Below are 72,089 nucleotides of genomic sequence, written 5' to 3'. Positions count from 1 at the left end.
AAGTGTCGATTTTGATCATAGGAGAAAGTTTATTTTCTGTTGAAAATCGATTATGCTTTTACTTTTGCCTTTGGTTTGAATTTTTGACTTTCTAGTGTCGAAACGAGTATTTATTTCAAAATCATAAAGTTTCGTAATCATCTCTACCTTTTGATTTCGAAAAGAAGCTTGTTTGTGTTTGTCACTTGAAAGCAAATTCAAATTTGTACATCAACTTTCTTTTTAGGCATCAATATTAACAAAGTGAAAACAAATACATGCACATGTGCATTTGCATATTGACACTCTGTATGGTTTGATTTAGGAAATTGCATTTACAGTGTGCTCTTTGCTCTTTGTGAAAAGATTGTGTCTTTCTTTTCCCCTTGTAGCTAGGATTTTCATTGCTGAAAAGAGATAAAAGTTTGCTTATCATCTTTAGATTGCATTTTAGGAAATACATCTACATCTCGTGGTGAACCCAAAAGGAAAACTTCATAAGAAAGATCAACTTAAAATAAATTCAATGAATCTAACAACGCTTTGGAACTTAACGCACAACATTTAGAGGTCTAGGCTAGAGATGTGTTCTGGCGTCGTAAAGCCTGGTAACTGTTGTCCTCACTGATGGTTGGGTGATTCCTCCACTTTGATACGATAAGTGCATGTACGGACTTGTGCTCCCACGTACCGTCGAGTATATATTGGGAGACCCCTATAGGCTTAAATACTTTATCCATAGGAAGCTGTGCCTGCCGCCCTATCGATCGCAATGCACTGAACACAGCATTCGGGAAGATTGACTGCCTGTACCGTAAAAAGTATTTTGCAGTTTTGTGATTGGTTTGGTACTCCCTCTACCTAGATCTCCAGAGCAGTCCCTTTCGTTCCTTTTCAGACTCCTTAACGGAAAAGGTCCATCTGAGCACTTGTCACTTCAGGTTCATTAAAAATCAAAGGAGACTAGAGTCATCTTTTGTTTTTTCTCGACTCTTAAAAACTGAAAAAACAAGTTGTGTCAAAAGCGTCTAAAATTCATTTAATTCTGAAACATACTTCCCCTTTTTATTTTAGTTGATCGAGTAATCCGCAATCGTGGAAGAAAGTCAACTGAAACCCCGTCATTCACGGAGGCTTACGAGTCAACCGTCTTTGTCTCCGCAATCGAAACCAGTACGGACAAAGCAAACTCGTTTAACCGGTTCCAAATCTCATATTAAAGTTAGAACAAGTGTTCCAACGACATCAGAGACTCCGGTTACTCCAAAAATTTCTGGAATCCCTGCCTCTACAGAAGAAGTTCAACAGCCACAGAGCGACAATGATATTGATCCTAGTCTGAGAGTAAACACTTGTGTTACCGAACCAGTTCCATCTACAACCGGTTCGAAGAGTCTTGCTCTTCAAACATCTGTCGATGTCGATTCCACACCTTCTTCGGCACCAGAAATATTTTACGGACCTGATGGTCTTCCCCTTCCACCTGGTCTGATTGCAATTGAAGAAATTGTAGAAGATCCTCAAACAAGTACTCCAACGCACTTTGGAGTCAGGATCACTCTATATCCTTCTTCATCAGAAGTTAGTCTACCACCAGCGGAAGCTCCTGTAGAATCGCTAGGTAATATTTTGGATATACTACAAATGTTTGAACAACCATCAACATCTAGGACTGTGTAATCTGACACAGCGACATCAGAACTCCCTGCTGTCACTCCGACAATGTTCGCCGGCATACCATTTATCCCGACTAGCTCTCAACCGCTAGAAGGAGCCCACTCAGGGGCTATTTCGACAGTCTGGTCCGTTCCTTTTTCTTCATCTAGAATAATATCCGGAAACTCTTATGTTGAGTCTCAAAAAATTGATCCATTTGGAGGTCAATTTGGGCAGTCCGGTCCCCAAGGGCAAACAATTCCCTTGAGTTCTGGATTACCACCGTATGGGAGGCAGTATGCCCTTTCATTATCCCCTCCAGGAGGATATCCATACAGGAGTTCACAACAATATTCAGGTTATACTGGAATTACCTCAAGTGGTTGGGTACCTATACTACCTCAACAACCATGAGTTGTGTATTCAACGCAACAATGTGTACCTATGTCGAACATCCCGACTACGCCAGCTATTGTGACGGTGTCGCAAGTTCAAGCACTGCCTGTTGTATGCCAACCTCAGGTTTCTCAGGTTGTAATGCAACAACCCCTTAACCCTGTAACTCAACCACAATCTCCGACTAGTGGGGCGACACAGGTCCACACGGGTACAATCACCCCTCATCTTGGTCCAACGGTTATTATAGCGCAACAACACATGGCTTCACAACCATGGTTGGTGCAATACCAACAACCACAATTCCAACAAGTATACCAAGGTTCTGAGTAGCAAATCTTTACGAACAGTGGACAGCCGTACATTCAAAACGGTCAAAATCAACCATTTTACAATGGTCATGTCTACCAAACTTCTCAGTCATACCAGCATCAAATGCATTATGCTCGCATGCAAAGACCAACTGCTCAGGCAATCCCATCTTACGCTGGGTATGCTTCACCTAATCTAAATCAGCAGTTACCATTCGTGGCAACTTTAGAGTTACCTAATTTAAACCGGTTAACAAATGATCCAATTGCTTATGCCCCTTGGTGGCCAGTGATTCCACACAAACTTCCATCAGATATTCCTAAATTTAATGGAAATCCATGTGAAGATCCATCGAATCACTTGATGACATTTCATCTATGGTGTTCATCAAACACCCTAAATGATGATTTGATAAGACTTCGCCTCTTTCAGAGGATGTTAACGGGTCCAACGACAAAATGGTACATTGAATTGCCTAGAGCTTCGTTCGACAACTTCAGTACCTTAGCCACGACCTTTTTAACCCATTTTCAATTACCGATAAGGTACGAAATGGAAACATAACTTCTTACCAACTTCAAACAGACAACGGCCACTCACATATCTGATCATATACATGAGTGGCGATGTCGTCGTAGGGTGGTAAAAATGTATGTCCCTGATCAGCTCTTAGCTAAACGGTTTATCAAGTCATTACTACCTTCCATCACGGAAGATGTGGCAAAAGGGGGAGTCGTCACTGAAGAGCAAGTTATTGCTCGTGCACAATATCTAGACTTCATCTATACTAAGTCTGGCATGCTCTACGACAAAATACCTGACGCCCCTAGACTGGAATTCTCAATTCCTCCTCCTCCTAGATCAAACAATGACTCTCATGTCGGTGATGGTGTGATTGGCGCAACAGACACGAAATCGACAAAGGCTACATCTAAAAAGGCTCGTAAGATTTCCAGTCAAAATGCAAATGAGGAACTTCTTGCCTTGGAAGTAAATGCCGTGTCGACCGACAAGGGAAAAAAACTGAAGCAACCAGGGGGCAAGAAGAAAAAGAAAGGGAGAAAAAAGAAGCAGGATGAGTCATCTCCTGAAAAACCTTCTACAAACCCTTCTGGGCAAAGGAAACCCCCTGCGGGGTGTCATATATGCGATGAGGATCATTGGACGAGATTGTCCACATAAAGCTGAAGTTAAGAAACTCTCTACGAGTTCAAAAAGCTCAGCAGTATTGACTGATCCGTTTCCAAACCTAGGAACCAAACTGGTTGCTAATAAAAATGCTTCCCGATCCCAAGTTCTTATGTTATCTATCTCAAAGCAGCAAAATGATGCTTTGACAAGGAATAAAGATTACAGGAATCTGCAGTTGTCGAATAACAAGGCTAATGAACAACCTCGTAGTTCGACAACAACTTTGACTGAAGTTGTGCCACCCATCATTCCTGAACCAATGATAAAGTCGCCAAAGGGAGTAGTACACAAATCGACATTTAATCCTCGTGAAAAAGTAGCACAGAATTATAATATAGTAGAGGACCTGGCCCAATCGTCGTCCGCTATGTCGACACTTGAGGTACCGCAAAATTTCCCCTCCCAAAAGCAAGCTTTATTATCAGCAATAGGTGGGATTGGCCCAATGGATTCCAATCTTGTGGCCTTTGATCATAAAGGATATGACCCTCAATTACCAGATCAACTAGCTTTCCTTATTCAAGTGAAAGCCCTCAACAAAATTGTTCATCGAACAATTATTGATGAGGGGGCATCCACATGTATTATGTCGATGAGTTGCTGGAAAAATTTAGGCTCACCGCCCTTGTCGCAATCTTCAACAATGTTAAAAGCATTTGATGGACGATCATACACTCCATACGGGATTTTAAGTAACTTGAAAGTTGAACTAGGGGGCAAAACAGTAGAAATTGATGTTGAAGTAATCGACGGAAACCTCGATTACAACATCCTACTGGGAAGGCCCTGGATATATTCCATGGCCGCAGTTGTGTCGACCTACTTCAGGAAGATTGCATTTCCCTTCCAAGGAGGAATTACAATCGTCGACCAACAAACATTTCTCCCCAACAGTGCACAAGTTACGGGAAGCATTCCAATGATCCATGGAAGCAACCATTCGCTTCAAAATATTGGAGTAGGCCTCCTAAAAGACCCTGCCTTAATGGGTACTTTTTCCCTACCGCCTCCGAGTAATTTGGCAGAAGTGGCCACAGTGGAAACCTACAATATGAAATCTTCTATATCTAATGGATTCGGAAGATTCCTGAACATTTTGTCAGCATGGATCATCGCCATTTTAGAAATATTGTAGCAATAAATTTTCTTGGCTTGGGGGGCAAACCCAAATCAACGCTCATCGAGTGTTTGGATAGATAGGTCTATGGAATATGGTACCTCTTTGGATCCTTGGTTGCATGTATATTCTACAGACGAAGGAATCATTCAAACAATGGTAATTGACGGGGCACCATGGAATGATTCCCACCATCGTTCCCTTCTCCCGAATTGTGGAGAAGATACTCAAGATGACCTTTATCATCCTTCAGTTTTGATTTTCTATCAAATACTGTAAATGCAGTGGATTATGAGGATAGTTCTTTTACTGTGTCAACCTCATTAAAAAATGAAACAAATCCCCTTTCCAAGTCTCAAAGGAAAACCTTCATTCCAACCACCGAGTTGAATGCAATGAAGCTTGGGGGGCATGCACCTCGATTTGAGTTATTGTGCTGGGGGCATGCAAACTTATCGAGTAGTTTTAGCACATAGTTCAAGCTCGTTAGAAAATGAGCAAATGTTTCCACCCGCGTTTAAGCTCATTAAAAAATGAACTATTCCCCGGTAAATAACCACAGTGAATGTAGTACTTCAGCCATTAAAGCCTTGGTTGTGTTTTGCACCATCACCTCCACTTTTTCATTGGCCGATCATTCACCTCCATTTGATTGTTTACCCATTTTGAGGAACAGCTGCGAAGAGTGATTTCACTAGCCATCCTTTTGACACTGCCGTGATTGGAAAATTCCAACCCTTACCTGGAATCAGCTGCTACCCATTTTATCACTCGTTCCTCAAAAGATGAGTCTTCTTTAAGCTCTTTTCAACTGACTCGTAAAATATGAAAATATTTCCGAGTTTTGGCCTTCCATCTCGTTAAAGTGACGGGAAGTGCTATCCCTCCTCTAGATTTTAATCTTTTTGGACCTGAGGGATTATTGCACAAAAAGATCGAGCGCTTGTTTTGTTCGGCTCGTTAAAACTATCGAAAATTCATCCCTTCTTTATTGTTTTATACTTTTTTGGACTTAAGGGATTAGATGACGAAAAAGGAATTTCGAAGTTACCTTTACGTACCTTTTCAGACTCTCTAAAAATGAAAATGACCGAGTTATCTTTGTCGTTAAACTCGTTAAAAAGATTAATAGCGACAAACTTGTCTTTAGACGAGAACGAGTTTCACTATCGCTAGGCTCGTTAAAACATAGCGATGGGTTTGCCCGAAGGGAAACTTATAGAACAAGCATATGTTATCCTCCTCAAGCTTGACAAAAATAAAGAGGTACTGGTCAGTAATTACTGGGGAAAAATTGGGAAGAAAACTCAAAGAATCTTTATTGGTAGCAAGTCGCTCTTGAACATGACACTTCCACTCCGTGTCCGAGTCAGTTTGGGTTGTTTCATTTACCGGTCACATCACCATGGTCACGCCATACCATCCACATTTGGGGTAAATGCTACCAATCCATCACATAAGTGTCGCCGACATGTTCAAGAGAAGTCATCCAGAGAAGTCACCTGTGTCCCATCCACTACCATACGTTATACTTCATTCTTTCATGACCGCCATCCTGAACCATATATCATCAGATCGTTTTCACCTCCATCAAAATCATTTGCTCCGTTTCGTGTCATTGATGTGGGATTCATTAAGGCCCTCCTTTGATGGATCGCTTCTTGTTGACATCAGCTCATTATCCAAGAAGTTGATCTAGGAACACCCCATTCAGTACTTTGAAGCTTGCATGCCTCAATGGCAAGTTTCTTACTTCCAGCGACAAGTATACATCAATGAACTTCGACCGAAAGATTTTGCGTGGTGTTCGACGCCAAGTCCTTTATTCACACCACGTGAATTGTACTGCAGTACCTTGAGGGTCATCATCATTATCGGTGATTCCTCTCGCGCTTGTTAATAGTTTACATCATTGACTGGTAATCAAGCGATGTCTTTCCATGTTTGACTTCAAAACATTTCTCACATGGATCGACTTGTACTTCGAGTGAAGATCAGACGAGATTGAAGACCTTGGATCTAGTTTCATCCATCTGAGCTGCGATATATATTTAGGAAAATAAAGACATTGAAATGTACAGCATTGCAGCACAGATAATCATCCTACCAAAAGGATGATGGCTCTATCAGAATCATCAGTCTACCATCAGACGATTGTTTGTCCTATGTACATGAAAATGAATTTATACAGCTGAGCATGGGAATGCCCGCCTCAGCTAGATCATGAAAATAGTATGAAGATAATGTATTGTATTGTATCTTATTATAGGTCTCCTCCCAGCATTAAAAGAACTTCGGATCCTCCTAATAAAGCATTTCACCCGATAAACGGCCTCATACTTTAGGGGGCAACTGTTATAGACATTTTTGTGCCTTACAGCTCTAAGCATGAAATGTCAATAAACCACGGGATCCTAAGTCCCTAAAAGTGTTGTTCTGACCCCTAAAGGAACAAGGTCAACAAATTACAGCTTCTCCCAGAAGTTCTCCACCCGAAACTGCTCAGAATCAGTCAAATCGGGATCATTTCAGCTGCTCCACTGGCTAGCTACGTTGCATAGCACCCAAATACACTAGCTAGGTGCGTTGCAATGCACCTAAATGCACTACCAGGGTGCGTTGAACGGGAAATGACAAATGGCAGTGCCATTCGCGAGGTGGAAAGACAATGGAAGCTTCCAGAATCTTCTCCAATGACACTTGCCTCACTGAGTTGGACCAAGGATGAGTAAGAGGCTCTTAGTCTCCAAGTGGAAGCAAGAACTGACAGAGAGAAGCCACTAGTCAAATCATAAGCTGACTCATCCTCCTTGCATACATCTATATATGGATCCCTCATCCCAGAGATCCAGAGGCTGGAATTTTGTACATTGCAAAGAATTGTTGTTGGTTTTGAGATAGATATCAGAGTATTGGGTCATTTATGCTTTGTTGGAGGTGAAGAGGGGCTTCTTTGCTGGGAGGATGATGCTGGATCAAGAATCATCGGTTGTAACTCCTCCTGGATCTTCTTGTTATATCAATAAAACTATTTGAGTTTCTCCTACATGCTTGTGTATCATTGATGTTTGTTACATTTGTATGTTTAGCTTAAATCTGATCCTAAGCTATTTATGAATATAAATCCATGTCTTTGTGTAGTTTTCTTCTTCTGTGATCTTACAGGAACTTGGTTAAGCTGGGCAAGTAAGGGAGCAGGTAGCTGGAAGCTGTCAAAGAAGAGAGGGATTGGATCAAAGGACTAGCGCAAGACACAGGTTGGTTCATCCTATTCCTCTTCGTTTATAGTTCATAAAGAAGAATACAAAAGTAGTTTTCTCTGTTTGTTTCTAAGGTCACTGTCACATCTTAGTGGGATAGGGTTGTTCTGAATAGACACTTTTCCCGTTAACAAACACGTACATAAAAGTTAAAAGGCACTTTTTAAAATGTTTTAAATTGCTTAAGGTTTATCATTAAGATTCTACGGTTTATAAGACTTTAGTAAATCCTCTTAATAAACACTTAAATAAAAGTTAGAAATTTTTTAAGATGTTATAAAATGCTTATGTTTTAGGTTTTAGGGTTTATGGTCTCGAGTTTGGTGTTTAGAGCTTAGGTTTTAGAGTTTATAACACTTTAGTTAATGATTTTAACAAACACTTAAATAGAAGCTGCAATATGTTTTTTAAAATGTTATAAAATTATGAGGGTTTAGTTTTTAAGGATTAGGGTTTAGGGTTTAATGTTCACAGTTTGGGGTTTAGTGTTTAAGGTTTAGTGTTTAGGGTTTATGATTTAGTGTTTAGTGTTTGGGGTTTAGAGGTTAGCATTTAGGGTTTATAAGACTTTAGAAAATGCTTTTAATAAACACTTGAATAAAATTTTCAAATTACTTTTTGGTAAACTTAGGGTTTAGTGTTTAGGGTCTACAACATTTTTTGTAAATTTAAATAAAAGTTACCAAATAAAATTTTACCAAATAATTTTATAACATTTTAAAAATTGTCTTGTAACTTTTATTTTTGTAACAACTTTAAATCTATCAAACGAAAACTTGGGAATGTAAACTATCCAACAATATCAAAGCATTATTATAATGAAGTAAATGTTTTCATAGAGTGGTGGAAATATTAATCTAAGAATAGAGTAACTAGTGCCTCCATGACTAATCCCTACTTACATATATACACTCTATATGTTGGACCACCATTAGCTGGTCACTTACCTATGGAACATAGTCTTGAAGTCTTTCCCAATACATTACCACCATATACAGTTGTACACATGGAATAATGGGTTGGAATGGGACCTACAACTTCCCCTTGAGGGTTAGAAACACATAATAGGTTATCCAACTATCCATCACAAATATAAGAGAGGGAACACCAACATGACACTTGGTCTAGTTAGATACTCGATGTTGAGCATTGTGTGAAGTATTGTTTGTGTATCTAACATTATGTATAGTCCTCTATGATGCCACTATGGCTTGAGTTATCTAATTATTGATTGACAGACACTTTATTATAAGGATATTTTGTGATATGTTTGACATCACAGTAATAGAAAATGCTATTGGTGATTTGTGCACATCCTCAATAGTGGAGTACAAGTTGTACGATCCAAAGCAAAAAAGAGATAGATTAGTTTTGATGGTGTAGAGTTTCCTACCTATGATAGAGAATTAGACTAATTTAGGGATTTATATAATTCTTGACACTACAAGGAATCCCCAAATGCTAGAACATTGAGCCCATGATGCTAAGCATTCGAGATATTAATGATTTGGCCAGTGAACCTAGGATTTCCCTAGCATGATGTTGATATTATTTGATACAAATCACTTGATCCACCCAATAGATGATGATGGTCATCCTTAAGATTACAAGATAGGGCTTGTACATCACATTGGAGTGCCAACACTTGAGCTAGTTAATTCCACATCAACCCTTTTCCTCTTCTAAGGGTGTGTAGGGGAATTTTTGGTCATGATGTCTTCTCATGAAGATACCTTTGATGGCTTGTATGTGATAATATGGAGCACTCATTAGCCCTTACCTCACATCTTGAGGCCTTTTTGAGTTCATTTGAAAATTTAACTAAATATATGTGTGTATTTAGTGTAATTAAAATGACAAAATACTATTGACTTTTTTATAATTATTTATTTTATTTAAACTATTTAAATAAATTATAAAATAAAATAAAAGATAGAAAAAAGCATGGTATATGTTTAAAATAAATAAAGAAAAACAATATGATGACATTCTCATATATTCATTGATTATTGAAAAATATATATTAGTAATTATATAATCAAATTCCAAGAAAATAAGTATTTAGGAATTTAGAGACAAGAATAATAAATTATGATGGATTTGAATCTAAAACAATAAAATTACCTAAAATATTGGATAGGATATTAAAATAATGTTGTGTTGTTTCATAAATTTAGTGTTAAAAAGAAAATTAAATTCATATTATATAAATTTAATAATTTAAAATTATATATTTTTTGGTTTATAATTAAATTTTCAATAAGATAAGGTTAAAGATTATCTTAAATATAATTATTAAAATAAATCTTATTTTTGAAATATTAAAAACAAAATTATTATTCAATTGAGAAGTAAATGCAAATCTATATGGAGTACAATAAATTATTAGATTGAAGAAGAATAATACCCACAATCAATAAGGTATAAATAAAATGCCAATTTATATGGAGAGTATAATCACTTGTTTTATTGCCATGTACTGTGAATAAGTACTATCATGGAAATATAAATGATACGATTGTAAATCACTTGGAAAACTATGGGGGTGGCACTATTTTCCCGAGGAATGGACCAAGACATGGAGAATGACATTCGTTTTATCATTAATGTTGTAATAGATTAATATATTATATCTATTGTGGAATAATCCAATATCACTACTTCGATGATGTGAATTGGAATGCTCTCATAAATACTTTAAACTAAGAAGAAGTGTTTCCATAAGACAAATAATAGAAGCCATAACATTCATATACAATCTTAAGCAAAATAGAGGGTAAAAAAAATTGAATAAAGTATTATAGAATGTGACAAAATAAAGTATTATAGAGTGTCCTAAATGACATTCAAATTCACCTAGTTGTTATGTAATCACTAAAGGTTCGAACTATTTATAATTTTATCAGAACATCTGAAATGTAACTCCAACAAGTAGAAACATAACATTTTGAATGGAAATCTATGATGATATGACATGTGAAACACATGAAACCAATCACCTTTTTAAAGCTATGGTTATAATCCAGACTGGAAATTTACCCTTCATATTTTTTTTTATCAAATAGCTTCTCTTAGTTCTTAAAAATACCATAACAATTTTTATTGAGGTCTTCTTCTCCCCTGACCTCATTCCTACCAAATTTATTAACTAGGAGAAAGATGCAAAAGATGATACCAAAGTGCCAAAATTTACATTGTGTCCATAAATTAAATGCATAAAGCATCAAAAACACACAAAGAATACATATGAAAATAACTTCCATCATGGATTGTGAGGGGGTTCCAGTTCCTATCCATAATTAAAAATGTTTGGGGGTCTAGGGACCCCATAAACATGCATCTCTAGGTGGTCAATATGACCCTCAATATGGTCTATTAACTTATTAGTCCATCTTTGGCTCATAATAAGTGAAGGCATCTTGTCAATAATTTCTTGTTTATTATGTTTTCAATTATTCATGAGTGTTATCACCTCATTCGATCTATCATGTCTCTATTTCCCTACCTCCTCCAACAGCATGGTAACAGTCTGCAATTGCTTATACAAAAATTCTAAATATGGTGGTGCTTCCACATGGCTAGGTGAGGAAACATGTTCATCAGCTAATTCACCCTCACAAATAACCTCAATGCCACCATCACCTTCAACCTCTCCCACCCACCTGTCATGGTCAACTACAACTTTGTGAGGTCACCCAACTCACCTGACATGGCCCCTTCATCTAATAATTCCACTATATAATCCATACCATAAAGAACAATTTAATTCAACCACCCAAATGTTGTAGCTTGGAAATGGAGTCCCACTTCAAAACTCAACAAGATAAAAATGGTCAAAAATAACATATTCTTCCACGAATATTACTAAACAGGAAACTTGATGATTACAAGATTTCCTCTTGAATAGAGTACTGCAGGAAACCAAGGATAGAGGTAGTGATCCTGAGACCTCAAACTACCAATCTCAACCCCAAGGAAATCTAAAGATAGAGACATGCAACAAATACCACTAAAGGTGACAGAGACCATGAAAAATTCTTGAGATGATAAACATGAGGAAACCTAGAAAGAACAGATGACCACCTCATCCAAACTTCCATTTACAAAGGAACTCCTAGGGCCTAGAGGTAGAGACATATTTCTTACCAGAAAAGGAAGATAATATAACCATCCCATTTTAACTCCTTGTTGAGGGCCCCGAAATCGGGTCAACAACAAGGGGGATACCCACCCGGTCGGGAACCTGGTTGGCGGCTCCTTTCCCGTTTGGTGTAGCGGGTCCGACTGGGGATAATGGGACCAGCTTCCCAATCTAAAAGATGTGTGTGTGTGTGTGTGTGTGTAGATTTTGACGATGCTAATCTAAAGGTAATTTTAAGATAATTTAATTCTAGACTCTAAACTGACTCTATGCTACTGTAATCTAACAAAAAACAGCACATCTAATCTATACTAACCCAGGGTAAAATTCTTTCATTATGCGATCTAAAAAGATTTCATACAACAACTGGTAATAAAGATCATTCAGCTATCATAAGAATATAAATCAATTAAGATGAACCATTCTGCATAAGAAGTTAGGCAAAACAGTTGTGAACAGCATATCGCATAATCAGTTATTCATATGTCAAGCACAAACAAATGACTCCACCGTACAAAAGTGCCAAATGGTAACCCACACATTCATAGATTAACATATAAACAACTCAGCTGTATATCACTCTAACAACATGAGAAGAAATTAATCAAGAGATAAAAGTACCATTTATGACTTATTTCACTCACAAACCTCAAGCAATAATGATTTATCTCTACTTACTTCTAATATCTACTAAGAGTACAAAAGTGCAACATCAATAGGAGACATTAAAATGTAAACATAAATAAATCTCGATCCATCCATTCATCAAAAACCCCCTCCGAGGGTGAAAAAGTGCATGTTCTGAGGACAAGTTTTTTGAAAAATTTCCGGACCCTTCTCCAAATGCCATGAGAAGGGTTAAATACTACTAACTAACTAATCTTAATTACACAAATTTAGGAAATGACTTCAAATGACCGCCCTTTTACTAAAACAAATTTATTTCTAAAAATTGAATCTAATTTCTAACCGTTTCTGTATCTACTCCTTAGTGTTGTAAGCAATGCAAGGTTCGCCTGGAAAGAGTCAGCTGGTTGTCTTTTCCTTTTGCTCGAGCGATAAAAGTAGAAATAACAAAAGCTGGCACCTCTTTCTGACAAACTAGAAGATATTTTTGAAAATCTTCCTCTGGCTGGGTGTTTTTTGTTGTGTGTATACTTAGTATAACCCAGATTTCTTTCAAACTGATTGTGTTGTTTCCATTTCAGTTTCCGGCCGTGCGAATGACTCAATGAGTTAGGGATTTCGTTGTCTGAACAATCTTACGTATTGAAAATTGCTTCTGTTCTTTGTTCCAGGATTTTCTGAAGCATCATCCCTTTTTAGCGTTTTTCTTTTTGCTTTATCCAATCTGAGCTTCAGGATCTTTTGCAAACATGCTGGTTTTGTGCGCCTTTGACTCTGAGTCTTGGATAGTGTATTTTCATCGGTGCCTGTTGAGTGATACTCTGGAATCCGTGGCCTTGCTTCATGCGGCATTCATCTGCGAAGGCATCTCTTCTCTGTTCTTCTAATATTGGCGCTTTCCCCTTTTCCTTAGATGTTTCCTGCATATAGATTTATATTAGTTGTTGCCTTGCAGTTCACGCAAAGGAAAAGAGAATTGACGAAAAGATTGACATGAAAGGTTTAAGTTCTAATGAATGCATAATCATGACACTCATAATGACTTGACTCTTCGAAAAACGTAACACGATCATCTTTGGATACTCAGGCGTGCAATCATTAATTTGCCTTAAGGTGCGCGCTCAATTTTGGGTTTACAGATCATGCCGAAGAAACTTTACGATGAGTGGTTTCTGTGATTCGCATCGCAGCAATTAATAGTCTCATTCGTCACAGATCGCAAATCGCAAAATCGTAGTTTGTAGGATTGCAAATCGCAAATCGCAATATCGCAATTTTCATTTGCTCATTGAGTGTTGCTTTTGCGATGTTTGCGATATGCGACGTCGTATATCGGCCGTCGGCGATTCCTTTTTGTTTTCTTTTAAGGGCGCTTTCAGAATATGCGATGCAATGAATTTGACATCGCTTCTTTGCAGCTTATTTACGCGCATAGGAAAACGCTTCACTCTCTCTTTGCGATGTGATATAGCTTTTAGGGAGTTAAATACAAAAATTTGGATAAAAATATTTTTTGGATTTTTTGTTAAGGGTCCCCTTTTGCTTGATGTTATTGCTAATATCAAACAAAGAGGGGGGTTGTTGGTGACCACAACAATGGCGATTCACTGTGAAGAACCAGTTATCTCTCCTTTTCTATTGACATTTCCACTTCCGAAACAGAAAAATTTTCATATGTCTAAATTTTGTTATGGACAGATAGAGTAGATTACCCCTTATCCTGTCGATGATACTTTGTCTCAACCCTTCTTTTATTCCAATTGTCTGCTTCCTTAGGCTTAGTTCTTGCATTCATACCAGACATTACTTGGTCCTTTTTTAAAGATAAAATAAAGTATTCTCTGCGTACTGGCTTTAAAATATGCTCATTTGTCGTAGGTAGAGCCTCTACTGCCCGCAAGCGTCCATAGCCTCGACAGGGTTACCATGTTATCTAGCAATGATCCTTTTTCCTGCTTGAGGTTATTTACAACATTTCAGAGAAAAATCCTTTTTGACACTTTTTCCTTTTTTACTCTCTAAAGAACAATGTCTTGGTTTGGTGGCCAAATTATGACACAGTCATTCACTTGATTTACACTTTTGTTGAACAAGTTGGCTCGTGATGAGACCCCTTGTCTTTTGATTGCAACAATCTTGAGTCGTTGCCCTGTTTTGATAGACAGTATTGGCAAAGTTAGCAAGTTATAATATCTGTGATCATGATAAGCCGGCTCATGATGAGACCTCTTATTCTTTGAGATATAGTGTTTTCTCGGATTGTTTCTCTGAATGTTGTGGTTTCCTTTAGCAGGGAGGAAGTCATTGTTTTTCCTTAAGAAATCTCTGGACGACAATAATAGCATTTGAAAACAACAGCTTTACAGAGAATATTTATTTTATTATTGATGATACCTTTCATTGTGCTGGCATAAAACAATTTTTTACCAAAGGTTGATTTCATCAAAGTTTTTTGAGAGGTTGAAACTAATATCATATTCAGGTTAAAGTTAACTCTATTTGTCAATAATAAAAATCAGATTTTCCGAAAAGTTTTGCTATTTGTACAAGTGAAATCAAAATCTTATAGAGAGTTGGTGTGCTCTTTCATGAATCTTTTTCAATGATCATTTACAACCGGTTTTATTTATAAGAAAGAGAAAAACAAAATAAAAGAAACTAAAACTATCCTACAAAAATAGAAGAGTGATCTTCTATGGAAAATACATTTTAAGAATCTGTCCATTCACAAGCAAAGAATTTCTTCTACCTGCCAAATCCTGCAACACAAACGTCGATGGGCCTATGACTTCTACAATCTGAAAAGGACCAAGCCACAGCTTCTGAAATTTCGTATGTTTTCCCTTTTCTTCATGAGCCTTATCCCATTTCAAAACTAAATCTCCCATCTGAAAGTTATTTCTGGTTATGATGGCTGAGTCAAAAGAGGATTTTATTAGCGCTTGGTGGTGAGCATGGGTTTTCTTAGCTTGTTCTCGGTGTTCTTCTAGTTTGATTATCTCCATTTGTCTCAATTTCAAAGAGGAAGTAGATACTTCATCGATGTGTTGTACTAAAGACAAAGAGGGAATGACTAAGTGAGTTGGAAGAACCACTTCTTTCCCATAAACTAAATTAAAGGGAGAAGTGCCGATTGAAGCTTTCTTCATGATTCTATCTGCCCATAAAGCATTTACCATCACTTTGTGCCAATTCTTTTGGTTTTGGTCGACTGTTCTTTTGATAATCCTGATTAGGTTTTTGTTTGTTGATTCAGCCAACCCATTACCTTGCGGATAGTAATTGGCAGAATATTTCAATTTGAACCCTCTTTTTAGTGCAAACTCAGTCATTGCATTTCCAGAAAAGTATGATGCATTATCAAACATTAAGGCCATTGGCAATCCAAACCTAGTGATGATAAATTGATCTATGAATTCAATAATGTTTTTAGAATTAACTGTCTTGAGAGGAACTGCTTCTACCCATTTAGTAAAATAATATGTTGCCGTGAGGATATACCTATGCTTCTTAGAAGAGTGAGGAACGATCTCACCTATTATGTCCAAGCCCCATTGGTTGAATGGTTGCTCGATGTTAACCGGCTGTAGTGGCATGGACGATTTCCTTTGTTTCCCTGCAGCAGTCTGGCAGATTTGGCATTTCCTTACGTAATTGTATGAGTCTTTGAACAACGTGGGCCAATAATATCCTGCACGTAAGATCTTATGCGCAGTAGCTTCTCCAGCATAGTGTCCACCTGCTGGTCCATCGTGGAGTTCCTGCAAAACCTTTTCGGCTTCAGTTTTCTCAAGACACCTAAGAAGTACATAATCATAATTCCTTTTAAATAGAACATCATTTATGATCTAGTATTGTTTAGCTTTCAACCTCAGAGCTCTTTTCTTGGTGTGATCCAGGTGTGATGGAGCATACCCGTTCTTAAGATAATAAATGGTGTCTGCATATAATGATTCTGCGTCGTTTAGGCTTACCTCATACGTGTGTACCTCTTCAGATGAGTTCTCAGGAATTTGCGATGCTCCAGCTAACATCTTGCAGAAGCCTTGACCCCTTACGATGTTTGCTGGTTTGATCTCAAGATCGTATTCTTGTAGAGTGGTAATCCAATTTGCTCTCTTTTTGCCCACATCCTTTTGTACCAAAAGGTTTCTTACCGCCGGAAACGGTACTACGACTTTGGTATGGGCTTTAAGTAAGAAAGGTCTGAAATATTTGATCGCTTTGAAAACAGCATATGCCTGTTCCTCCACGTCTGAGTAATTGAGTTTAGCACCTTGTAAGTTCGAGCTAAAGAATGCGATTGGAGCTTCTGCCTTCTCTTGATTTACTTGAGTCAAAATCGCGGCATAAGATTTCTCTCAGGCAAAAGTGTATAAGATGAAAGATTCTGAAAAATTTGGGGTAGCTAAAGATGGAGCGTTGATGATAGCTTGTTTGATCAAGTTGAATGCTTCGTGCTCATCTTGACCCCATTTAAAATTTGAATTCTTTTTTATCATATTTTGTAAGGGAGAAATAATACGTGAAAAATCTGGGACAAACCTTTTTACAAAATTGATCTGTCCAAGGAAAGATTGCATGGCCTTTTTGTTATGGGGTATGGATATTTCGGAAATTTCTTTGATTCTGTCAGGTTCAATGTGAATACCAGATTTCGACACTATGAATCCTAGCAATTTCCCTTCACTTAATGCGAAAAAAGATTTCTTTGGGTTAAGTGAAATCCCATACCTTAATCATCTTTGAAAGATTTGTTTCAAATCTTTGAGATTGTCGCTTCGCTTCTTGGAGTACACTGTTATATCATCCAGGTAAATCACTACCGATTTATTGACTAAACCTTTAAACGCGATGTCCATGGCTCTCCGAAAGGTAGCGCCGGCATTGATCAGACCAAATGGCATCTTCCGATATGCGTATGTGCCCCATTTGGTTTGAAATGTGGTTTTTAACTGATCATCGGGATGTACCAGCACTTGGTTGTATCCTGAAAATCCATCCAGGAAAGACATTAATTCTGAGCCCGCTACTGCCTGTAGTATTTGCTCCATAGGTGGGAGGGGAAAATTATCTTTCTGACAGGCTTTGTTGAGATTCCGGAAATCAATACAGATTCGAATATCTCCGTTTTTCTTCCTAACAGGCACCATATTGGATACCCATTTGGAGTGTCTGACGGGGAAAATTATTCTGGCTCTCAACAATTTATTTAGCTCAGTCTTTATCTGATTTTCTAAGTTGGGGTGGATTTTTCTGAGCTTCTGTTGGACAGGTTTTTCATTGTCAATCATAGGGATAGTGTGTTGAATGATAGAAGTGTTGTATGTTTTCAGCTCATCGTAATTCCACGCAAAAACATTTTTGTATTGTCTCAGAAGACGGATATATGCTGATTTTTCTTCAGGGGCTAGGACGTGGCCTAGATTAACGTTTTGCGGCTTCTGATCGGTTCCTAGGTTCACTAATTCATAGTTCAGAGTTGAACTGCAGAGTTTAGAATTGGCAGACCTTTTAAATTTACTTTTCAAATCATATAAATCTTCTAACTTAACCATCGATTTAGGTATAGCATTATCAGTGCTATTTTGCTGAATTTGGTGATCATGATGGTCTTCGTCAATTATTTGATTTGAGTAGGATCCTTCAGAAGTGAGGAAATTTACAATGTCTGTATCGTCGTTGAATACTCTCCAGTTGGTGATGTTGTCAGGGATGGATGGTCTAAAGATTAATTCTATTGAAAACCTATCGGTACTAAAATCTTCAGAGGGAATCAGTCTAGAGGACACGTTAGCTAACAAGTCTGCGCTTGCATTTTGGAGTCTTGGGATTGACGAAATATTGAATGCTATGAAATGTGAAGTCAGATCTTGTACTAAAGATTGATAGTGCTTTAAATGACTTGACAGGCAATGTATGGTGTTACATACCTATTTGACGACAATTTCGGAATCTCCAAAGACTTGACGATATTTAACATTCAAGCCGATTGCTTTGTATAGGCCTTGCACCAAGGCTTCGTACTCCGCTGTATTGTTTGTGCAATCGAACTCAAGTCTGCATGTAAGCATGATCTTGTTCCCATCTGGGTTAATCAAAACGCACCCTGCTCCTGCTCCCTCGTTAGATTTAGAGCCATCAAAATATAATTTCCAAAATAAAGACGTATTTACAGAGTTATCTAAAAAATTAAAACACTTTGAATCATCAGTTTGGGAAAAAAATTCAACTTGGGACACAACTGAATTTTCTAAGTAAGGTGAAGTGTGAGCATTGAAATTGCCGAGGAAAGAATCTACCGAGTAATTTCCTATGATACTGTTGTTGTATGCTATTGCTTCGTTCTCTCCTTCCAATTCTGTCACTATGTACTTTTGGTGCAATTCTCGTTCAACCTTTATTTGATTGGGTTTACCGTTCTAGGGTAACCACATGTGCGACCAGTCGGTTGAGAAATATCCATGGAGTTTCTCGGACCAATCCCTGCTAAGAATTAAACCATAGAATTCAAGGATATCAGCTACTAGAATATCGATAACCTGACATACTTTCGGGTTAGACGACAATCTTATGGTCACCTGGTTAAGTTCACCAATCACTTCGACTTGAGATCGATCAAGTTGAACTATGCGCACTGCGGATTTCTGAGGTTGAACATTCAATTTGGCACATATTGATCTGGGTAGAATATTCGTTGAAGCACCAAAATCAATCAAGCAATTGTGCACGTTTTTATTGAAAATTTCATAAGTGAGAAGAAAAGGGGGAGTATGGGATCTTGACCTTCCTCCAATCAAAGCAATGTCATTCGGATCAATCTTATTGATCATGTTGGTTGGAGGTCTTCCCATGTTGTGGGAATCCACAGCTGTAGGTAAAGATGTAGCAGGCACGGCATGTAATTCTTTCATCATTATTTTCTGTTGATGTTTCAATTTGCTCAATTCGTAAAGAGTGATATTAGCCCTAGTCTTTTTCATGTCATCGATAATGTTATACTCCATTTCATCCGACACTATTAGTGTTCTTGATGGAGGTGCTTGATCTGAATGGACTGGGCTAAATTGGGTCGCTCTAGCAGTTGTTTTCTTTGTTGCGACCTTATCTTTTGTTTCAGGGCTTGCGCCCTTCTGTTTAGGGGTAGTTTGGGGAGGATCAAGTTGATTTTTGCTTCGTGTGCTAACCGGAAATTCTTCTTGATCCTCTTCTTGTGGGAGGATGAAATCCCACATTCCTTGTAGTTCCACAACTCCTTCATCATCGGTCTGCCCTTCAGTGGTATTCTCTTCTTCTTCTTCTTCTTCAGATTCGACGTTTGAGACAGCATTGGGTGGTTTCACCTCCATGGGAAGGTTTCTTTTAAAAGATCTGTAGGGATTTTTTGAAGAAGTTTCTGCTACTTATTTTCTTATATCAATCATCTCGTTGGACATGGCCTTTAACACTTTTTTTAATCCTTCCATATCGAAAGGATCCTTCGTTTGCTTCTTCTTGGTGTCTTCTTTGAAAGAGATCTTCTTAGATTTGCGTTCTTCTATTGCAGATCTCTTTTCTAGGGCAACTACACATTTTTCTACTACTAAAACCTCAGTTAAGTTTTCAACTAAGGTCGTCTTGTTTGCCCTATCTATGAATATAGCCAAGTTTGATGGTAAGGCCGTGATGTACCATTCACATCTTACTTCCTCGCTGGGTTAAGAAGCAGTGGGAATTTTGTTGAGGATCTTATTGAACCGTAAATTGAAATCTTTAATGGGTTCTCTAGCCTCAGCTTTAAGATTAGATAGGCCATTGATCAATGTCGCTGTTGATCTGTCATCGCCAAACTTGGTGAGGAATTGATTTTGAAAAATGTCCCAACTTGTGATGGACCCGGAAGGTAACGAAAAGTACCATGACCTGGTTGTTCCTTGCATTGTGTAAGGAAAAAGTCGGACGACGGCATCTTCGTTAGTAACTCCGTTGAGATTAACAGAAAGCATGAAATTATTGATATGCTCTTCAGCTAGCATGTCTGTTTCTGGATTGAATTTAGGTAGCCACTTCTCAGGATGGGCCGATATTGGGCTCAGGGGTGGAGGCATTAAAACCGCCCCAGGATTGTTCCATGGAGACTGGGCCATTGTTGAGCCACTAGTTAATGAGAGTGCAAAAGATGGTCCCTGATGTTGAGAAGATGAAGGTATTATGATCTTTGATGATTGAAGAGGAAGTGTTGTGGAAGATGGATGAGTGATTTGGGATAAGGATGTGGGTGGTTGACTTCGCGGTGAGGGTGTTGAAATGGACGAAGTAGATGAAAGAGTCTCTCGGTCAGACTCTGGTGGTGCTTTCCTTGCTCTTTTCCTAGTAGGGAGAGGGAGTTCACTTCGTTGAATACCAAATTTTTCACTCTTCAATCTGGTCAGAGGATGAGCAGGATTGTACTACGAAGTCACGCTGTTGTTAGATTTATTAGACCTATGAGAAAAAAATAGAGAATCCCTGGAGTTTACGAATCAAAGTTTGAATTTCAGGGGGTTCAATAATGAGTTGGTATGATATATTAGAGTAGGTAGCAGCGGTGCATACTCGAGCGACTTCTAAATCCGGGTTTAACCGTACTGGAGAAGTCGGAGGAGTTGATGAGGGTGATTTACTCTCAGAATGGCATTTATATTTTGACTTAGTTTCCATTCATAGTTCGTGCCCTCCTTCTAGCACCAAATATGTTGAGGGCCCCGAACTCGGGTCAACAACAAAGGGGATACCCACCCGGTCGGGAACCTGGTTGGCGGCTCCTTGCCCGTTTGGTGTAGCGGGTCCGACTGGGGATAAAGGGACCAGCTTCCCAATCTAAAAGATGTGTGTGTGTGTGTAGATTTTGATGATGCTAATCTAAAGGTAATTTTAAGCTAATTTAATTCTAGACTCTAAACTGACTCTATGCTACTATAATCTAACAAAAAACAGCACATCTAATCTATACTAACCCGGGGTAAAATTCTTTCATTATGCGATCTAAAAAGATTTCATACAACAACTGGTAATAAAGATCATTCAGCTATCATAAGAATATAAATCAATTAAGATTAACCACTCTGCATAAGAAGTTAGGCAAAATAGTTGTGAACAACATATCGTATAATCAGTTATTCATATGTCAAGCACAAACAAATGACTCCACCGTACAAAAGTGCCAAATGGTAACCCACACATTCATACATTAACATATAAACAACTCAGCTGTATATCACTCTAAGAATATGAGCAGAAATTAATCAAGAGATAAAAGTACCATTTATGACTGATTTCACTCACAAACCTCAAGCAATAATGATTTATCTCTACTTACTTCTAATATCTACTAAGAGTACAGAAGTGAAACATCAGTAGCAGACATTAAAATGTAAACATAAATAAATCTCGATCCATCCATTCATCAAAAACCCCCTCCGAGGGTGCAAAAGTGCATGTTCTGAGGACAAGTTTTTTGACAAATTTCCGGACCCTTCTCCAAATGCCATGAGAAGGGTTAAATACTACTAACTAACTAATCTTAATTACACAAATTTAGGAAACGGCTTCAAATGACCGCCCTTTTACTAAAACAAATTTATTTCTAAAAATTGAATCTAATTTCTGACCGTTTCTGTATCTGCTCCTTAGTGTTGTAAGCAATGCAAGGTTCACCTGGAACGAGTCGGCTGGTTGTCTTTTCCTTTTGCTCGAGCGATAAAAGTAGAAATAACAAAAGTTGGCACCTCTTTCTGACAAACTAGAAGATATTTTTGAAAATCTTCCTCTGGCTGGGTGTTTTTTGCTGTGTGTATACTTAGTATAACCCAGATTTCTTTCAAACTGATTGTGCTGTTGCCATTTCGGTTTCCGGCCGTGTGAATGACTCAATGAGTTAGGGATTTCGTTGCCTGAACAATCTTACGTATTGAAAATTGCTTCCATTCTTTGTTCCAGGATTTTCTGAAGCATCATCCCTTTTCAGCGTTTTTCTTTTTGCTTTATCCAATCTGAGCTTCAGGATCTTTTGCAAACATGCTGCTTTTGTGCGCCTTTGACTCTGAGTCTTGGATATTCTATTTTCATCAGTGCCTGTTGAGTTATACTTTGGAATCCGCAGCCCTACTACATGCGGCATTCATCTGCGAAGGCATCTCTTCTCTGTTCTTCTAATATTGGCGCTTTCCCCTTTTCCTTAGATGTTTCATGCATATAGATTTATATTAGTTGTTGCCTTTCAGTTCACGCAAAGGAAAAGAGAATTGACGAAAAGATTGACATGAAAGGTTTAAGTTCTAATGAATGCATAATCATGACACTCATAATGACTTGACTCTTCGAAAAACGCAACACGATCATCTTTGGATACTCACGCGTGCAATCATTAATTTGCCTTAAGGTGCGCACTCAATTTTGGGTTTACAGATCATGCCGAAGAAACTGTGCGATGAGTGGTTTCTGTGATTCGCATCGCAGCAATTAATAGTCTCATTCGTCACAGATCGCAAATCGCAAAATCGTAGCTTGTAGGATCGCAAATCACAAATCGTAATATCGCAATTTTCATTTGCTCATTGTGTGCTGCTTTTGCGACGTTTGCGATATGCGACGTCGCATATCGGCTGTCGGTGATTCCTTTTTGTTTTCTTTTAAGGGCGCTTTCAGAATATGCGATGCGATGAATTTCCCATCACTTCTTTGCAACTTATTTACACGCATAGGAAAATGCTTCACTCTCTCTTTGCGATGCGATATAGCTTTTAGGGAGTTAAATACAAAAATTTGGATAAAAATATTTTTGGGAATTTTTGTTAAGGGTCCCCCTTTGCTTGATGTTATTGCTAATATCAAACAAAGAGGGGGGTTGTTGGTGACCACAACACTCCTGTAGCAAGAAAATTTACTAGTGCTCTTGTCCTCACCAGTTCTCATGATCCAAATGATATCTCACCACCCTTCAGCTCACCGAGGTGTCAAACTGTGTAAGTCAGCACACCATAACGACCAAAGCACAAGCCCCTCTAGCTTACATTATCCTTTCACTCTAAAGGAACCACTTGAATGATCATACATAGGCTGGGGCTGTATGCATATTCAACATTCCCCTACCACCTTCGCAAACTCCTATATCTAGAAAAATTGGCTTCTGTAAAAAACCTATCGTTTAGGAAATAATCGCATTCACATGTCTCTAGAAGCTTTTGGGTATCCTATGCCACTTGTCTATGGCCCCTCTCCCCATTTGTCCCTCATGTTTTCCCATGTTGATCAAGGTAAAATTTAACCTTCATGTTATCTTAATTTTATAATATATATAAATAATAAGTATTTATATATATATATATATATATATATATATATATATATATATTTCATGTGTCAACTACCAAGTAAATGAAAAAGGAACGGGATATCTCTTTAATTTTGAGTTACGAACCACTAAAATGTTTTAATCATAATTTACTTTTTCATTTACCAATATAATATATAGATAGTTGAAATTGGAATATTTATCTATACTACTACAACATAGACACGTAGACACACACATTCGTGCCATATTTCAATCTTCCTTTTTTTAATTGTATTTTAAATTATAAGTCATATCAAATATTGAAGGAATTATACATCTTCATGATGTCATTTAATTAGAAAGCACAAATTAATTAAATGAGAAATATCCTTCACTTTATTTATTTATTTTTACAATAAATTTCTTCTTGCCATCAATATTTTCTAAATGTTTGGTATGAAATTTTATTAAGTATTAAATAAATTTAACATTTCCATGATATTATTGAGTGCAAAATAATTTTGAACAAAGGAAAAAATATTTTACATTCAATTATTTTCTCTTTATAAATGTGAATTTGATATAAAATTCCACCTAATTTGCATGGAAATTGATGATTTTCTTGAATGCATTTACCATCACCATACATTCACACACATAGTGGCTCTCATCCATGTTTAATATGCCCACTCATTCAACAAATCCATTGGTTTTCATGATGCCTGATCCACTACTCCATATCCTCTATGTGATCTACTTATACTTAAAACTAACACCGCATTATCTTACCTGGCGATGGAAAACAATTTTTTTGTCTAAATATTTCTTAGCTCTTTTGTCACCCAACTTTCTCATGCTTCATCACTCACCTTTTCATACTCTTATTTCCTTCCTAAAGAAAAGCTACCATTCCCTTAGTGATTCTAAATTCCTCATCCTCATTCTCCCACCTGCTACTATGGTTCAGGAGAGTCGATGTGTAACTAGTGGAGGTGATGGATGTGGTAGTGAGTGTCATCCCCATGACGTAGAATTTGACAAAAACTCTAATCTCTTCATCCCAAATATTCATGAAAGTATACCACACAATGTATCCCCCATGGAAGATGATTAATTAAGGTGCCCAGGTGATGGGCGTTGGACCTCAAAAGTTTACTAGTGAGATATTTATGGAAGCAACAACAAGACAAATAAGCTTCCATAAGGAAGGATGTTAATTCTAATATATTAGTAGTCTCCACGAATCTCTATGAGACCTTATCCACTCCTTCAAAATCTCCTTCTCTCCTATCACACTCTCCTATTCCCGAACTAGCTATCGAAATGGCATAGACTTCCTTTCAATCCACCTGCTTCCCCTAGTACCTTCCCCTTCAATCATGATTGACGATATGAAACTAAAATGTTGAGTGAGTGGAGGAGCTAATAAGTCACAAGCATAGAAATTGTTGCATTCTTATGGTTGTCTTATCGTTGAGGACAAGCGAGAAGATGCACTAGGACAATTGTGGCCCAACAACACACTTGAGGAGTCAACAACCTCAAAAGGAATGAAAATTGTTTGAAATGTCTTTTTGAATGGATTATATGCTTAGCACTCAACAAAATTCTCACAGGATTTTCCTGTATTACGATAATTAGTTATGTACACTACTAAGTTTGGATTTTTCCATGAATAGATATTTCTTTTATTCTAACTTTCAAGCAATGACATATTGGTTTCCCCATGGTGGGAAGATGGTTCCAAACCTGGTTCCACCTGGTTGTGTAAATTTGACAAGCTTACAAGAAATATATATATATATATATATATATATATATATATATATATGTATGTATATATATACATACATATATATATATAGATATATACATATATATATATATACATACATATATATATATATATAGATATATACATATATATATACATATATACATATATATATATATATATATATATATATATATATATATATATATATATACATACATATATATATATATATATATATATATATGTATATATGTATATATATATACATACATATATATATATATATATATATATATATATATATATATATATATATGTATATATATATATATATGTATGTGTATATAGATATATATATATATATATATATATATATATATATATATATATATATATATATATATATATATATATATATATATATATATATATATATAATTATTTTATTTAATGTTCACATTAAAATATTTTATATATTCTCAAAATCATAATATTTCTTTCAATCTATCTTTGTCAAAATATGCATAGAGTTGATATTGAAATATAATAGCCGGTATGAATATTCAAATATTTTATCACATTTTGGTACTGAAACAATTCTAAATAAATGAATTAAACATCTTCCTAATATTGAAAAGAAAAAAGGCAACAATATTTTTTTTTTAATTATTTTATATCTCTAAAATTGAAATAATATTTTTTTAGTTACTATGGATATTAAAATATTTTGGTTGTTTACTTATTATTTATTATGAATATTAATTTAAACGCCATATCAATTTCATGTTAGCTAGTTAAAGAATTACACCTTTTCTTTGTACTAAAGAACTAAAAAGAAATTCAATTTTTTTATCATTGTTATTAATTTGATTCTTTTTTTGATGTAAATATTTTCATTATTTTTCAATCTAATATTAAGTCACAACATATATCCATAATGTAAAGCACTTATTAAATAAAAATAAAATTTATTTGGTAGGTTATGTAAGGAATATACTCAAGCTTATTGTGATAAATTTAAGTGACCAACAATCAATTTTATATTGAGGTAATAAATAACTATGTATATGGGAATATATTATCCATTCACACATTCAAAGTAAATTGTAATTGGACGAATACATGTTTTGGTATTTTTTAGTGTTTTTTAAATCAATGTTTCTTGAAATATAATAGATATTTTATAGAATATAAAGGTTTTAATTCATTTATATGTTGAAAGATTCATTTTAAAATACAAGAAATCTCAATCTTAAAACTATATGATCTAATTTAAAATAAAACGGCCAAAAAATTTAAAATATAAATTAAATATTTTCATATATTTATAAGTAAGACAAACATACACTATAAAAATGATTATTATTAAAACAATCATATTAAAGGGTTATTAAAATATTTTATTTAAATATTTCTTAAACATTCAGAAAACTTATGATATTTTAGTTGTTAAACTAAGATTAGGGATAGCAATCATAGATTGCTATCTCTTAGTACTACTATCTCTTAATTCAGATTTACTCATCATTATTCATGGAAATACACATCACCTGTAATTAAATTGATGGTGGTTAGTAAGGCTTCATACTTTCTTTATAATTATCATAAAAAAGATTGCTTATTGTTGCTAATATTTCTTTAAATACTACATCTTAAATTTTAATTAATTTACTATATGATTAAGTTACAAAAAGTATTTTATGTAACATAAAAACACTAAAATTAATTTTATGCTATAAATATTTTTTTTATTATGATTTTTGTGTATAAAAGAAACTAAATATAAGAAAATTTAAATTCATAAAACTATAAATAATAATTCACTATTCAACATTAAATATATATTTCATTTATCATTTTTAAGATTAAAAAATCATATCAAAATTTTGATTTTGTTAAAAAGAATAATTGAAATGTAAAAAAAAAAAATCATGTTATTAATATAAAACATTTATTACATATTTTTAAATTTTAGCATAGCTAAGATGTATAATTGAAATGCAATGCTTTCAATTCCATATTTTTATGAATATACCATCATTATGTCCATTGAAGATAAAATGTTATCATAAAATTATGTAAACCTTTTCATGCAACTTGTTGAAAATTGTATATGAAATGCAAACAAAATTACCATCTATTTTTTTCTTATTTTAAATTAAAAACATTTTTCTAATATGTAAAGTTTTAATACATTTTTATGTTTTCTGATTTTTTGTTTTAACTTTTCATGCATTTTTTAAAAATCTATTTTAATTTATAAGTTATTATTTTTTAAATGTATTTTAATTTTTAGATTCTTACTTTTACTTAAAGTGTTTTAAAAATCTTACCAAACCATATTAATAAAAATAATTAAAAAACAAAAAACTCCAAAAATAATGGAAATTCAATGTGTAAGAAGTTAACTGGTTACCTAATTTTATTCACTTAGAAAATGACATGAACACAATTAGTACGTTCCTTTTGAAATAATTAACCACCACATCAATTAGGTTATAAGAAAAATGAGTGGGCTAAAAAAGCTTTTCCGTTGGAAGAAGTGGGAGTGGGGGACCTCCCTAAAATAGAAATAATTATGATGGATGACTTCGCTCAAAACACCTAAAAGTTCGGAGTGAAAGCCGAGAGTTAAGAAATGAGTGTGAAAGCTGTGCCCTAAAGTATATTTGTTGATCTGGAAAAAGCCAAAGAAAACAGATGAGGTACAGATAATCAGGTATCTGTTTCTTTTTTATGTTAAAGGAAGGTATATATTTTTCTATTTTTATGTTAAAGGAAAAGGAGGCGGAAGAATCTATAAATTTCAAATCTTCACCCTCTTTCATGCTCAAAGCGCCTCCATTTGGGTGTTTGGTTTTTGTGTCTTTGTGGAGAGTATGACGTTCCAAATCAGACAATCTGTGGGTAACATTTAATGTCTAAAATTTGTATGTTGACAGAAGAGGACGACGATCGGTAAAATTTTAATGTCTAAAATTTGTTTATTGACAGAAGAGGATGACAATCGATCTGGATCTCTACTCCGTTGATAAGCACAATGGATTTGGCATGTTCCAGAAGATGCTCTTCTACATCTAATCGATTGAGATTAATGCAATTTCTTGATTTAGTTATTCATTTAGATATACGCTCTGTCTTTGTATATCTCGAAGTAAATTCATTTATGATTTGATGCACAGGACCCACCAAGGGTAGAGTTGTTCGCTCTTGTTGCTGCTACTATGCAAACCCTTGTTGTGATATTCGCTTTGACAACTCGAAATTGGTTTCAGGTACTCTGTTTATTTCCTCTGTCTTTATTTAAATTTAATGTAATTTGTTTTTCTCATAAAATCTCTATTTCATTTTCTTTAATTAGTTTAACCTCGTTAGCCTTAGTTTAGTCTCTTCAAACCAAGCAACTGCCCTTGTTTATTTTGATAATTAGTTTATCATGTTCGATTCAGGTTTCATTTCTGTATTGGCTTTCAAATTTATGTTGGTTGCAACAAAAACCCTAAATCCTAAACCCTAAACCCCAAAACGTAATCCCTAAACCATAAAACCTAAGCATTTTATGAGTATCTATAATAAGGGAAGACCACACTTGGGTATGTGAGTATAGGAGGGAGAAAATTGTGGTACATGAGATACCCTCACCTTTGTTTTTCCACCCTTCCTCATAAACATGTTTCCTTTTATTTATTTTTCTTCATAACTCCTCAAGGCTCAATAAGATGAATGCATTATCTGTAATATGTAGCACTGGATACCCCCTTAAGGTGGGGTGGTTCATCCCTACACCCTAAACCCTAAACCCTAAACATTAAACTCCAAACCCTAAACCCCAAATCCTAAACACTAAACCCTAAGAATTTTATAACATTTAAAAAGTCTTTTGTAACTTTTATTTAAGTGTTTATTAAAACAATTTCTAAGGTGTTATAAACCTGAAACCATGAACCCTAAACCCTGAACCCTAAACTCTACAATAAAAATCTTAAAACATAAACCCTAAAAATTTTATAAAGTGTTATAAACCCCAAACCATAAACCCTAATCCCTAAACCATTTTATAACAATTTTAAAAACGTTTTGTAAATTTTATTTAAGTGTTTACTAAAAGCATTTACTAAAGTTCTATAAACCCTAAACCCTAAACTCTAAATAATAAACCACTAACCTTAAACCCTAAACCCTAAGTATTTTATAACATTTTAAAAAGAGTTTTGTAACTTTTATTTAAATGTTTATTCAAAGAATTTACTAAAGTGTTATAATCCATAATCCCTAAACTGTAAACCCTAAAACCTAGACTTTAAACCGTAAGCCCTAAACCCTAAAACCCAAACCCTAAACCCTAACCATTTTATATAATTTTAACAACTGTTTTGTAACTTTCATTCAAGTGTTTATTAAAAGAATTTACTAAAGTGTTATAAACCATAAACCCTAAAACCTAAATCCTAAATCCTAAACCCTATACCCTAATCACTTTATAGCATTTTAAAAAGTGTTTCATAAATCTTATTTAAGTGTTTATTAAAAGCAAATACTAAAGTGTTATAAACCTTAAAACCTAAACCTTAAACCCTAAACGCTAAACCTTGAGCATTTTATAAGCCTTAAACACTGTACACTAAACCCTAAACCCCAAACCCTAAACCCTACGCCCTAAACCCCAAACCCCAAACCCTAAACCATAAATGCTAAGAATTTTGTAACATTTTAAAAAGAATTTTGTGACTTCTAATTAAATTTTTATTAAAATCTTTTACGAAATTGTTATAAACCCTAAATTCAAAACCTTAAACACTAAACCCTAAACCCCAACAATAAACCTCAAACCCTAAACTCATAGACTATCCATCAATATTCTCTCATTTTTTGCTCTACTTGGACATGCCCCTTTCTCTTCAATGGTGATTTATATCCCAGAGAATGAGAACTCAACATGGTTTTTTGTTCTACCTAACTACTTTAAGCATTAAATATGTTAATTGAGTACCATACTAAATATATGTGGGATTTTCCACTTCCTTATTTGTATGGGTCTATAGCTATGCATAATCATTTCTAACTTCCTCCTCTTTGTCTCCTATTATATTTGGGATAACTTGCTCCTTGTTGACATTCGCTAGCAATCTAAGAACTGTATTGTTCCCTGTTCACATTTGCTAGAAAGGCCCCTTTACTCATGGAGAAAAGTTGGACATATATATTTGGATTTACGTGGTACTATGCATTTACCTTATGGTAATGAAATTAAATGTATGAAGAAATATGTTGATGATTACACTGGAATACGTTGGGCATACTTATTGAAAAGTAGATCTCAAGCTTTAAAAACTTTTAAGTATTAACACGTATGGATTGGATATGAATCATAATCACATATTGGCTCTCCTCATATTGTTAATTGAAGATAACGTACTCTAATGAATATGAAAAATATTTCCACAAGCATGGTATTCAACATCAGAGCATAGTTCCATACAATTCTCAACAAAACTATGTAGTTGAAAGAATGGACATTGATATATTGAATATAGTTCATTCGATGAGGTTTTTCAAAAACAAAACATTGATGCTTTTGTATGATGTGATTCTATGTTCAATGCATGTGAAAAACATATGTCCATCTCATGCTCTTAGAAAATGACTCCTTGTAAAAAGTGGTATGGATGCAATCCTTCAGTAAGCCATCACAAGGTATTTAGTTCCTCTACATTCACTTATCTTTGTTATAATATAGTGATTCTTGCATATTGGGTATATTATTGTAATTTTAGACTTCTAACTTTGTGGTTGTGGTGGATCATAAGTTGGTTATGGTTCCCTCAAAGGATTTCAGCATAGTTTTTATTTTTCTCAATGATTTCAAAACAAACTACACTTCATACATGGATTTCGTTCAAATATTGTACAATCTTTCCATAATTTTCATACTATGATTAAACCGTCACTTGATTCCCATCTCAATATAATTTTTCTTTGGAAAATAATATATGTACAACAATAATGTTATTCCCTTTACAACAAAGCATTAGATTGAAGGATGTCATCTATATTACTAAGGTTAGACTCTACTAATCTTAAAACCATCTGTAACATTTGTTGCCTGATTAATTTAAAGTGATTCCAATCCAAACTAAGGCATTCCTTTCTTGTATGTAGGTTAGTCTACGACCAACTTCGGTTATCTTGTGACATTGTTTTGGGGTTAAAACTAATGCAAGTTCTTCCTCCTATGCTTTTGCCTTCAAGTACTTATCCAATGCTTCCTCTTTAATAATTTTTCAAGAATCATAACACAAAAAGCCAAATTTTCTTTTATATTAATAAAAATAAATATTTACATTGTCATATGCCACATCTATTACACATCATTTGACCCACTTTAACTTGCTAAGGGCATATTCAATTGAAAAGGTCATAATATAAATTTACCCACGCTTATTACAATTCACTTTTGTAATTAGAGGCAACATAAGAACCTTGAAAAAGACATCTTTAGCATGTTTAGAAAAGATAGTTGTATATTATTTAAATGTATTATATGTTTTCTTTGAAAATTAATTTATTAAATTAAACACAAATATAAATCAAAGGATAAAATATCATCCACATTTGTATTTTTGAAATATATTTTGATTAAAATATTTGTAAGAAAATTAAATGAACATAAGTGAGTTAAAATACAATATTCAACTTTTTCCTCTTTTTAGTTTGATATTATGTATGTGTAAGATCATTACACAAAAAGGAAAATAGAACATAATAAATAAACCCATAATAGAAAATAAAAAACAACTTCTAAAATTCTATCATGATAAAGCATCAATTTATAGCTAATTAATTTCTAAAGTATATAATTTCATGCAAATTGAGATAAATGTTTTGTGGTATATTTTTTAAATGTATTGAGTAATTGTGCATGCAAAAAGTTTATCATCATAATCATTTGTGATATTCTAGTTATTTTTATTATTGAAATATATGTTAATTAATGGATGTTATGATAATTTGTAGAAATAAATGGAAAGTTATTAAATTGAATATCAATTTGCACATAAGATAAGTTAATATGGAAATTCAACTCATTTAAAGTGTAATTGTTATATATGATCGTTATAAAATTCAACGCTTATTAAAGTGTTATAAAATGTTGAGGGTTTAGGTATTTAAAATGCTACAAAACGCTTGCTAAATTGTAATAAAAGGCTTAGGGTTTAGGGTTTATAACAATTTAGTAAATTCTTTAAACAAAAACTTAGAAAAATGTTACAAACGCTTGTTAAATTGTTATAAAATACTTAGGGTTTAGGGTTTGGGGTTTAAAATGTTATAAACTGCTTATGGTTTCGGGTTTAGGGTTTTGGTTGTGGGTGTGGGTATTAGGATTTAGTGTTTATGGTTTATAATGATTTAATAAATTCTTTTAGTAAACACGTATAAGAAAGTTAAAAAATGGTTTTTAGGGTTTAGGTATTTTTGGGGTTTTTAGGGTTTACGGTTTACAGTTTTTTATGGTTTAGGGTTTTTTATGGCTTATGGTTTTTTTAGGGTTTTTAGCGTTTAGGATGTTTAGCGTTTGGGGTTTAAGATTATGGGTTTAGGGATTAGGTATTTAGGGTTTATATCACTTTAGTAAATGGTTTTGGCAAACACTTAAATAAAAGTCATAAAACACTTTTTAAAATTTTATAAAATCCTTACGTTTTAGGGTTTGGGGTTTAGGGTGTAGGTTTTGGAGTTTACGTTTTAGAGTTTATAAGACCCTAGTAAAAGATTTTAGGGTTTAGACTTTAGGGTTTATGGTTTAGAAGATCTTCGTAAATGATTTTAGGGTCTATCATTTAGGCTTTAAGCATTAGGATATAGGGTTTTGGGTTTGGGGTTTAGGGTTTAGGTTTTATAACACTTTAGTAAATTATTTCAATAAAAACTTAATTAAAAGTTATAGAACACATTCTAAAATGTTATAAAATTCTTAGTGTTTAGGGTTTACCATTTGGGGTTTACAGTTTGGGATTTAGGGTTTTAGGTTTAGGGTTTAGGTTTTAGGGTTTATAACACTTTAGTAAATTCCTTTCATTAACACCTAAATAAAATATTTAAAATGCTTTTTAAAATTTTATAAAATACATAGGGTTGAGGTTTTAGGGTTTCAGGTGTAGTGTTTGGGGCTTAGGGTTTAGGTTTTATAAAACTTTTGTAATTTTTTTAATAAATGCTTAAATAAAAGCTACAAAACGATTCTTAAAGTTATTAAGGTTTAGGGTATATCGTTTAGGGTTTGCGGTTTACGGTTCAGGGCTTAGGTTTTAGGGTTTATAGCAATTTAGTAAATTATTTTGATAAAAATTTAAATAAAAGTTACAAAACACTTTTCAAAATGTTATAATATACTTAGGGTTTACGGTTTTTGGTTTAGGTTTTAGGGTTTATAACACTTTAGAAAATGCTTTTAATAAATACTTAAATCAATGTTACAAAATGCTTTTCAAAATGTTATAAAATGATTAGTATTTAGGGTTTGGGTTTTTGGGTTTGCGGTTTAGGGTTTAGGGTTCATGTTTTAGGATTTAGGGTTTATAAGGATTTAGTAAATTATTTTAATAAACACTTAAATAAAAGTTAAAAAATTCTTTTTAAAATGTTATAAATTTTTAGGGTTTAGGGTTTGGGGTTTAGGGTTTAAGGTTTAGGGTATATAGGGGTTCATTAAATGATTTTAATAAACACTTAAATAAAAGTTACGAAACACTTTTTAAAATGTTATAAAATTCTTATAGTTTAAGATTTAAGGTTTAGGGTTTAGGGTTTCACGTTTGGGTTTTAAAAAATTATTTTAATAAACATTGTAATAAAAGTTAGAAAATTATTTTTATAATGTTATAAAATGATTAGGGTTTAGGGTTTAGCATTTAGGGTTAGGGGTTTAGGGGTTAGGTCTTATGGTTTATAAGACTTTAGTAAATGGTTTTAATCAAGGCTTAAGAAAAAGTTACAAAATTCTTTATAAAATGATATAAAATGCTGAGGGTTTAGTCTTTATGATTTGGCCTTTGGGATTTAGGGTTTAGGGTGGATAAGACCTTAGTAACTACTTTTAATAAAGACATAAATAAAAGTTCCAAAACACCTTTTAGACTATTATAGAATGCTTAGGTTTTAGGGTTCTGGGTTTTAGGTTTAGGGTTTAGGGTTTACGTTTTAGCTTTTATAACACTTTAGTAAATGATTTTAATAGACACTTAAATAAAAGTCACAAAACAGCTTTTAAAATGTTATAAAATGCTTCGCATTTAGGGATTAGGCTTTAGGGTTTAGGGTTTTAGGTTTCGGGTTTAGAGTTTAGGGTTTATAACACTTGATTAAATTCTTTTCATAAACACCTAAATAAAAGTTACAGACTGCTTTTTAAAATGTCATAAAATGCTTAGTGTTTATGGTTTAGAGTTAAGGGTTTGAGGTTTATTGTTTGAGGTTTAGGATTTAGGGTTTAGGGTTTTGAATTTAGGGTTTAGAACACTTTCGTAAAATCTTTTAATAAATACTTAAATGAAATTTACAAAATGTTTTTTTTAATGTTATAAAATGCTTAGCATTTATGGTTTAAGGTTTAGGGTTAAGGGTTTGGGGTTTAGAGTTTACGTTTTGGATTTTAGGGTGTAGGGTTTAGGATTTCGGTTTTAGAGTTTAGGGTTTAGGGTTTAAGGTTTAGGTTTTAAGGTTTATAACACTTTAGTAAATGATTTTAATAAACACTTAAATAAAGGCTACAAAACACTTTTTAAAATGTTATAAAATGATTAGCGTATAGGGTTTAGGCTATAGGGTTTAGGGTTTAGTGTTTAGGGTTTATGGTTTATGGTTTATAAAAATTTAGTAAATTCTTTTAATAAACACTTAAATAAAAGTTACAAAACCATTTTTAAAATGCTATAAAATGTTGAGGGCTTAGGGTTCAGGTTTTAGAGTTTAGACTTTATGGTTTGGGGATTATAATAGTTCAGTAAATTCCTTTAATAAACATTTAAATAAAAGTTACGAAACACTTTTTAAAATGTTATGAAATACCTAGGGTTTAGGGTTTACATTTTAGAGGTTAGGGTTAGGGGTTTATTGTTTAGAGTCTAGGGTTTAGGTTTATAGCACTTTAGTAAATGTTTTTAGTAAACCATTAAATAAAAGTTACAAAATGCTTTTAAAACTTTTATAAAATGCTTAAGGTTTAGGGTTTAGTGCTTATAATTTAGGGTTTAGGATCTAGAATTTGGGGTTTAGGGTCTAGGGTTTAGGGTTAAGCATTTGCAGGTTAGGATTTAGGGATTAGGGTTTATGATTTATGGTTTATAACACTTTATTAAATTATTAGAGTTTAAGTTTTAAGGTTCGGGGTTTAGGCTTTATTGTTTGGGTTTAGGGTTCATGATTGCGGATTTATAACACCTTAGTAATCATTTTAATAAACACTTAAATAAAAGTTACAAAACACTTTTTAAAATGTTATAAAATGCTTAGGGTTTAGTTTTTATGATTTGGGCTCTAGGGTTTAGGGTTTACGGTGTAGGGATGAACCACCCCAGGTTAAGGGGGTATTTGCTACTACATATTACACATAATGAATACATCTCGTTGACCCTCGAGGAGTTATGAAGAAAAATAAATAAAAGGAAAAAGGTTTATGAAGAAGGGTGGAAAAACAAAGGTCGGGGTATCTAATATACTACAATTTTCTCCCTCCTACACTCACATACCTAGGTGTGGTCTTCCCTTATTATGGATACTCATAAAATTCTTAGGGTTCATGGTTTAGGGATTAGGGTTTGTGGTTTAGGGTTTAGGATTTAGGGTTTATAAAATTTTAGTAAATTCTTTTAATAAGCACTTAAATAAAAGCTACAAATAGTTTTTAAAATGTTATAAAATTCTTAGATTTTAGCGTTTAGGGTTTAGGGTTTATAACACTTTAGTAAATGTTTTCAATATACACTTAAATAAAAGTTACAAAAAACTCTTTATAATGTTATAAATTAATTAGGTTTTAGGTTTTAGGGTTTAGGTTTTAGGGATTAGGGTTTAAAGTTTATAACACTTTAGTAAATTCTTTTAAGAAACACGTAAAAAAAGTTCCAAAACACTTTTTAAAATGTTATGAAATTATTAGGGTTTAGGTTTTAGGGTATAAGGTATAGGATTTAGGGTTTGGGGTTTAGGGTTTAGGGTTTATAACACTTTAGTAAATTCTTTTAATAAACACTTAAATAAAAGTTACAAAATGCTTTTTGAAATGTTATAAAAGGCTTAGGGTTTAGCGTTTAGGGTTTAGGTTTTTCGATTTAGGGTTTAGTAAATTAATTTGATAAAAACTTAAGTAAAAGTTACAAAACTCTTTTTATAATGCTATAAAATGATTATGTTTTAGGGTTTATAATAATTTAGTAAATTCTTATAATAAACGCTTAAATAAAAGCTAAAAACCACTTTTTAAAATGTTATAAATTGCTTAGGGTTTAGGGTTAAGAGTCTAGGGTTCATAAGACTTTAGTAAATCCTCTTAATAAACACTCAAATAGAAGTTAAAAAATTTTTTAAGAGTTATAAAATGCTTAGGGTTTAGAGTTCAGGGTTTATGGTTTGGGGTTTGGTGCTTAGTGTTTAGAGTTTAGGGTTTAGGGTTTATAACACTTTAGTAAATGATTTTAATAACACTTAAATAGAACTTATAATATGTTTTTAAAAATGTTATAAAATTATTAGGGTTTATCATTTAGGGTTTAGGGTTTAAGGTTTAGGGTTTAGAGTTTAGGGTTTAGGTTTTTCGGTTTAGAGTTTAGGTTTTAGGGTTTGTGGTTTACAGTTTATAGTTTTTAAAATGTTATAAAATGCATAGCATTTAGTGTTTAGTGTTCATGGTTTGGGGTTTAGGGTTTTTTAGAATTTAGTAAATAATTTTAATAAACACTTAAATAAAAGTTTCAAATACTTTTTAAAATGTTATAAAATGATCAGGGTTTATGGTTTGGGATTTAAGGTTTGATGTTTAGGGTTTAAGTTGCAAGGCCTAGGGTTTGCGTTTAGGTTTAGGGTCTACAAAATTTTAATTATTCTAATAAACACTTACATAATAGTTTCAAAACAATTTTAAAAAAGTTATAAAATTGTTAGGGTCTAGGGTTTAGGGTTTAGGGTTTGGTGTTTGGGGTTTTGGGTTTAGGGTTTAGGGTTTACATTTTGGAGTTTAGGGTTTATGCTTTTGTGTTTATGGTTTATGGTTTTGTGTTTATGGTTTAGGGTTTATAACAAATTAGTAAATTCTTCTAATAAACACTTAAATAAATGTTACAAAATTCTTTTTAAACTGTTATAAAATTCTTAAGGTTTATGGTTTAGTGTTTAGGGCTTGGGGTTTAGGGTTTAGATTTTGGGGTTTAGATTTTAGGGTGTATGGTTTAAGTATTAGAACAATTTAGTAAAATGTTTTAATAATCTCTTAAGTAAAAGTTACAAAACACTTTTAAGAATGTTATAAAATGCTTAGGGTTTAGGATCTTGTTTATAGGGTTTAGGGTTTATTGTTTAGGGTTTAGGGTTTGGGGTTTATAAATATTTATTAAGTGCTTTTAATAAACACTTAAAAATGTTATAATATACTTTTTAAAATGTTAGTAAATGATTAGGGTTTAGGGATAGGGTTTGTGGTTTAGGGTTTCGGATTTATAACACTTTGATAGATTCTTTTAATAAGAACATAAGAAAAAGTTACAAAACACTTGTTAAAATGTTATAAAATGCTTAGGATTTACGGTTTAGGATTTAAAATTCTATAAAATGCTCATGGTTTAGGGTTTAGATTTTATAACACTTTAGTAAATGCTTTTAATAAACACTTAGAAAAAAGTAAGAAAACATTTCTTAAAATGTTATAAAATGCTTATGGTTTAGGATTTAGGGTTCATAACATTTTAGTAAATGCTTTTAATAAACATTTCAGAAAAAGTTACAAAAAGTCTCTTAAAATGTCATTGAATGCTTAGGGTTTAGATTTAGGGTCTAAAATGTTATAAATGCTTAAGGTTTAGGGTTTATGTTTCACAAGACTTTTTTAAATTATTTTTACAAACACATAAAAAAAGTTATAAAACACTTTTTGAAATGTTATAAAATTCTTAGTGTTTAGGTCTTATAACACTTCAATAATTTCTTTTAGTAAACACTTAAGAAAAGGTTACAAAACACTATTTAAAATGTTATAAAGTTCGCATGGTTTAGGGATTAAAATGTTATAAAATGCTTAGGGTTTAGAGTTTAGGGTTTATAAAAATTTAGGAAATCCTTTTAATAAACACTTAGAAAAATGTTATAGAATACTTGCTAAAAGGCTATAAAATGCTTAGGGTTTAGGTGTGAGGTACACTTTAGTAAATTCTATTAATGTTTAGGGTTTAGGGTTTAGGTTGGGGGTGTGGGTATTATGGTTTAGGGTTTAGGGTTTTTTAGGGTTTATGGTTTGGTGTTTAAGGTTAAGGGTTTAGGGATTAGGGGTTCAGGGTTTATAACACTTTAGTAAATTCTTTTAGTAAACACTTAAATAAAAGTCTCATAACAATTTTTAAGATGTTATAAAATCCTTAGGTTTTAGGGTTGGTGTCTAGGGCTTAGGGTTTAGGGTTTAGATTTTGTAGTTTAGGGTTTAGAGTTTATAAGACCTTTGTAAATGCTTTTAAGCTTTAGGCTTTAGGGTTTAGGGTTTATAAGACCTTACTAAATGATTTTAGGGTTTATCGTTTAGGCTTTGAGCATTAGGATATAGGGTTTGGGGTTTGGGGTTTAAGGTTTAGGTTTTATAACACTTTAGTAAATTCTTTTAATAAGCACTTAAATAAAAGCTATATAACGCTTTCTAAAATGTTATAAAATTCTTAATGTTTAGGTTTGACCATTTGGGGTTTACGGTTTGGGATTTAGGGTTTCAAGTTTAGGGTTTAGGTTTTAGGGTTTATGGTTTAGGGTTTATGGTTTAGGGTTTATAACACCTTAGTAAATTATTTTAATAAACACTTAAATAAAAGTTTAAAATGCTTTTTAAAATGTTATAAAATGATTAGGCTTTACGTTTTAGGGTTTGGGGGTTTAGGGTTTCAGGTTTATGGTTTAAGGTTTATAACACTTTAGTAAATGCTTTTAATAAACACTTAAATAAAAGTTACAAAACACTTTTTAAAATTTTGTAAAATTCTTAGGGTTTAGGGTTTATAACACTTTAGTAAATGCTTTTAATAAACACCTAACTAAAATTTTGAAAACGCTTTTTAAAATGTTATAAAATACATAGGGTTTAGGTTTTAGGGTTTAAAGTGTAGTGTTTGGGCTTAGGGTTTGGCATTTATAATACTTTAGTAAATTGTTTTAATAAACACTTCAATAAAAGCTACAAAATGATTTTTAAAATGTTATAAAATGATTAAGGTTTAGGGTTTAGGGTTTGGGGTTTACCGTTTAGGGCTTAGGTTTTATGTTTTATAGGAATTTAGTAAATGGTTTTAATCATGGCTTAAATAAAAGTTACAAAATTCCTTTTAAAATGATATAAAATGCTTAGGGTTTAGTGTTTGTGGTTTGGCCTTTGGGGTTCAGGGTTTAGGGTTTATAATACCTTAGTAAATGCTTTTAATAAAGACTTAAATAAAAGTTCCAAAATTATTTTTAAATTTTTATAAAGTGCTTAGGATTTGGGGTTTTGGTTTTCGATTTTGGATTTTGGATTTTAGGTTTAGGGTTTAGGGTTTAGGGTTTAGGGTTTATAACATTTTAGTAAATGTTTTTAATAAACACTTAAATAAAATTTACAAAACGGTTTTTAAAATGTTATAAATGCTTGGGATTTCAGGTTTAGGGTTTAGGGTTTCGAGTTTAGAGTTTAGTGTTTAGGTTTTATAACAATTGAGTAAATGCTCTTAATAAACACCTAACTAAAATTTACATACTACTTTTTAAAATGATGTAAAATGTTTAGTGTTTATTGTTTAGATTTAAGGGTTTGAGGTTTATTGTTTGGGGTTTAGGGTTTAGGGTTTTGAATTTAGGGTTTATAACACTTTCGTAAAAGCTTTTAATAAAAACTTTGATAAACTTTAAAAAATGATTTTTAAAACATTATAAAATGCTTAGCATTTATGGTTTGGGGTTTAGGGTGTAGGGTTTGGGGTTTGGGGTTTAGGGTTTAGGGTTTATGATAGAGTGTTTAAGGTTTATAAAATTGTTAGGGTTTAGGGTTTAGGTTTTAAGGTTTATAAAACTTTAGTAAATGCTTTTAATAAACACTTATATAAAATTTACAAAATACTTTTTAAAATGTTATAAAATGATTAGGGTACATGGTTTAAGCTATAGGGTTTAGGGTTCACAGTTTAGGGTTTATGATTTATGGTTTATAACACTTTAGTACATTCTTTTAATAAACACTTAAATAAAAGTTACAAAACCATTTTTAAAATGCTATAAAATGTTGAGAGTTTAGGGTGCAGGTTTTAGCGTTTAGGGTTTAGATTTTAGGGTTTAGGGAATATAACATTTTAGTAAATTCTTTTAATAAACATTTAAATATAGGTTACAATTTTTTTTTAAATGTTATAAAATACTTAGGGTTTAGGGTTTACATTTTATGGTTTAGAGTTAGGGGTTTATAGTTTAGAGTTTAGGGTTTATATCACTTTAGTAAATAGTTTTAGTAAACACTTAAATAACAGTTACAAAATGTTTTTAAAATGATATAAAATGCATAGGATTTAGGGTTCAGGGTTTAGAATTTATGGTTTAGGATTTAGGGTTTGGGGTTTAGGGTTTAGGGTTAAGAATTTATGGTTTAGGATTTAGGGATTAGGGTTTATGGTTTAGGGTTTATAACACTTTATAAAATTCTTAGGGTTTAAGTTTTAGGATTTTTGGTTTAGGGTTTAGGGTTCATGGTTTCAAGTTTATAACACCTTAGTATTTGTTTTAACAAACACTTAAATAAAATTTAAAATATAATTTTTAAAGTGTTATAAAATGCTTAGGGTTTAGTGTTTAGGATTTTGGGTTTAGGGTTTATGGTTTAGGGTTTGGGGTTTAGGGTTAAGGGTTTACAGTTTAGGGTGTAGGGTGTAGGGATGAACCACCACACATTAAGGGGGTATCCGCTAATACATAATACACATAATGCATTCATCCCATGGAGCCTAGAGCAGTTATGAAGAAAAATAAATAAAAAGAAAGAGGTTTATGAAGAATGGTAAAATAACAATGGTAGGGGTATCTCATGTACCACAATTTTCTCCTTCCTACACTCACATACCCAGGTGTGGTCTTCCCTTATTATAGATACTCATAAAATTCTTAGGGTTTATGGTTTAGGGATCACGGTTGGGGTTTAGGGTTTATAACATTTTAGTAAATTCTTTTAATAAGCACTTAAATAAAACTTACAAATAGTTTTTAAAATGTTATAAAATTCTTAGGTTTTAGCATTTAGGGTTTAGGGTTTATAACAGTTTAGTAAATGTTTTTAATATACACTTAAATAAAAGTTACAAAACACTCTTTAAAATGTTATAAAATAATTAGGTTTTAGGTTTTAGGGATTAGGGTTTTAAATTTATAACACTTTAGTAAATTCTTTTAATAAAGATGTAAAAAAGTTACAAATCACTTTTTAAAACGTTATGAACTGCTTAGGGTTCCGGTTTTAGGGTATAAGGTATAGGGTATAGGGTTTGGGGTTTGGGGTTTAGGCTTTAGGGTTTAGGGTATATAACAGTTTAGTAAATTGTTTTAATAAACACTTAAATAAAAGTTACAAAACACTTTTTGAAATATTATAAAAGGCTTAGGGTTTAGCATTTAGGGTTTACGTTTTCTAGTTTAGGGTTTATAGTTTATGGTTTAATTTTTATGGTTTAGGGTTTATAACACCTTAGTAAATTAGTTTGATAAAAACTTAAGTAAAAGTTACAAAACTCTTTTTACAATGCTATAAACTTCTTAGTGTTTAGGGTTTATAAGACTCTAATAAATTATTATAATAAACACTTAAATAAAAATTAAAAGACACTTTTTAAAATCTTATAAATTGCTTAGGGTTTACGGTCAAGAGTCTACGGTTTATAATATTTTAGTAAATCCTCTTAATAAGCACTTAAATAAAAGTTAGAAATTTTTTTAAGATGTTATTAAATTCTTAGGTTTTAGGGTTTAGGGTTTATGGTCTTGATTTTGGTGTTTAGAGTTTAGGGTTTAGGGTTTATAACACTTTAGTAAATGATTTTAATAAACACTTAAATAGAAGTTACAATATGTATTTTGAGATGCTATAAAATTATTAGTGTTTAGTGTTTAGGGTGTAGGGTTTATGGTTTAGAGTTTAGGGTTTAGGGTTTAGGGTTTGTGGTTTATAGTTTAGGGTTTATAACACTTTAGTAAATTATTTTAATAAACACTAAATAAAAATTACAAAACACTTTTTAAAATGTTATAAAATCCTTAGGGTTTAGGGTTTGGGGTTTAGAGGCTAGGGTTTAGGGTTTATAAGACTTTAGCAAATGCTTTTAATAAACACTTAAATAAAAGTTTCAAAATACTTTTTAAAATGTTATAAAATGATTAGGGTTTAGGGTTTGGGATTTTGGGTTTAGGGTTTAGGGTTTAAGGTTTGGGGTTTTGAGTTGAGGTTTAGGGTTTAGTCTTTAGGGTCTACAAAATTTTCGTAAATTTAAATAAAAGTTACGAAATAATTTTATAACATTTTAAAAATTGTTTTGTAACTTCTATTTTTGTAACAAATTTATATCTATTAAATGAAAACTTGGAATTTTAAACTATCGAACCATATCAAAGCATTATTATAAACAATTAAATGGCGTCGTAGAGTGGTGGAAATATAGTTCTAAGAATAGAGTAACTAGTGCCTCCATGACTAACCCCTACTTGCATATATACACTCTATATGTCGGACCACTGTTAGCTGGTCACTTACCTATGGAACCTAGTCCTAAAGTCTTTCCCAATACACTACCACCATCTACAGTTGTACACATGGACTAATGGGTTGGAATGGAACCTACAACCTCCCCTTGAGAGTTAGAAACACATAATAGGGTTATCCAACTATCCATCACAAATATAAGAGAGGGAACACCAACATGACACTGGTCTAGTTATATACTTCATGTTGATCATTGTGTTAATTATTGTTTGTGTATCTAACATTAAGTATAGTCCTCTATTATGTCGCTATGCCTTGAGTTACCTAATTATTGATTGACTAAAACTTGATTATAAGGATATTTTGTGAGATGTTTGACATCACAGTAATAGGAAATTCTATAGGTGATTTTCCCATGTCCTCAGTAGTGGAGAACAAGTTGTATGATCCAAGGCAGAAAAGAGAGAGATTAGTTTTGATGGTGTAGAGTTATCTACCTATGTTAGATAATTAGACTAATTGAGGGATTTAAATAATTTTTGACACTACAAGGAATCCCCAAAAGCTAGAACATTGAGCCCATGATGCTTACCATTCAAGATATTGATGATTTGGCTAGTGAACCTAGGATTTCCCTAGCATGGTGTTGATATTATTTGATACAAATCACTTGATCCACCCAATAGATGATAGGGTTTAGGTTTTAAGGTTTAGGGTTTAGAGTTTATGGTTGAGTTTTTATGGTTTAGGGTTTATAACACCTTAGTAAATTATATTGATAAAAGCTTAAGTAAAAGTTACAAAACTCTTTTTAGAATGTTATAAAAAGCTTATGGTTTAGGGCTTATAAGACTTTAGTAAATTCTATAATAAACACTTAAATAAAAGTTACAAAAGACTTTTTAAAATGTTATAAATTTCCTAGCATTTAGGGTTAAGAGTATAGGGTCTATAAGGCTTTACTAAATCCTGTTAATAATCACTTAAATAAAATCTAGAAATTTTGTTAAGATGTTATAAAATTCTTAGTGTTTAGGGTTTAGGGTTTATGGTTTGGGGTTTGGTGTTTAGAGTTTAGCATTTAGTGTTTGTAACACTTTAAGTAAATGATTTTACTAAGCACTTAAGTATAAGTTACAATATGTTTTCTTAAATGTTATAAAATTATTAGGGTTCATCATTTAGGGTTTAGGGTTTAGAGTTTAGGGTTTTAGGTTTAGAGTTTAGGGTTTAGGGTTTAGGGTTTATTGTTTGTGGTTTACATTTTATTGTTGAGGGTTTATAACACTTTAGTAAATTATTTTAATAAACACTAAAAAAAATTAACAAATTCTTTTTAAAATGTTATAAAATGTTGAGGGTTTAGGGTTTAATGTTCATGGTTTGTGGTTTAGGGTTTAAGGTTTAGGGTTTAGGGTTTAAGGTTTATGATTTAGGGTTTAGGGTTTTGGGTTTGGAGGTTAGGGTTTAGGGTTTATATGACTTTAGTAAATTCTTTTATAAACACTTAAATAAATGTTTCAAAATACTTTTTAAATTGTTATAAAATGATTAGGGTTTAGGGTTTAGGGTCTGAGATTTAGGGTTTAGGGTTTAGAGTTTATGTTTTAAGGTTTGGGGTTTTGGGTTTAGGTTTAGGGTTTAGTGTTTAGGGTCTACAAAATTTTAGTAAACACTTAAATAAAAGTTACAAAATAATTTTTTATATGTTATAAAATGGTTAGGGTTTAGGGTTTACAATTTAGGGTTTAGCATTTATTGTTTGGGGTTTAGGGTTTACATTTTGGGGTTTATGGTTTATGTTTTTGTGTTTATGATTTAGGGTTTTGTGTTTATGGTTTAGTGTTTATAACACTTTAGTAAATTCTTTTAATAAACACTTAAATAAAAGCTACAAAATTCTTTTAAAAATGTTATAAAATGTCTGGGGTTTATGGTTTATTTATAGGGTTTAGGGTTTATTTTTTAGGTTTTAGGGTTTAGGGTTTAGGGTTTAGGGTTTGGGGTTTAGGGTTGAGGGTTTAGGGTTTAGGGTTTAGGTTTTATAACACCTTAGTAAATTATTTTAATAAAACTTAAATAAAAGTTACAAAATTATTTTTGATAGATCATAAAATTATTAGGTTTTAGGGTTCAGGGTTTGGGGTTTGGGGTTCAGGTGTTAGTGTTTAGGGTTTATAACACCTTAGTAGATTATTTTAATAAACACTTAACTAAAAGTTACAAAAATCTTATTAAAATGTTATAATTGCTTACGGTTTAGGGTTTAGCGTTATAGCACATTATTAAATGCTTTTAATAAACACTTTAAAAAGTTACAAAAATGTATTTTAGAATGCTATAAAATTCATAGTGTTTAGGATGCAATTTGTGGTTTAGGGTTTGGGTGTTATAACACTTTGATAAATTATTTTAATAAGAACATAAAAAAAAGTTACAAAACGCTTGTTAAAATGTTATAAAATGCTTGGGCATTAGGGTTTAGGATTTTAAATTATACAAAATTCTCATGGTTTAGGTTTTAGGGTTTATAACACTTGAGTAAATGCTTTTAATAAACACTTAAAAAAAGTACGAAAAGGCTTGTTAGAATGTTATAAAATACATAGAGTTTAGGCTTTAGGGTTTTGGGTTTTGGGTTTAAAATGTTATAAAATGCTTACGGTATAGGATTTAGGGTTTATAACATTTTAGTATATACTTTAAATAAACACTTCAAAAAAAGTTACAAAAATCTTGTTAAAATGTTATTGAATGCTTAGGGTTTAGCGTTAGGGTTTAAAATGTTATAAAGTGCTTAAGGTTTACAGTTTAGGGTTCACAAGACTTTAATAAATTCTTTTTATAAACACTTAAAAAGAGTTATAAAATGCTTTTTAAAATGTTATAGAATGCTTAGTTTTTAGGATTTAGGTCTTATAACACTTCAATAAATTCTTTTAATAAACACTTAAAGATAGGTTACAAAACACTTTTTAAAATGTTATAAAATGCGAAGGGTTTAGGGTTTCAAATATTATAAAATTCTTAGGGTTTAGAGTTTAGCGTTTAAGGTTTATAACAGTTTAGTAAATATTTTTAATAAACACTTAGCAAAATGTTACAAAACACTTGCAAAAAAGTTATAAAATATTTAGGGTTTAGGTTTGAGGGACACTTTAGTAAATTATATTAATAAACACTTAAAAAGAAGTTACAAAAATCTTGTTAAAATTTTATAAAATTCTTAGGGAGTAGGTTTTAGGCTTTAGGGTTTATAAAACTTTTGTAAATGATTTTAATAAACACTTAAAAAAGGTTACAAAACGCTTATTAAAATGTTATAAAATGTTTAGGTTTTAGGGTTTTTAAATGTTACAAAATGATTTCTAAATTGTGATAAAATTCTTAGGCATTAGGATTTATAACAATATGGTAAATTCTTTAAGTAAACACTTAAAAAAAAGTTACAAATGCTTGTTAAAATGTTATAAAATACTTAGGGTTTAGGGTTTGGGTTTAAAATGTTATAAAGTGCTTATGGTTTATGTTTTAGGTTGAGGGTGTGGGTATTATGGTTCAGGGTTTATGGTTTATAATGCTTTAATGAAATTTTAATAAACACTTATAAAAAAGTTAAAAAATAGTTTTTAGGGTTTAGGGTTTTTTTGGGGTTTTTAGGGTTTAGGGTTTTTTTAGGGTTTAAAGTTTTTTATGGTTTAGTGTTTATGTTCTTTTATGATTTACATTTTTTTATGGTTTATGGTTTTTTATGGTTTTTAAGGTTTAGGGTTTTTAAGGGTTTAGAGTTTGGGGTTTAAGGTTAAGGGTTTATGGATTAGCAGTTTAGGGTTTATAACACTTTAGTGAATGGAATTAGTAAACACTTAAACAAAAGTTACAAAAAACTTTTTAAAATGTCATAAAATCCTTAGGTTTTAGGATTTGGGGTTTAGGGCTTAGGGTTTACGTTTTAGGTTTTGGACTTTAGGGTTTAGAATTTATAATGCCTTAGTAAATGTGTTCAAGATTTATGGTTTAAGGTTTAAGGTTTAGAATACCTTAGTAAATGATTTTACAACTTATCCTTTAGGATTTAAGATTTAGGATATAGGGTTTTTGGTTTGGATTTAGGGCTTAGGTTTTATAAAACTTTAGTAAATTATTTTAATAAAGCTTTAAATAAAAGTTACAGAATTCTTTCGAAACTATTATAAAATTCTTAGTGTTTAGGGTGTACCTTTTGGGGTTTACGGTTTGGGATTTAGGGTTGAGGGTTGAGGGTTTAGGTTTTAGGTTTATGGTTTAGGGTTTAGGGTTTAGGATTTATAACACTAAACTTACAAAACTATTTTTAAAATATTAAAAAAAATAGTGTTTAGGGTTTAGGGTTTAGGGTTTAGGATCTATAACACTTTAGTAAATTATTTTGATAAACACTTAAATAAAAGTTTAAAATTCTTTTTAAAATTTTATAAAATTATTAGGGTTTAGGTTAGGTTTGGGTTTAGGGTTTAGGGTTTCAGGTTTATGGTTTCAGGTTTATAACACTTTAGTAAATGCTTTTAATAAACACTTAAATAAAAGTTACAAAACACTTTTTAAAATGTTGTAAAATGATCAGGGTTTAGGTTTTATGGTTTATAACACTTTAGTAAATGCTTCTAATAAACACCTAAATAAAATTTATAAAAATCTTTTTAAAATACACATGGTTTAGGTTTTAGGGTTTCACGTGTAGTGTTTTGGGCTTAAGGTTTAGGTTTTATAACATTTTGGTAAATTATATTAATAAACACTTAAATAAAAGCTACAAAACGATCTTTTAAATTTTATAAAATGATTAAGGTTTAGGGTATAAGGTTTAGGGTTTGGTGTTTACAGTTCAAGGCTTACGTTTTAGGGTTTATAACAATTTAGTAAATTAATTTTATAAAAAGTTAAATAAAAGTTACAAAACACTTTTCAAAATGTTTTAAAATACTTAGTGTTTAGGGTTTATAACACTTTAGAAAATGCTTTTAATAAACACTTGAATGAAAGTTGCAAAACACTTTTTAAAATGTCATAAAATGATTATTATTTATGGTTTGGGGTTTGGGGTTTTGGGTTTAGGGTTCATGTTTTAGGATTTAGGGTTTATAAAGATTTAGTAAATTCTTTTAATAAACACTTAAATAAAAGTAAAAAAACTCTTTTTAAAATGTTATAAAATGATTCGGGTTTAGGGTTTGGGGTTTATGGTTTATAAAGGTTCAGTAAATGATTTTGATAAAAACTTAAATAATAGTTACAAAGCACTTTTTAAAATGTTATAAAATGATTAGGGTTTAGGGTTTAGAATTTAGGGTTTGGCGTTTAAGGTTTAGGGTGGTTTAGAGTTTAGGGTTTATGGTTTATAAGACTTTAGTAAATGGTTGTAATCAAAACTTAAATAAAAGTTACAAAATTCTTGTTAAAATGATATAAATGCTTAGGGTTAATTGTTTACGGTTTGGCCTTTGGGTTTTAGGGTTTAGGGTTTATAATACTTTAGTAAATCCTTTTAGTAAAGAATTAAATCAATGTTCCAAAATGCTTTTTATGTTGTTATAAAATGCTTAGGGTTTAGGGTTTAGGGTTTTGGTTTTTATTTTGGGTTTTAGGTTTAGGGTTTAGGTTTTAGGGATTATAACAATTTAGTAAATTCTTTTAATGAACACTTAAATAAAATTTACAAAACGGTTTTTAAAATTTTATAAAATGCTTAGGATTTAGGGTTTAGGGTTTCAGGTTTCACGTTTATAGTTTAGGGTTTATATTTTATAACACAAAGCACTTGCTAAAAATTTATAAAATGCTTCGGGTTTAGGTTTGAGGGACATTTTAGTAAATTATTTAAATAAACACTTTAAAAAAAGTTACAAAACTCCTGTTAAGATTTTATAAAATTCTTAGGGTGTAGGTTTTAGGGTTTATGGTTTAAAACACTTTATTAAATGCATTTAATAAACACTTAAAAAAATTACAAAATTTTTATTAAAATGTTATAAAATGTTTAGGGTTTATGGCTTTAAAATGTTACAAAATGTTTGCTAAATTGTAATAAAATGCTTAGGGTTTAGGGATTATAACAATTTAGTAAATTCTTTAAATAAACACTTAGAAAAAGTTACAAACACTTGTTAAAATGTTATAAAATACTTAGGGTTTAGGGTTTGGGGTTTAAAATGTTATAAAGTGCTAATGGTTTAGGGTTTAGGGTTTAGGGTTTAGGTTGGGGGTGTGGGTATTAGGTTTTAGGGTTTATGGTTATAATGCTTTAATAAATCATTTTAATAAAAACTTATAAAAAAGTTTTAAGATGGCTTTTAGGGTTCAAGGTTTTTTGGGGCTTTTAGGGTTTAGGGTTTATAGCACTTTAGTAAATGGTTTTAGTAAACACTTAACTAAAAGTTACAAAACACTTTTTGAAATGTTATAAAATCCTTAGGTTTTAGGGTTTGGGTTTTAGGGCTTAGGGTTTATGGTTTAGGTTTTGGAGTTTAGGGTTTAGATTTTATAAGACCTTAGTAAATGCTTTCAAGCTTTAGGCTTTAGGGTTTAGGGTTTATAAGAGCTTAGCAAATGATATTAGGGTTTATCGTTTAGGATTTAAGCATTAGGATATAGGGTTTGGTGTTTGGAGTTTAGGGTTTAGGTTTTATAACACTTTAGTAAATTCTTTTAATAAAAACTTATATAAAAGTTACAAAACACTTTCTAAAATGTTATAAAATTCTTAGTGTTTAGGGTTTACCGTTTGGGGTTTACAGTTTCGGATTTAGGGTTTTGGGTTTAGGGTTTAGGTTTTAGGGTTTATCACTTAGGCTTTATGGTTTAAGATTTATAACACTAAAGTTACAAAACACTTTTTGAAATATTAAAAAAAATTAGCATTTAGGGTTTAGGGTTTTGGGTTTAGGATTTATGACACTTTAGTAAATTATTTTAATAAACTCTTAAATAAAAGTTTAAAATGCTTTCTAAAATGTTATAAGATTATTACGGTTTACGTTTTAGGGTTTGGGGGTTCACGGTTTAGGGTTCCGGGTTATGGTTTAAGGTTTATAACACTTTTGTAAATCCTTTTAATAAACAATTAAATAAAAGTTACAGAATATTTTTAAAATGTTGTAAAATTCCAAGGGTTTAGGTTTTAGGGTTTATAACACTTTAGTAAATGCTTTTAGTAAACACCTAATAAAATTTAGAAAATGTTTTTTAAAATGTTATAAAGTACATAGGGTTTAGGTTTTAGGGTTTCAAGTGTAGTGTTTGGGGCTTAGGGTTTAGGTTTTATAATAAGTTAGTAAAGTATTTTAATAAACACTTAAATAAAGGCTACAAAATTATTTTTAAAATGTTATAAAATGATTAAGGTTTAGGGTATAGGGTTTTAGGTTTGCGTTTTACGGTTTAGGGCTTAGGTTTTAGGGTTTATAACAGTTTAGTAAATTATTTTAATAGAAAGTTAAATAAAAGTTACAAAACGCTTTTCAAAATCAGCAACCACTGAACTCCAGTGCTGCATAGCAAAGGACGCCAAAGGAATAGAATCATCACACAAAACCTGAAGAGTCAAAAGGAAGGGAGGAGGAACGATCTGATAATGCCTCTGAACAACAGACATCAAAAAGGTAATGGATAGAGTTGCAAGGGGAATTCCGTAAGATCAAACTGCCACACTTTGATGGAGAACGGGAGGAAGCAGTCAAGGCGTGGTTGATTAATATGAACAAATACTTCCAGCTGTATGAATACGATCACAATCTGATGGCACGGTTGGCCATTTTCCAATTACAGGGGAAAGCCACCCTGTGGTGGGAAGTTGAGATGGTAAGAGGAGTAAGTGAGCAGACTATCACTTGGGAAAATTTTCAAAAATACTTTAAAGAAAGATACCTGACCAAACGCTTTTATGACGAAGAGGCAAGAGAGTTCCATGACCTGCGATTGGGACAACAAACTATGGATGAATTTATCACTCATTTTACTTCATTGCTCTGTTATGTGCCTTATATCCGGGAGGAAAAGGCTAAAGTAAAGTGGTTCGTTAGTAGTTTACCTTTGAGAATGAGGGGAAGAATCGAATTCGACAACCCAAAGACAATGGACGAGGCCATACATAAAGCCTGAATTTTGTACCAGTAAAGCAAGCAGAAGGGAGAAATCCTGGGCAAGAAATGGGTAGACAAGAAAGGCAGCAAGTTGGCTGGAAAGACTAAAGGTAATTGAGGTGGTGGTAACAAAGGATTCGCTAAGGGGAAAAATAGTAGAAAAATACAGAAGAACTTGCTCCGATTAAAGCCCCCCATTGAGTCCAGAACCAATGAACTACCTGAAAAAATAGACAACGAAGGGATAGAAAGGCCTCTAGCGCAATGTTGGGGCTATGGTGGACCCCATTACGTTAAAAACTACCCTCAACAAAAAGGAACCGAACATGTTTTCCAAGTCTATGAAGCATCTGTAGTTGGCGATGTAGGACAGAGTCTACCAAAGATTAATGTTGCTCTGGAAGATCATCAGGCTGAATACCAGCCGGCCATGGTGGAATTTGAAGGTAAACTCTTAGACCTTGCTGTAACTATTTTAATTGATCCTAAAGCTACGTTAAGTTATATTAGTCCTGAAGTTGTGGAGCATTGTAAGTTGCAGCCTATTAAGTTTAAGGACCCTTGGCTAGTACAGTTGGCAATAGGGGAAAAAAGTCGGGTACTTGCTAAGGTCAAAAACTACCCTTTAAAGATAGCAAGACAACTAGTGACAGTAGATTTAAATGTGTTTCCCCTTGGCTCGTATGATATACTGATTGGTATGGACTGGTTAGAAAAACATTGGTCCATAATTAATTGTAAAACCAAGACTATTTGTTATAAGGATGAGCTTTGAATAAAGCAAGAGATGCAGGGAATCAAGCGACCAGTGCAGATTTGGCCCATAACTGCCTCACAGTTAGCAAAATGAATTAGGAAAGGGTGTTAGATTTATGTCGTCCAAGTCAGCTATGCCAATTCGAAAGATAAAATAACTACATTGGATAAAATTCCTGTGATACAGGAATCCGCTGATGTGTTTCCAGAAGAGATTCCCAGACTGCCGCCTAAAAGAGACATATATTTTTTTACCATCAAATTGGTGCCAGAAGAAGCCCTGGTATCCTGAGAACCCTACAGAATGAGCATACCAGAATTGACGGAGTTAAAATTAAAATTACAGGAGTTGTTGGACAAAAACTACATTCGCCCCAGTGTGTCACCCTGGTGAGCCCCGGTGTTTTTCGCTAAGAAGAAAGACAGGACCCTTTGCATGTGTATCGATTATCATCAACTGAACAAATTGATGATCAATAATAGGTTTCCTCTACCCCGTATCGATGCATTGTTTCATCAAGTAAAGGGAGCAACATTTTTCTCAAATATTGACTTGCGATCAGGGTATCACCAAATCAGGATTAAAGAGGAAGACATAGCTAAGACAGATTTTAGAGCATGATATGGACATTAGGAATTTGTGGTGTTACCCTTTGGGTTGAACAATGCCCCCGCAACTTTTATGTGGCTAATGAACAACGTATTTCAGTGGTATTTGGATAAGTTCGTGCTAATTTTCATTGACGATATATTGATTTAGTCTTGGACTATGGAGGAGAACCAAGAGCACCTCATATTAGTATTGCAAACCCTCCAAGAACACCAATTATATGCTAAGTTCAATAAATGTGAATTCTTCAAAGAACAATTACAATATTTGGGGCGTATAATTACTAAGGAAGTAATCACAGTGGATCCCGAAAAGATAAGCACCATAATAAAATGGCCAGTACCTAAGGATGTGGCAGACATCCGATCTTTCATGGGGTTAGAAAGCTATTATAGATGGTTTGTGGAAGGATTTTCGAGAGTAGCTTATCCCATCACTTCCTTACAGAAAAAAGGAAGGGCCTCTAGGTGGACCCCTGAATGTAAAAAAGGTTTCGAACAACTTAAATATTTGCTCACCATCGCACCCATTATAAGCATAGCCGATCCCATCAAAGATTATGTGGTCTGCAGGGACGCAAGTAAAGAAGGGGTAGGAAGTGTGTTAATGCAGGAAGGGAAGGTCATATCATACGAATCAAGAAAATTAAAAGAGCATGAGCATAAATATTCCACTTATGATCTAGAGTTGGCAGCTGTCATTCACACCTTGAAAATGTGGCAGCATTATCTTATGGGAAGAAAATTTCTATTATTGACAGACCACCACAATCTGACCAATTATTTTAGCCAGCCCACTTTAAATTCCTGGCAAGCATGGTGGGTAAATTTCTTAAGTGGTTTTGATTTTGAGATAAAGCATTTGAAAGGGAAAGACAAAGGGAAAGCATTTGCGCAAAAATATATACTTTAGAAATTAATTAGCTATAAATTGATGCTTTATCATGATAGAATTTTAAAAGTTGTTTTTAATTTATTATTATGGGTTTATTTATTGTGTTATTTTTTCCTTTTTGTTTAATGATCTTACACATACATAATATCAAACTAAAAAGAGAAAAAAGTTGAATATTGTATTTTAACTCACCTATGTTCATTTAATTTTCTTACAAATATTTTAAGCAAAATATATTTCAAAAATACAAATGTGGATGATCTTTTATCCTTTGATTCATAATTGTGTTTAACTTAATAAATTAATTTTCAAAGAAAACATATAATTCATTTAAATAATATACAACTATCTTTTCTAAACATGCTAAAGATGTCTTTTTCAAGGTTCTTATGTTGCTTCTAATTACAAAAGTGAATTGTACTAAGCCTGGGTAAATTTATATTATGACCTTTTCAATCGAGTATGCCCCTAACTAGTCAAAGTGGGTCAAATGATGTGCAATTGATGTGGCATATGACAGTGTAAATATTTATTTTTATTAATATAAAAGAAAATTTCGTTTTTTGTGTTATGATTCTTGAAAATTTATTAAAGAGGAAGCATTGGATAAGTACTTGAAGGCCAAAGTGTAGGAGAAAAAAATTGCATTAATTTTAACCCCCAAAAAATGTCGCAAGATAACCGAAGTTGGTCATTTGACTAACCTACACACACAAGAAAGGAATGCCTTAGTTTGGATTGGAATCACTTTAAATTAATCAGGCAATGAATGTTACAGATGGTTTTGAGATTAGTAGAGTCTAACCTTAGTAATATAGATGAAATCCTTCAATCTGATGCTTTGTTGTAAAGGGAATAACATTAGTGTAGTACATACATTATTTTCCAAAGAAAAATTATATTGAGATGAGAATCGAGTTACGGTTTAATCATAGAATGAAAATTATGGAAATATTGTACAATATTTCAAGGAACTCCATGTATGAAGTGTAGTTCATTTTGAAATCATTGAGAAAAATAGAAATTATGTTGAAATCCTTTGAGGGAACCATAACCAACTTATGATACATCACAATCACAAAGTTAGAAGTCAAAAATTACAATAATATACCCAATATGCAAGAATCACTATATTATAGCAAAGATAAGTGAATGTAGAGGAACTAAAGACCTTGTGATGGCTTACCAAAGGATTGCATCCATACCACATTTTACAAGGAGTCTTTTTCTAAGAGCATGAGATGGACATATGTTTTTCACATGCATTGAACATAGAACCACATTATACAAAAACATCAATGTTTTGTTTTTGAAAAACCTCATTGAATGAACTATATTCAATATATCAATGTCCATTCTTTCAACTACATAGTTTTGTTGAGAATTGTATGATACTATGCTCTGATGTTGAATACCATGCTTGCGGAAATATTTTTCATATTCATTAGAGTACATTAACTTCAATTAATAGTATGAAGAGAGCCAATATGTGATTATACTTCATATTCAATCCATACATATTAATACTTAAAATTTTTGAAAGCTTGAGATCTACTTTTCAATAAGTACACCCAACACATTCTAGTGTAATCATCAACATAATTCTCTGTACATTTAATTTCATTAGCATAAGGTAAATGCATAGTACCACGTAAATCCAAATATACATGTCTAACTTTTGTCCATGAATAAAGCGGCCTTTCTAGCGAATGTGAACAAGGAACAATATAGTTCTTAGATTGCTAGCGAATGTGAACAAGGAGCAAGTTATCCCAACTATAATAGGAGACAAAGAGGAAGAAGTTAGAAATGATTATGCATAGTTATAGACTTATACAAATGAGGAAGTGGAAAATCCCACATATATTTAGTATGGTACTCAATTAACATATTTAATGCTTAAAGTAGTTAGGTAGAACAAAAGAAATGTGTTGAGTTCTCATTCTTTGGGATATAAATCACCACTAAAGAGAAAGGGGCATGTCCAAGTAGAGAAAAAAATGAAAGAATATTGACAGATAGTCTATGAGTTCAGTGTTTGAGGTTTATTGTTTGGGGTTTAGGGTTTGGCATTTAAGGTTTTGAATTTAGGGATTATAACAATTTCGTAAAAGTTTTTAATAAAAATTTAATTAAAATTTACAAAATGATTTTTAAAATGTTATAAAATTCTTAGCATTTGCGGTTTAGGGTTTGGGGTTTAGGGTTTATGGTAGACTGTTTAAGGTTTATAAAATGATTAGGGTTTAGGGTTTAATATTTAAGGTTTAGGTTTTAAGGTTTATAACAATTTAGTAAATGCTTTTAATAAACACTTAAATAAAAGTTACAAAACACTTTTTAAAATGATATAAAATGATTCGGGTATAGGGTTTAGGCTATAGGGTTTAGGATTTAGGGTTTAGGTTTTAGGGTTTATGGTTTATAACACTTTAGTAAATTATTTTAATAAACACTTGAATAAAAGTTACAAAACCGTTTTTAAAACGCTATAAAATGGTTAGGGATTAGCATTTGGGTTTTAGGGTTTCGGGCTTAGGGTTTTAAGTCTAGGGTTTAGGGTTTATAGTTTAGGGATTAGGGATTATAACACTTTAGTAAATGTTTTTAATAAACATTTAAATAAAATTTACAAAACTCTTTTTAAAATGTTATAAAATACATAGGGTTTAGGGTTTAGGGTTTATAGCAGTTTAGTAAATGTTTTTAGTAAACTCTTAAATAAAATTTACAAAACATTTTTAAAATTGTTATAAAATTCTTTACAGATTAGAGTTTATGGTTTGGTGTTTATAATACTTTATAAAATGATTAGGGTTTATGTTTTAAGATTTTCATTTTAGAGTTTAGGATTTGGGGTTTAGGGTTCATGGTTTGAGGTTTATAACATCTTAGTAAGTGTTTTAATAAACGCTTAAATAAAAGTTACAAAACACTTTTTAAAATGTTATAAAATTCTTAGGGTTTAGTGTTTAGTATTTTGGGTTTAGGGTTTCGAGTTTAGGGTTAAGGGTTTAGGATTCAGGGTTTAGGGTGTAGGGATGAGCCACCCACCTTAAGGGAGTGTCCACTACAACATATTACACAAAATGCATTCATCCCATTGAGCCTCGAGGAGTTATGAAGTAAAATAAATAAAAGGAAACATGTTTATGAAGAAGGTGGAAAAATAAAGGTCGGGGTATCTCACGTACCACAATTTCCTCCCTCCTACACTCACATACCCAAGTGCGGTCTTCCCTTATTATAGATATTCATAAAATTCTTAGGGTTTATGGTTTAGGGATTAGGTTTTTGGGTTTAGGGTTTAGGATTTAGGGTTTTTTAAAATTTAGTAAATTCTTTTAATAAGAACTTAAACAAAATTTACAAATAGTTTTTAAAATGTTATAAAATTATAAGGCTTTAGAATTTAGGGTTTAGGGTTTATAAAACTTTAGTAAATTTTTTTAATACACTTAAATATAACATACAAAACACTCTTTAAAATGTTATAAATTAGTTAGGGTTTAGGTTTTATGGTTTAGGTTTTAGGGATTTGGGTTTAATGTTTATAACACTTCAGTAAATTCTTTCAATAAGAAAATAAAAAAAGTTACAAAAAACTTTTTAAAATGTTATGAAACGCTTAGGGTTTAGGTTTTAGGGTATAAGGTATAGAGTTTAGGGTTTGGGGTTTAGGGTTTAGGGTTTAGAGATTAAGGTTTATAACACTTTAGTAATTTTTTTTAATAAACACTTAAATAGAAGTTACAAAACACTTTTTTGAAATATTAGAGTTTATGGTTTAGGTTTTTTAGTTTAGGGTTTATAGTTTAGGTTTAGTTTTTATGGTTTAGGTTTTATAACACCTTAGTAAATTATTTTGATAAAAACTTAAGTAAAAGTTACAAAACTCTTTTTAGAATGCTATAAAATGCTTAGGTTTTAGGGTTTATAAGACTTTAGTAAGTTCTTATAATAAGAACTTAAATAAAAGCTAAAAAACACATATTAAAATCTTATAAATTTCTTAGGTTTTAGGGTTAAGAGTTTAGGGTTTATAGGAATTTAGTAAATCCTCTTAATAAATAGTTAAATAAACATTATAATTTTTTTAAGATGTTATCAAGAACTTAGATTTTAGGGTTTAGAGTTTATGGTTTTGGGTTTGGTGTTTAAAGTTTAGGGTTTAGGGTTTTTAACACTTTAGTAAATGATTTTAATAAACACTTAAATAGAATTTACAATATTTTTTTTAAATGTTATAAAATTATTAGGCTTTAGTTTTTAGGGTTTAGGGTTTAGGTTTTAAGGTTTAGAGTTTAGGGTTTAGGGTTTAGGGTTTCAGGTTTAGAGTTTAGGGTTTAGGGTTTAGGGTTTGTGGTTTATGATTTAGGGTTGAGGGTTTATAACACTTTAGTAATTATTTTCATAAACACTTAAATAAAAATTACAAAACGTCTTTTAAAATGTTATAAAATGTTTAGGGTTTAGGGTTTAATGTTCATGGTTTGGATTTTAGGGTTTGAGGTTTAGGGTTTAGGGTTTATGATTTAGGGTTTAGGGTTTTGGGTTTAGAGGTTAGGCTTTAGTAAATTCTTTTAATAAGCGCTTAAATAAAATTTTCAAAATACTTTTTAAAATGTTATAAAATGATTAGCGTTTAGGGTTTAAGATTTAAGGTTTTGGGTTTAGGTTTAGGGTCTACAACATTTTGGTAAAAATTTACTAGCAAGACAAGTATGCAAGCAACAATAAGCCATGTAAGCTTCCATAAGGAAGGATGTTAATTCTAATGAATTAGTAGTCTCCACGAATCTCTACGAGATATTGTCCACTCCTTCGACATCTCCTTCTCTCCTATCACACTCCGTTATTCCCAAACTAGCTCCCAAGATGGCATAGACTTCCTTTCAATCTCACCTACTTCCCCTAGCACCTTCCCCTTCAATCATGATTGATGATATGAAACTAAAATGTTGGGTGAGTGGAGGAGCTAATAAGGCACAATCATAGCAATTGTTGTGTTCTTATGGTTGTATTATCGTTGAGGACGAGCCAGAAGATGCACTCGGACAATTGTGGCCCAACAACACACTTGATGGCTCAACAACCTCCAAAGGGAAGAAAATTGTTTGAAATGTCTTTTTCAATGGATTGTATGCTTAGCGCTCAACAAAATTCTCAGAGGATTTTCCTGTATTACGATAATTAGTTATGTATGCTACTAAGTTTGGATTTGTCCACGAATAGATATTTATTTGATCCTAAATTTCAAGCAATGACCTATTGGTTTCCCCATGGTGGGAAGATAGTTCCAAACCTGGTTCCACCTGGTTGTGTAAATTTTGTACATCATTTTTGCTAATATGAAGTTCTTGGCAAGCTTGCAAAAAATATATATATAATTATTTTATTTAAGGTTCACATTAAAATATTTTATATATTATCAACATCATAATATTTCTTTCACTCTATCTTTGTCAGAATATGTATAGAGTTGATATTGAAATATATTAGTTGGTATGAATAATCAAATATTTTATCTAATTTTGCTACTAAAATAATTCTAAATAAGTGAATTAAACATATTCCTAATATTGAAAAGAAAAAAGACAACAATATTTCTTTTAATTATTTTATAGCTCTCAAATTCAAATTAAATTTTGTTAGTTACTATGGACATTAAATTGTTTTGTTTATTTACTTATTATTTAATATGAATATTATTAAAACATCATCTCAATTTCATTTTAGCGAGTTAAAGAATTACACATTTTCGTTGTTCTAAATAACTAATAAGAAATTCAATTTTTTTCTTTTTTCCTATGATTGTTATTAATTTGATTATTTTTTAATGTAAATATTTTTATTATTTTTCAATCTAATGTGAAGTCACAACATATATCCATAATGTAAAGCACTTATTAAAGAAAAATAAAATTTATTTGGTAGGTTATGTAAGGAATATACTAAATCTTATTGTGATAAATTTCAGTGACCAACAATCAATTTTGTATTGAGGTAATAAATAACTATGTATATGGGAATATATTATCCATTCACACATTTAAAATAAATTGTAATTGGATGAATACATGTTTTGGTATTTTTTTTAGCATTTTTTAAATCAATTTTGCTTGAAATATAATAGATATTTTATAGAATATAAAGGTTTTAATTCATTTATATGTTGAAAGATTCATTTTAAAATATTAGAAATCTCAATCTTACTTAAAAATATATGATCTAATTTAAAATAAAACAACCAAAAATTTATAATATAAATTAGATATTTTCATATATGTATAAGTAAGATAAACATACGATGGTAAGAAAGGATTTGGTTGGATTTTTTTTGGAGGAAGAATGTGGGAGCGCCGAAGCGACTAGGGTCATAAAAAACATCAGAGTTCATCTCTAATGGATGGCATCAGAGGAGGAAGATTGTCTCCCTCCTACAAAGACGTGTTTGCCAGCAGGAGTAAATCACCGATGGGGAAAAGCAAAGGTTGTATGAATGAAAAGAACAGGGATAATGAAAAGGAAACAGATGGGACCAAAACCAAGGAAAATGGTAGCACAAAGGACAAAGAGGAAGAAGGAAAAAGTCAGGGTTCAAGAGACAAAAAAAAAGGACCTTGCAAACCAAAAGCAGAAATCAATCCAAGAGTAATATTAAATGATCCTACCCTGTAGGCGCACAGGTAACACATGGGTACCTATGCCATTATCTGTAAATTCATGGGACTATGGCCCACTGAAAAAGCTTTACAAACGTGGATCAAGTATCATTGGAAACCCAAAGGAAGCATTGACCTACATCTTAGGTCAAAGGGATTCTTCACACTGGTGTTCTCAATCATCGAAGATAAAGACAGAATATTTGAAGGAGGACCCTACTTTTTTGTAGCAGCCAGTCTCTATATGAGGCCATGGAGGATGATTTTTTTCCTAGAGCAGGAAACTTTCTCTTTGGTTCCAGTGTGGGTAAGGCTCTATTCTCTACCTCTTAATTATTGGCAGATTGACTCTCTAGCTACCATTGGCAATAAACTAGGATGTTTTGTCAAAGCTTCTGAAGCCACTAGAAGAATAAAATATGCCTCCTTTGCAAGGATATGTGTGGAAACAGATCTATCAGGAGCGTTGCCAGATGAATTTATCTTGGAAGTTTTTGATGAGGAGTGGGTGCAATCAATGGACTATGAGCATATCCCTTTCAGATGCCATAGATGCCATGAACATGGACATCTGTTTAGAGACTGCCCTCTCAGTAAAGCAGTCAATAAAGATCAACTTTATGAAATGAAGGATATAGAAAGCTTTCAGAAAGTGGCAAGTAGAGGAAAAGGAGGAAAAAAGGGGCTAAAGAAACAACATAACGAGGGGTAGAAGTTCAATTAGAACAAGTTTCAACTGCTAGAACAAAATGAATAAATCACAAGAGAGAACTAATATCAGGAGGAAGGTACTAATGAAAAATACAAAGAAGAGGATAAAAAACAATCTCAAGATATTGGTTCTCAAAAAGAGGCGAGGATAAGTGATACAGAAATGGAGATGGACCAGGAAATTACCCAAAGTGAAACAGATCTGGAAGATCATGAACTACAAGAAATTCTTGACAAGGGAAACCTAGATCTAGAAGGATTCTTGATGCAGGGAACCAAAGGAGGAATAGATTCACTGCCTTAAGAAGAATGTAATAGAATACAACAGTTTTTTTTATGGAAAACTTACGAAAAAGAGATGGATAAAGGTAAAAATATTCACAAACAAGAGCACAGAGGGGTAAAAGTATATCCCCTTGTTGTTCTCGAGCTTGTAGTGGAATTGGGAATATTAAATTAGATTATTAACTGATCATATATATATTTGGTCAATTGTAGGATGATACAGAATCTCTTGCAGGTCTACATCTTATTTGTAGGGACAATTGAACGTGTGATGAGGGAGGATTCAGTTTTTGTATGTGTTGAGGTACTCTCCATCTATTGGGATATTTTTAAAAATTTCTGGAGGACTAACTAGTGAACTTTGTTTCATGTCTACCGAAATTAGTAAAGAGGGGAACCAAATGGACTTATTAGAATTTTCACATTCATACCGGTTCATATTCAGCATGTCACCAATGTGTTTTTCCTAGTATATTTTCCCTATCATGATCATTTGACCAATTTATTGTAGAATAGTGATCTTAATGTTAGAGACTCTCCCTATTCATGCAAAATGACTCTCTCTGATTAGGAAAGATTTAGAAATAAGAAACAAATGAAATATAAAAAAAAAATTAATAATACATATATTTAACACATTAATATAAACATGAATAAATAGGAATCAAATAAATGATTTTTATTATTCATATTGCATTTAACAGTGGATATAGGAAAAAACCATTTAGAAATACACAATTTAGAAATTTAGAAATTTTATAATTTTGAAATACATATAACTAAATATAGGAAAAAACATATCTATACTTGATTAATATTAATTGGTGGAAGGAATAATAGTTAAAATGAACTTCAGAAACCAACATTAAGACCTTAAAGCATCTACAAAATATACACCATCATTGTATAATCTAATGGGTGAAATGAGAGTACTGGTCAAGATCATTACCATATGTTGACTCATGAAAAGTGCTTTATGGGTGGATATCATAATCAAAATCATTACCATATGTTGGCTCATGAAAAGTTATTTTTGGGTTAATATCGATAATCAAAATATCATCTGAAGGATACACAATATTTATTATATTCCTTTCTTATGGGATTTAATTTGCAATTACACTTCATTCAAATTTATCACTACGTTATGACACTTTAAGTGCATAAAAGATATAGTTTTAATGGTATAGTTAATGTGTTAGATATTAAAATTGATGTGTATTGTAAAATTTCAAGAATTACAATGTCATGATCATGAAGTGTACTAGGGGTCATAGTTTCTAGAATTCATTGTGTTTTAGAGATCATAGTGCAATATGGTTTAATTAATTTTAGATTTAGTCCCTTAAGAATTATGAAGTGACCAATGTCAATGTTTTTTAATGGTAATAGTTGTTATAGGTTGCATTATGGAAGGGTTTTTAATTATCTAAGAGCATGAGTGGTTATAGTAAATTAGCGGTTATGGGTCATCTTAGTGTTTTGACATTCATAATGGTTTTTGGTTAAGGGGCACATATTGTATAAGATATTTTGGTCAGAGCGGTCAAAGGTTACATTAAATAAGAGAAACAATTTTGTGGGGATTAATATATAGAGCAATATATAGAAATATGTAATCATAAATTCATTATAATTAGTGAATTTATAGATACATACATTAATATATATTTTTTTAGATCAAAATATTATTGGGAAACCCAATGTGCCTTTCCTTGGGATTTCCCTCATTGTTTTAATCCAATAACTATTTGGTTGTACTTAAAAAAACCCTCAGTGGTTTAGTAGCTAGGTTTTTGATATTTTGCAAGGCTCTTAGAAATATTGAAAAAAATAGGTTAGCTCAAAATTTGAAATAAATATTTTATTTATATATTTATCATTTAAATTTTCCAACATAAAAGTATTTTAAAAAATATAAGTTAATTATTTTTTAATTACTAATGAAGAGGATTATTAATCTATACAATTTTATTTATTAGTTAAAAAGGTTATTTTATTAGCGAAAAATGTTAAACCATATAAATTTTAATAATTTTTTTCTTATTTAACAATTGATGCTCAAATGGTTTCTCGGCGCTGGTTGCAGACTGTGCCTGTGGCGGCTGGGCTCTCACTGGTGGGGTTTTCCGTGTCCATCCGGCTGCCTTCGACTGGTGCTTCGTGCTGCCTGCCTCTTCCTGCTCCGGAACTTGCTGTCTCTGGTGGTTCTACGACCCTCGCGCAGCGCCCTTTTTCCTTCCTCAGCGAGACTCGTTTCTTTCGGCAACTGGTGTATCCGGGTAGGCGGCCTCCCATCTGCTCGGCCGTGGTCCGGGGGTCTTTCGTGCTTGCGGCGGCGGCGTTCCTCCTCGGCTTCCTCGGCATTTCACTGTTCACCGACCGCCCTTTCGTCTTGGCGGTTTAAGCAAGGGTTTTGGGCCTTTGTTCATAGTGCTGCGCCGCTCGCGGAGTCAAGGGGTTTCGGCTTCCTGACGTTCTTCATGGGGGCGAGGTGGCTGCCCTAGCCGCCTCTGCCCCCGAATCCGACCCGCCTCAGCTCTTGTCGGGACCTGTTTGGGCACCCTTGCTGAGGCTGGTTTCTTTTTTGGTCATTTTGCTTGTAACCTTTGCAGCCATGGACAGTGTTGAGGGATCTGAGGTGCGGAGTCTTTCTCTGCACCGATTCGTGCCACTTTCTATGGCTGTTGCGGGTTATTTCTTTTTCTGGCTTCTCTGGACATAAGGGAGGATTTCTTCCTCTGGTTTCTGAGGTGATTGGGTGGAGAGTTGAGGGGCTGGGGGAGGTATCTACCTCTACCATTTCGTGCCTCTCCCCTCTGTTATTTAGGCAGCCATTTTGTAATTTTTCTGTTCGCCACCGAAGCTATCGTTTATTTACTGTTTTATTTTCTTGTAAAGGGTAGGCGTATACTCCTGTTGGGGTATACATACCCTGTATCTGGCTGCCCTGTCTGTGGGCTTTATTTCTGGAGGCCCTGCTGAGGGCTGTATCTGCATACTTCCCAGAAGTATTTGTAAGTGGTTTACACTACATTACAGCATATGCTTCGGCATCTACAACATGTAATCTCTGTTATCTTCTTAATAGAAATTACGAACTCTATTTCTTCGGAAAAGAAAAAAAACAATTGATGCTCAAATTTTATTTTGACAATTTTATTATTTAGCAAAAAAAATTATGTATAATGACTTTGAGGGCTCACTGAGATAAAGATTGACATTTCAAATTTAAGCATTAACTTTGTGCATATTCTATTGACTTTGAAGAAATCAATTTACACATTGCATTTTTAAATTTCACCATTACTTTTTTAACTTTAAAATTTTGTGTTTTCTTACTGCAAAAACAACTAAATAGCCAGCCTTTCTAACTTCGAAATTATCCATTTTTTACTTCAAAAGAAAATAAAAGTTATTTTGAAATTTAACTTTTAATTTTTCACTTTTCCATCAACTATTTTCTCTTTCTATCTTTGAAATTAGTTTTCATATCATATAACTTTGCATCAAACCTACCTTTCCATGAAATCCTAGTTCTGAGATTAGCACATAGATAGATAATTCTTGTTCCTCCCCATACTAAAAAGAGAGAGATCATTCTTATTGATTTTGATATCAACCAAGCTAAAAGCGGTTTGGGAGATATAGCGAAATTGCCAATCTTTTATCTTAAAAGCAATTTTTAAAATTTAACCTTTAATTTTTTACTTTGATTTATTTAAAATTTAAAGGTAAATTAGTTTGGTTTGTATTTTTTAATTTAGCTCGTGGTTTTTTTACGGAATGTAATTTATATTTTCTTTTTAATTTTAAATTTAGCTTTTAATTTTTTTAATTATTTAAAATTAAAATATTTTGGTTTGTGTTTTTTTAATTTAAAGGGTGGTTTTTTTCTACTAAATGTAATTTATATTCTGTTTTTGCTTTTTCAGGCTGTACTTTCTCAATTTAGGTAACTTTTTGCTTTTATGGGCTGTCTTCTTGAGCCGTTCCCTTCCTAGCCTATATTCTGTTTTTGCTTTTTCAGGCCGTACTTTCTCAATTTAGGTAACTTTTGCTTTTATGGGCTGTCTTCTTGAGCCGTTCCCTTCATAGCCGTTTTCTCACTGTTTGAGGCGGATTTTACAATCGCAATGTCACCCAGCGAATATGTGATGATTTCGAAACTATGGTTGCTCGGAGGATAGTGTTTTCATTGGTAACGCCAATGTTGTTGGATCTGTATCTTTGTTGGGAGAGCGTGAGACTGAATATATGAAGATCGTGTGTTCGATCTCTATCTTTATGGGAGTGCGTCAGACTGAATATCTTTCAAGGTGGTGTGTTCGATCTGTATCTATGTTGAGAGAGAGTCAAACTGAATATATGAAGATCATGTGTTCGATCCACCGCCCCTGTCACTTTATAACTTTAATTCCAATAAGGTGGGAGGTAAGTAGCCATTTCTGTCAATTCAAATTATCTTAACATTCTTGAGCATGCCTCTTCTTCTGCGATCTTTGTTAATAATTTTTTTCTTTGCAACTATGGATATCGTTTATTTGTTTGCATATTTGAAGCCATGCATCTTCTTCGAGCCTTGTTTTAAAGTATGGCTTATAAAAACATTTTACAACCATGGATAGCACAATTTATAATTTTCTTTGCACAATGTAATGTGTTTTTTATAAATTTTTTGTACAGCTATGGATATAGTTTATGGATAATTTTATTTGCACATTTGAAATGCTGAACGCTGGTTTATAATTATCTTTCTGCAACTATGGGATATACTTATTGATACTTTTCGTGTTTGATTATACATTTGTTCACACATTGAAAAGTCTGAACACTTCGTAATCAAGATTCCTCGTCAATTACCATGTCGGCCTAATCCTCTGCACTGACATTTGTTCACACATTGAAAATGCTGAACACTTCGTCATCAAGATTCCTCGTCAATTACCATGTCGGCCTAATCCTCTGCACTGAACTTTGGTCAAATGGTTACCGAGACATCAATCATTGATACACGTAGCCCAAAATTATGATCCAAAAAACATAGAAATTCTTGTAAACATTCACCTCTTTCCCGGTTTGTCAAATGTTGGATTGGAAATGTTGCTTGGGTGGTGATAAAATTTCATGTCTCATTTTTTAACTATATTTTAATATGAAAATAGATTCAGCTTTATTTATTCCAATTGGAATTTGGCACTCAGATCATATATTTTTGAAATTTTTAATACAAAAATAAATTCAACATTCTAAATTGTAATTTTAAATATAAAAATTATTTTTAATACTTTTAAATATAGAGATGTACCATTATGAATACGTGGAAAATAGTCGAAGTTATTTTTTCTTTTTTCCCAAATAAAAATAAGAAAGTGTTGTCTTCTTAAACTACACACTTTGATTAGTGGGTGTTTACTTTTGTTGTTCACCACTCTTACAATTTTGATATTGAAAATCATAAGTGGCCACACATAATTTTAATCACCTTTATGATAACTTTGTTAGTGAAATGACCAAAATAATATTTGACTTAAACTAGAAAACTAAATTAAATTTTACTAATTAAATTTTTGTTCTTATAATTACTTATTTATATTGCAATTTTTTATACATATTATTTGTTATATTATCATGTATATATTGATATCTAAATTTTCTCAATAAATATTATACATAAAGAGAATGAAATGATATACCATTTTATTTTGTTTAAGCTTTCTGAGAAGGAAGAGGAGGAGGAAGAGGAGGAGGAGGAGGAGGCGGTGGAGGCGGAGGAGGCAGAGGAGAGGAGGTGGAGGAGGTGGAGTAGGAGTTGGAGGTGAAGGTAGAGGCAGAGGAGGAGGTGGAGGAGGCAGAGGAGGTGGAGGAGGCAGAGGAGGTGGAGGCAAAGGCGGGGGAGGAGCTGGAAGCAGAGGAGCATGAGCACGAGCAGGAGGAGGTGGCGGTGAGGAAGAGGAGTAGGTGAAGGCAGAGGCAGGGACGAGGGAGGAGGTAGCGGAGGAGGTGGGGCAAGAGGAGGAGGATGCGGTGGAGGAGGAGGTGGAGGGAATGGGGTGGTGGGGATGGGGTGGCAGCGGTGGTAGAGGAGGCAGTGGAAGCAAAGGAGGTGGACGAGGAGGAAGAGAAGGTTGAGGAGGCAAAGTCAGAGGCGGTGTCGTTGGTAGTGCCAATGGTGGTGGAGGATGAGGAGGAGGAAGATGTGGTTGTGGTGGTGGTTGTGGAGGTGGAGGAGGAGGAGGAGGAGGAGGTGGTGGAGGTGGAGTAAGAGGAGGAGGAGGAGGAGGTGGTGGCAGCGGAGGAAGAGGAGGAGGAGGAGAAGGAAGAGGAGGAGGTGGTGTTGTTGGTGAAGGTTGAGGTGGTGGATGAGAAGTCGAAGGTAGTGGTGGAGGAGGTGGAGGTGGAAGACAAGGAGTAGGAGGAGGAATAGGTTGAGGTCATGGAGGAGGTGAAGGTGGAGGAGGAGGAGAAGGAGGTGGTGGTGGAGGAGGAGGAGGTGGACGTGGATATGGAGGAGGAGGAGGTGTAGGAGGTAGAGGAGGAGGAGGAGGTGGTGGGGGTGGAGAAGGAGGAGGAGGAGGTGGAGGTGGAGGAGGAGGAGGAGGTGAATGTGGGGGTGGAGGTGGTGGTGGAGTAGGAGGTGGTGGAGGTACAGGTGGATGTGCAGTAGGAGGTGGTGGGGGTATAGGTAGATGTTGGGGAGGAGGATGAGAAGGGTGTGGAGGAGGTGGAGGAGGTGGTGGAGGTGGAAGTGGTGGTGGAGTAAGAGTGGAGGAGTAGGTGAAGGTGGAGGTGGAGGTTGAGTTGGAGGAGGAGGTGAAGGTTTACATGGAGGCTTAGGTGGAGGAGGAGGAGGTGGTGGAGGAGGTGGAGGTGGAGAAGGAGAAGGAGAATGAAGAGGAGGGGGTGGAGGAGGTGGAATTGGAGGTGATGGTGGATGAGGAGGCAAAGGAGGAGGACGAGGAGGAGGGAGAGGCGGAGGTGAAGGAGGAGGAGGTGGTGGTGGTGGATGAGTAGGTGGAGGAGTAGGAGCAAGAGGAGGAGGCGGAGGAAAATGTGTTGTAGGAGGCATGGGTAGAGGAGTAGGAGGAGGAGGTGGAAGAAGAGGAGGAGGTAGAGGTGGAGGTGGTGGAGGAGGAGGAGAAGGTGGTGGTTGAGCAGGTGGTAGTGGAGGTGGAGTTGGAGGAGGTGGTGGAAGACTAGGAGGAGGAGGATAAGGCAGTGGGGGTGGTGGAGGTGGAGGAGAGGAGGAGGAGGAGGAAGTGGTGGATGTGGAGGAGGAGGAGGAGGAGGTGGAGGTGAAAATGAAAGATACCATTTTAAATTCAAATATTAAATTGTCACTCTCTTCTCCACTATTGGAAATGAAAGATGCACTCTCATGATTCAAGCACATATCTCTTCACATACATAATATCCTACTATAAAATTATAAGTAATTCATTTATGAATATTTCCTCAATTTACAAATATAGTGATTCAAGTACGTCAAATTTCTTTCACGTTTAGATCTGATATATTGAACAAGAATTTGAAGCATTTATGAAGATCAAAAATTTGTGTTTATTGTGTTTAAAACTTTTGTTAGTCCCTTAAACACTTATCGTTCTATTTTTGTTGTTCAATGAACCATTTTTTTGGGAATGACTCGTTTCATCTAATTATTATTGGTTTTATAGGTGTTGGTTAAAGTTAACATTATTTCTTGAATAAGAAGCCTTATGTTCTTGTTTTCTTATCTTTACATGAGAAACATAGGATATTAGGAATCATATATGGATTTTTTATTCTTAGCGTATTCAAGATATTTTGTGTAGTTATTATTATTTTTTTATATATCTAATGGTTTAAGGAAAAAAAACCAATTCACTTTTTGGCATGACCTGAGCTTCTTCGATTTTTAGAGAGTCCACAATTTATCTTGTATTTTATTTCAAAATATTTATTAGGAAAGGGAAATATGTTCTACTTTGCTTCCTATGTGTTCATTGTAGGGGATCTATTTTCATGGGAACAACATTCCTTTAATGAAATTATAATTTTGAGGGAAAGGCTAAAGAAGAAAAACATATAATTAGTAGAGGAGGAGAGATTGCTTAGTGTATTATCATTTTTGAAGTTGAAATCCTTTGATGATACTTATTTGCAACATGTTATGCTAAGTAATGAACAATTTTCTTTGTGGGCAATACTCGAAAATTGTGGCTTTATAATGATTTTGTGTTAATTAATTTTTTATCGTATAAGATATTAACTTTCATTACGTATTTTATCTTTTAGTCAATCTCATTGTGGATTTTGTGTAATTTCAAAAAATTGTGTATTGAACAACAATTATTAGAGTTTTGATTGAATAAGAAAACACAATAGTTATTATAATAGTTACAAACTAAGGAGTTGAAAAAACTTATAGGTGGTGATGAACCACCAAATCCTAACGATGTTGGTTTATTTGAAGCGAAGTAATTGGATAATTAATTTTCTATTAGAGAATCAATGCATAAGAAGGAAAAAGAACTTGATGTAAAGATTAAATGAGGGATTCACCAATAATTTACAAGATTTTATAGTTAATTGAATGATTCACTAATATTTTACAACATTTAACAATTCATTGAATGATGCACTGATATTTTACAATATTTAATATTTTAGTAAAATATTCCAAAAAAATGATATATACTTGTTGTAGTGTAGTAGACAATGACCGTTGGTTACTAGAATAAAGGAAAACAAGAAATCACATGAATATAAAGAACATAGGAATAGAAGAAGTGAAATGTTGTAGCAGAGAAGCAACAAAGTGTTACTTTATATTATATTCTCTTAAGAAGACAATCACAAAAGATGTAATGATGCATACATTTCCATATATATACATACATACATACATACATTCATATATATATATATATATATATATATAGATATATATATATATATATATATATATATATATATATATATATATATATATATATATATATATATATATATATATATATATATATTATGTCGAGATAGTCAAAATAATTTAAGTCAAACACATTTAGCCTATCTAACTTACAATCTTGACTTGGCTAGAGAGTTGATCGACTTTATAATATCAATTGTAGAATTGTTTGGGATGGTCAACTAAGTTGACTAGCCCCTCCAACATATCCCCTACTCTTAATTCATTCTTTGAGACAAAGACAAGAAGATTTGGTGTCTTACAAAATTTGTACAAAATTTGATACACCATAAATTAAAAAATTTAAATCCTTATAATGGAATAAAAGTTTGTCGAGAAGGGTGGTTGGCTAATTAGAAGATCTAGTTTCATGGTCAAATAGAACTTATTGAATTACAACTACAATATTTAAAATGTGAATTCCTCTTCTTTTCCCTTCCCTGACTGACTAATTGGAACATTCAATTTTAAATTCCTGAGTGTGATGTTGTTGTTCAGAAGAGAGAACAAATCCTAGAAGCTTGGCTCAAAGAAATTGAATTTATGTCATGGGGAAGATGATCGAGATGATTTTGCTATTGCAGGTGATGGTGTTGAAATCATAGGGAATGTTTCTTGATAAGTATATGGTGCAGGAACTTGAATATCTTGATAGAATATAGACCATTTCCATTCAAATATACTTTCATGGGCATCAAATGCTTTTATTTCAAATATTATACCTTGTCAGCTAGTGATATGTGTCGTCACAATTCTTGATCAACTAGTATTTGATGTTCTAATAGTTGCACTTTATTAACAATTCCACGAAAATAATCAATAACATTGGAAGATTCTACTTTTACTCTCTACCCTTCTCTAAAACACTGTCTCTACTCCTGTTGTAGTTCGGATTAATATTTTTCTCCTGTAAAACCTAATTCTCATGGGGTAGACTTTGTTCGAGGTTGAGTTACTTGTCGGGAGTACAATTCTTAAATTAGAAATTATTGATCTTATGTCTGGTCACATGTGTGTGATAAATATATTAGTAAAATATTAAAAATGTTGGGCTCTGTGATATAATGTTTTTTCTAACTCTTCCTTTTCTCTGGAAAATTCTTGGTGATCCTTTTGAATTATGGTGGATATTTTTTCATTCCTTTGAACTATCACTTTATCTTGCAATTTATTTACATGAGCAGTTATTTTTTTACTGTGGTCGACCAATTGTTGTACAAACTATTGGATTGCAATAAGTGGATCATCATTTTTGCTTGGATTGTTGATATTAAGTTTTTGTATCTCCTATTTCTAACATTCTAACTAAATCTATCTTTGTCGTTGTTGTCTCTGCTAAATCTTGCCACTATCCAACATCCTCCTTTTAAATTTTTTCTTGGTTGTTCTCATAGAATTT

Source organism: Pinus tabuliformis, chromosome X (assembly GCF_031772625.1).
Source record: "Pinus tabuliformis cultivar Carrire ecotype Pingquan chromosome X, CPIR1, whole genome shotgun sequence".
NCBI lineage: Eukaryota > Viridiplantae > Streptophyta > Pinopsida > Pinales > Pinaceae > Pinus > Pinus tabuliformis.
Note: the sequence above shows the minus strand (reverse complement) of the source record.